At 42.7% G+C, this 71,925-nt stretch overlaps 2 protein-coding genes across 3 annotated transcripts; one reads left to right on the top strand and one right to left on the bottom strand.

The window, feature by feature from the left end:
- Nucleotides 1-23,462: 23,462 nt before the first annotated feature.
- On the bottom strand, nucleotides 23,463-39,992 carry HIF1AN (hypoxia inducible factor 1 subunit alpha inhibitor). The gene is made up of 8 exons (XM_083364645.1): nucleotides 39,787-39,992; nucleotides 39,402-39,652; nucleotides 37,273-37,421; nucleotides 36,143-36,288; nucleotides 33,651-33,757; nucleotides 30,818-30,881; nucleotides 27,359-27,469; nucleotides 23,463-25,308 (listed from the first exon to the last, which is right to left on the bottom strand). The coding sequence occupies exons 1-8, from the start codon at nucleotides 39,970-39,972 to the stop codon at nucleotides 25,264-25,266; spliced, it is 1,059 nt and encodes a 352-aa protein (XP_083220771.1). The 5' UTR covers nucleotides 39,973-39,992; the 3' UTR covers nucleotides 23,463-25,263.
- A 10,034-nt stretch (nucleotides 39,993-50,026) lies between these two features.
- NDUFB8 (NADH:ubiquinone oxidoreductase subunit B8) lies at nucleotides 50,027-63,380 on the top strand. 2 transcript variants are annotated; one of them, XM_083364843.1, is made up of 5 exons: nucleotides 50,027-50,189; nucleotides 57,311-57,437; nucleotides 58,494-58,593; nucleotides 61,304-61,459; nucleotides 62,797-63,380. In XM_083364843.1, exons 1-5 carry the CDS (start codon nucleotides 50,099-50,101, stop codon nucleotides 62,887-62,889), a joined length of 567 nt encoding a protein of 188 aa, XP_083220969.1. In that variant the 5' UTR covers nucleotides 50,027-50,098; the 3' UTR covers nucleotides 62,890-63,380. The 2 variants fall into 2 exon arrangements, with proteins under 2 accessions (XP_083220969.1, XP_083220970.1); XM_083364844.1 differs by having other exon boundaries at nucleotides 50,071-50,193.
- The last annotated feature ends 8,545 nt before the right edge of the window (nucleotides 63,381-71,925 follow it).

Raw genomic sequence — 71,925 nt, 5'->3', positions numbered from 1 at the left:
TTCTCCTATAAGGAATTACTTAGATTGGAAGGGAATGATTGGCAACTTAAATCATTAGATGAGTTAAGACAAGAAAACATAAGTTACTCTTGGTTTCAATATACTCAATTGAAAGCTAGGTGGAAGTTGGATCAGAAGGTTGGCATCACAATTACAGATGAAAATTTAGTAAAACAAATTAGAGATTTAAATTCTGCACATATAAAGAGGATATATAATGTTTTAATTGAATTGGATTCGGAAACGGAATTAGTTAAAGATTGTATGATAAAGTGGGCACAAAATATTCAGGAACCAATTCCGTTGGATACTTGGGAGGTAATTTGGGTTAGAAATGTTAAATTTACTCAGGCTCAAAATTTAAGAGAAAATTTTTACAAAATGTTTTATAGATGGCATTTGGATCCCAAAAAGCTGTCTAACATGTATCCTAATCTACAGTCTAAATGCTGGAGATGTGGTAGTTTAGAAGCTACCTATTTTCATATGTGGTGGACTTGCAGAAATATAAAAGCTTTTTGGGTTTAAAATTTGGTGGAACATTCAAAAGATTTTTAAGAGAAAGATAAAGTTCTCTCCACAATTGTTTTTATTGGGCATTGTTGTAGATTGTGATGTTAAAGAAACCAATTTGATGTTGAATTTGATAACAGCAGCACGGTTACTGGTGGGACAATAGTGGAAGAAGGATAGTTTGCTTACTATAGAAGAATGGGTGTTTAAAGTATCAAATCTTGCAGAAATGTCTAAGATTTCTGCTTATTTGAAGGATCATTCACAAGAAAGATATATTTCAGTTTGGAGGAGATGGATAGATTATATTCAGAATAAATATGGGACTAAAAAGTTCCATTTAGCTTATGAGTAGATTTTAGAGGGATATTGTTATTAATTTTAGTGTTAGTACTTTGTATGTATCTATGTTAAAGGGGAGTTAAAGCACATTATGAATTTGGTTAATTTTATATTACGGATAATTTTTAGTTAGAATATGATTATTATATCTATAACCCTGTATTTAGCTCTGGGAAGTGGGGGGGAAGGGGGGTGGTTTGGGGTGGGTGGGTTTTGGGGATATGTATTGTAAAATCTTTTTTTGTAAAACTCTTTAATAAAAAAAATTAAAAATCAAAATACAAAATAACTGTGTTAGTTAACAAATTACAAGATCCATGTCATTTGCCCCTCAGTAGGCTTTAATAATGGAGTCCCTGGTTTAAGAATTAGATTAGTTGGCCCCTAAGCCCCCTCATCCAACTCTGCTTGTACAAAATTCCCCCCCCCCCCCCGGTTTCTCCTGTTTGGGTTGTTTTATCTCTTATTAGCAGCTAATACTCTGAAATCATTTCAACAGCAAAATTCTGATCAAATCCTACCAGGTTGGGATTGTATTACTCAGCACAAAAAGGCTGGGTTGTTTTCTTCTTCAGTGGACTGCCAGGTGCAAAAGTGTGCTGCTCTGGAACATAAAACATAAAAGGGGCTCTTTTCCTAACCAAGTTTCTGATTAATGGCCATTCATTCCTAATTGTCAAACTTCTTTCTTTCATCTACTGTCTAATCAGCAGTGACAGAAATCATTACGTAAATGACTTTCCACAATTGTTGGCATCAGTAAAAGCCTTGTAATTTAAAGCTCTGATTTGCAGAAGAAAACTGTGTTTCCCTAAGGCATACAGGCATCTGTTCATGTTATTCTGCAGGAGCAGCCATGGCTGCTCCCTCCCCTGTCACTTCATCCTCTGCTTGCAACAAATATTTGACTTTGTGAGGCAGTAATTAGAGCTCATAGGCTTACTTGTGGAGGGGTAAAACTTCCAAGGAAGCCTGTGCTTCTATTTCTCAAACAGACTGTGTAGCAAACTGAAACAAAAAGCAGTCTTGTGGGGACACCTATGCTCCCCCAAATGTTCAATGTTATATTGCAGGGGTCTTCAAACTTGGTCCTTTTATGACTTGTGGACTTCAACTCCCAGAATTCCAGTATGGCTGGCTGAGGAATTCTGGGAGTTGAAGTCCACAAGTCATAAAAGGGCCAAGTTTGAAGACCCCCTGCTATATTAAGTGTAAGTTCCATGTGCTCTGTTCACGGGGCCAATAGTCTGAATTGTGGTGGGTTAGGATTCTGATCTTACTCTCAGTCAAGGATTGTCCCTGGTTTATCACTTCTTTCTCTGATACCTGAACTTGGATGAATGCCTAAAGTTTGCTTAAATAACCATGAATCTACTCTGAAAACAAAGTAGGATACGCTGATGACTGTATTTCTAGGTCTTCTACTACTGCTGCTATGTCTAGGTTACAGTGGAATTTACTTCCCTACACTCTGAGCAGGCTGCTATTTAACATTCTAATGTCCAGTAATGTCTAGTTTTCAATCCAATGAGTTACTGCAGTTTGGGGAAAATATACCATCTGTGTAGGAAGAAAAGACACAAGAAAATGGGAAATTGTAGTTGTCCAAGGTTTCTAGTGGATGCAGAACACCTTTGACCTCTTGACAGACCATGTTCTATAAATGTACTGCTCCCATTACGGGCTCTCAAAATTCCAAGTGTGCTTACTGGCACCCAAATTTTAAGGATCCCTTGGTCTCATCTGGCAACATTCTGCAGCAACAATGAAAGAAACCGCACTGCAAAGGGAAAAAGAGGGGCGCATTGGACACCACTTCTGAGGGAGGAAGCACAATCCTGTCTGAGAGATCAAAGATGGAAGTAGTCCAGACTCAGAAGGTCTTACTATCCCAAACCACTCAGAACTGTCAGTCTTTTCTTCCCCATCCAGAAATAGACTCCAGAATGCCCAGGACAATTTGTAAAATATTTGTCAAATAACACAGACAATACAATCACAGAAAAGAAAAAACTATTTTTGTTTTATTGCAGTACTGCTTTGGCCAAGTTCTTTTTAGCAAAGAAAAGGGAAAAAAAACTTGTTGATTTGGCTATCTTAAAATCCTGTGTGTACATGAGCTTAGGTATGTCCCTTTATTTTTCAGAAAAATGGCACCCCTGCACTGCCCCCACCCTCACCTCACCTCACACCGCAGGACAAGCCTCCTGTCCACTGTCCCACTTACCAGAGATCCCCTGGATCTCCCCCAACCCTGCCCGGCCCCCACAGATGTCCCTCCCTACAAGCAACATCCAGGTGGCCACACCCACCCCGACCATGCTCACCCAGTCTGCCATGACCACCACAGCCATGCCCACACAATGGGTAATGCCCACCCAATGGGCCACACCCACTCGGCACCCAATAATACATAAGTGGGTTTTGGGTTGCAGTTTGGACACTCGGTCTCTAAAAGGTTCACCATCACTGACCTATACCATTTCAGACAAGTGACTGTCTAGTTCAGGGGTCGGCAACCTTGGCTCTTTTATGACTAATGAACTGAATTCCTGAGCCAGCCATGCTGAGGGGACAGGGAGAGGTTTCCAAGCTGAGCCATGCTGGCTCAGTAATTCTGGGAGTTGAAGTCCATCAGTCATAAAAGAGCCAAGGTTGCCTACCCCTGATCTAGTCTCTTTTTAAAAATCTCCAGTGATGGAGCACCCATGATTTCTGGAGGCAAGGTATTCCACTGGTTGATTGTCCTCACTGTTAGGAACTTTCTCCTTAATTCCAGGTTGCTTCTCTCTTTGGTCAGTTTCCAACCATTGCTTCTTGTCCTGCCCCCTGGTGCTTTGGAGAATAGTTTGACACCATCTTCTTTGTGGCAGCCTCTCAAATACTGGAATACTGCTATCATGTAGCCCTGTTTCTTCTTTTCTTTAGACTAGCCAAATCCAAGTCCTGCAGCCATTCTTCATATGTTTTAGTCTCCAGGCCCTTGATAATTTAAGTTGCTCTTCTCTGAATCTTTTTTTTTATTGAAAAGTTTTTCAATACATTTTATCTTTAACAAAACAACCCCTCCCCACCCACCCACCCCTTCCCAACCCAACCCTCCCCCCTCCCCTTCCCCCCTCCCCAACTTCCCAGAGCTAAATACAAGGTATAAAAGTAAAAACAATCATAAACTACCATATGCTAACAACAATGAACTATTAGGTCTATCGCACTTTAGCTCTTATTTATTTATTTATTTATTTATTTATTTATTTGATTTGTATACCGCCCTTCTCCCTAAGGACTCAGGGCGGTGAACAGTGACATAAATGTCAAAATGCACAAATACAGAAAATTGAAAATAAATTAAGCCCTACTGCCCAAATGTAGAAGATAAATTAAAACCACAATTAAAATTAAACCCCTTATAAAATGACTACAAGCAATATAAATATCACATCAATACTTATTCAAATGCTAAATGAAACTTTTTAGTCCCATATTTATTCTGGATGTAATCAATCCATTTTTTCCACTCCACAATATATCGTTGTTGCGAATGGTCTTTCAAATACGCCGAGATCTTTGCCATTTCCGCCAGGTTAGAAACTTTTAAAGTCCATTCTTCTATAGTCGGCAGTTCTTCCTTCTTCCAGTATTGCCCTACTAAAAGTCTTGCTGCCGTAATTAAGTGCAACATCAACTTAATGTCCACAACAGTAGTATCAGTAATTATGCCCAGTAAAAACAATTGCGGACAAAACTTTATCCTTTTCTTAAATATCTTCTGCATGTTCCACCAAATTTTAATCCAAAATGCTTTAACCTTTTTACAGGTCCACCATATATGAAAATACGTTGCATCTTCACCACCACACCTCCAACATTTAGGCTGGTAATTCGGATACATACTTGCTAACTTTTTGGGATCTAAATGCCACCTATAAAACATTTTATAAAAGTTCTCTCTTAAATTTTGGGCTTGCGTAAATTTTATATTTCTCACCCAGATCTTTTCCCAAGTATCCATTGTGTTAACTTCTTGAATATTCTGAGCCCACTTTATCATGCAATCTTTAACAAGTTCTGTTTCTGAATCAATTTCTATCAATGCAAAATATATCCGTTTGATATGTGCTTGGCTCTGATTTCTAATTTGTTTTACCAAATTTTCATCAGTCTCTGAATCTGTTTGTAGTATGGTGACCAAAATTGGTATGGTCTCACTAGGGTTTTATAAAATGTCACTAATACTTAGCGTGATCTTGATTCTATGCCTCTGTTTATACAACCGAGCATTGTATTAGCTTTTTCATTTATTTATTTATTATTTATTAATTCGGTTTATATACCACCCTATTCCCGAAGGACTCAGGGCGGTTTACAGGCAGAATTTAAAAACAATACAATATAAAATTAAAATAAAATAAAATTAAGTATAGCCCCTATGCTGGCTCATAGTCAAGTGGACTCCAAGGTCCCTCTCACAGTTACTGTTTTTGAGCCAGGGCTCATCTAATATATACTTAAATCTTTGGTTTTTCATGCCTAAATGTAAAACTTTCATTTTCTCCACATTAAAACTCATTTTGTTGGATAGGGCCCATTGTTCCAGTTTGTCAAGATCTTTTTGAATCCTTAGCTGGTCTTCTGGGGTGTTGGCTCTTCCTGCCAGTTTAGTGTCATCTGCAGATTTGATGAATTCTCCTTCTATTCTAAGTCATTGATGAAGATGTTGAAGAGTACTGGGCCTAAGACAGAGCCTTGCGGTACCCCACTGCTTACTTCTCTCCATGTGGGTGTAGTACCATTGAGGACTACTCAGCCAGCTACAAATCCATCTGGTGGTGATGTTGTCTATTCCACCTTTTTCTATCTTACCAAGCAGTAGATTGTGATCTACTTTGTCAAATGCCTTACTGAAATCTAAGTATACTATGTCCACAGCGTTTCGCTGGTCTACTAGTTTAGTCACTTTATCAAAGAATGAAATAAGATTGATTTGGCATGATCTGTTTTTAACAAACCCGTACTGGCTGCTAGTTATAACTTTGTTTGCTTCTAGTTTTCACAGATCTTTTCCAGGATCTTCCCAGGTATTGATGTTACTGACTGGTCTGTAGTTTCCTGGGTTTGGTTTTTTTTTTTTCCTTTGTTGAAGATGGGAACCACATCAGCTCTTTTCCTTCAGGAAGCCTGGGCGAGGGAAATCTTAGGCCAGGCTCCTCGCAACTGAAGCAATCCACCTCGTCCAGGGTCAGGTTGGCCATCACAGGAGGCATGCCCCATCCCGTGCTCCAGCTCTGCCGCACATGCAGGACAAGCCTCCCGCGACAGTTAACCTGACCTTGGGTAAGCCAGATTGCTTCAGCTGCGAGGAGCCTGGTCTAAGGTTTCCATCGCCCAGGCTACCTGAAGGTGATGAAAACTGCAGTTCCTGTGCCATTGTGAGAAAGTCTCACTGATCCCTTACAAACAGCACTGCTTGCAATTCTCATTACAGTGAGAGGCTACGCATTGCTTCTACTGGTAAGCACATGCTTCCCATGATCTTCCAGGGCAATTTGCAAAGGCAATTTGCTCTGGAAGGGAAGCGGGGAAGAAGCTTCTGTCAGGAGAAGCAGTCAAAACTTCAGCGCCACACTTCAGAAGTGCCTAAGCAACCACCAATGCACACATATATGTGTTGCAATATTGGGCAGGAGGACAACTGCAAAGGGCGCATGTGGATCCCCGCAGCTCCTATAGGCCCAAGCACCGTTTTCTGTGCCACTTGGTCTCCCACCCCACCCCATCCTTGCCAGGCTGGTTTAGTGGGTGGGATTGCTTTCTGCCTTCCCCACCATTGCATTGGGAGCTGTCGCTGACTTCCCGAGAGGTGGTGCGGTGATTGGTTGGTAGCAATGCCATGAATGGGGATTGACCATCCCCCAAACCCCACTGCTGTCAAAATGGATCCCAGGTGCTGTGCTACAATGGAGAGATGGGAAGTGGAGCAGCCAGTGCAAGGGAAGGAGGAACAGGGAGAAGAAAGAGGAAAAGCGGCCGAGTGAGAAGTGGGACTGTCCCAGCCGGCCAGGCATCAAAGCGCCACCGAAAACAGCAGAGTCCATGTGTGTGCCTGCCACACACTCGCTCCACATCAGCCATGCTCTTCATGGAGCACTGCAGCTGATCCAAGTTATGGAAACTGAGTGACACTGAAAACAGGGCTTGGACCCCCCCAGAACTGCAGGGATCTGTGTGCTCCCTTTGCAGTTGTCCTCCTGCCCAACATTGCAACATGTTTATGCATGCATCGGTGGCTACTTAGGGACATCTGAAGTGTTACATTGAAGTTTTCACTGCTGGGTGGGACCCCTCTCGACAGAAACTTCTTTCCCGCTTCCCTTCTAGAGCAAATTACCATTGCATAATCAAGCCCTGAAAGATCGTGGGAAGCGCGAGCTTATGGTAGAAGCAATGTGCAGCTTCTCCCTGTAATGAGAATTGCAGGCAATGCTGTTTGTAAGGGATCAATGAGACTTTCTCACAATATCAATATTGAGGATGAATGTAAATGAAAAGGCCGTTTCCAAAACCTTCCTCCCACACTGAGTGAAACCTGAGTCGCCTCCCAAAGTGGGATGTCTCAGGATGCCCAGTTTTCTTTCCCGCTCTTGTGTAGAGGAAGAGAAAGCTGACAAAGCCCACAGAGTAGTGCAGGCCGACTCCAAAGGCTGCTTCAGGGTGAGGGTGAGAGAAAGAAGCTAATGGTTGAGGCCCCGGGCAGGGATAGACAAGAGCAGCTTCTGCTTGCCTCCGCCCCCAGCTCTCTTAACATTCAGGTTATTTTGCAGCGGCGATGGTGGCAGCAGCAGGCAGAGGTGGGGAGGAGAGAGAGGCACATGATCCAGCCTGCCAAAAAACAGACAGTGGGATGGAGTGGGCAGGCTCTTAACTAGGGCTTATTTTGGGGGTAGGGCTTATATTACAGGCTAGGCCTTCTTTTTGGGGTGTGCCTTATTTTCAGGAAAACATGGTAGAAACATAGGGCTGTTCTCTTGAGCTCAGTACCATCCATTATTTGGGATAGGCCAAAGAAGCTGAGTTTGGGTGGAGCTACTTCATGAGACTCCTTTTTTGGGTGGTAAATTTCAGATACTGATAGTTTTATTTCCCAAGTCTGTGTAGCTCATTTGGAAACCAAAACATTGTTGGGAATGTCACTAACCTTTTGCCATGCAAGCTTTCAAGTTCTTTTTCTTTATTTTCTTTAATTTTTTTAATAAATATTTTATTAATTTTCTTATAGAACTAACACCAAAAATGATGTCCTTATCGTCATGGGGGATTGGAATGCTAAAGTAGGAAGCCAAAAGATAACCGGAATAACAGGCAAGTTTGGCCTTGGAGTAAAAATGAAGCAGGGCACAGGCTGATAGAATTTTGTCAAGAGAATACGATGGTCATAGCAAACACTCTTTTCCAACAACCCAAGAGACGGCTCTACACATGGACATCACCAGATGGCCAACACAGAAATCAGATTGACTATGTGCTCAGCAGCCAAAGATGGAGAAGCTCTATACAGTCAGTAAAAACAAGACCAGGAGCTGACTTTATGGCTGTGAAAGTTGGATCATAAGAAAGGCTGAGCGCCAAAGAATTGAGGCCTTTGAACTATGATGCTGGAGAAGACTCCTGCAAGTGCTATGGACTGCAAGGTGTTCAAACCAGTCAGTCCTAGAGGAGATCAACCCTGACTGCTCTTTAGAATAGGGCTTTTCAACCAGTGGTATGGGTACCACCTATGGTACACTGGCACCTGGCAGGTGGTATGCGACCATCCTAGAAAAGTGGTAGTGGGGGAGGGGAATGAGCTGAACCAGTGGCAGCAACACACAAGCCTGAGTGAGAGATGGCTGGAGCTGCAGGGCTGTCAGGGCTCAGCGGAAACGCCAGGATCAGTGCTTCTTCAGGGCTGTCAGGGCTCAGTGGAAGCACCAGGATCAGTGCCAGGATCCAGCTGGAGATCAGCACTGATCCTGGTGCTTCTGAGCCCAGAAGAAGCACCGATCAGCTGGAATGTTACAGTATCTCCAGGGTCTTGTGATTTACATTCAGATGCTTGGCAACTGATTCATATTTATGACAGTCACAGTGTCCCAGGGTCATGTGAAAACCTGCTGCAACCACCCAGCAGACAGGGGAATAAAAACCAAACACCCCCCCACCTCACCCCCGTTGCCAATCCTCAACAGAAATGTTCACAATAATGAAAACCTCGGACAGAAGGAACAGCACCGCTGGGCAGGCAGGCAGGTTTCTTGCTTGGCTGTGGCTTGTAACTTTGAACAGTCACTAAGCGAACTGTTGTAAGTCGAAGACTACCTGTACTTCATCACTTTTTTTCTTTTCTTTTTTTGGTCATCACGTTTTTGACACCTAGCTAGGTGACTGGTTGTACTCAGATGTTGCCATATCCTAAAAGTGATACAATGGGTGAAAAGGTTGAAAAGCCCTGCTTTAGAACGCCAGATACTGAAGTTGAAACTCAAATACTTTGGCCACCTAATGAGAAGGGAGTACTCTGTAAGGACCCACTTCACTCTACATCTTAACAAAACAGAACTCTTGGAAACGGTCTCTTCCAACAGGAATTTTTATTAAGAGAAATTGATTGTAGGCATGCTAGACAGGATCTGATGGATCCCCTCACTATTCAATGTTTTAAAGTGTTCCCAAGCAGCCCCCCACCCGCAGTTCTTCCAGGTGATTTAAACTGGCAAATTTCTAGCTGTTAACTCCAGGAAAGATAACATCAGTCTTGCTCCATCGGTACAATCATTCATCCTCTCTTTACCCAGATCCCAGATGTTGCATCTTTCCCCCCCCCTTTAACCTCACTGCCGGTAAAGAGGAGAGTTTCAGAGGGGCATAGGATGAAAGGCAGATGGCCACATTGTTATGGTTAGCAGACCCGAAGTGAATCAACAAAAAGTTACTTTGTAGTGAATAAAGGAAGTGAAAGTAGTATAAACCCCATGCGTACCCCCCTCTTCCTTAGTAGTATGACGGAATCCAGGAGATAATAAGAATTGGTTTTAATCAGAGAAGATAAATAGAAATGAAATATAACTAGATTCTGACAGATTCACTGGAGAAGAGCCTATGCTGGGAAAGGTTGAGGGCAAGAGAAGAAGGGGATGACAGAGAATGAGGTGGCTGGATGGAGTCACTGAAGCAGTAGGCGTGAGCTTAAAGAGGGTAGAGGACAGGAAGGCCTGGAGGAAGGTCGTCCATAGGGTTGCGATGGGTCGGACACGACTTCGCAGCTAACAACATAAGTGCCATTGCTATGTTTCCAAACGGGGCACCAGCCCCTTGTAGCTGTTGTCGTCCCAGACTGAGGGTTGTGGGCTGGCACAGCCGGGAAGGCTACCCATTTCCACCCCCATCCCCCTTCTCTTTCCCTCTGCAGCCGACCCCTGCCAGCCAAACTCCTGTTTCAACAATGAAACTTGCGTGCCAGACGACAGCCGAGATACTTTCCACTGTGAATGTCCAGATAATTATGATGGATTACTCTGTGAAATAGAAGTCACACCAGGAGGTAAATACACACACACACACACAGAGAGAGAGAGAGAGGGGGGGGCACACCATCCATGGCTTTAATTAGTGTGTCACACAAGCTGCTTTGGGTCCCCTGGCCTGTTGTTGATCCCAGATCTCAGTTCCACTCTTTCATTGAGTTTTGTTCTCTATATTGGGGGAAAGAAAGTGTTCCTGGTGGTATAAGGAATCTGTCAGGACCCACCCCAATCCACCTCTTAAGAAAGAAAGAACTCTTGAAACAGGAATTGTCCAAAAGGAGCTTTTACTGAAACATGATTGGTAATGGGAATACTAGAAAGGATCTGAACTGTGTTACAGTTTGGTGCTTTTTTAAAGAGTCCCCGGGTCGAACCCCCTCCCTCCAAGCCATCTGGTTTGTCCTGGATCAATTAAAATTCAGGTGTCAAATCCTTCCATGGGAAAGAGGGAACTCTCATGTCTTTACGACAATTGCTCCCTTCCTTTAGAGATTCTAATCGGAGATACAAACCAGATCTCTTTCCCCCCCCCTTCCTTTGTTGTTCTCAGTTCAAAGGTTCTTCCCCTGGTCTTTGAAGACAGCCTCCCGGCAGGCTGAATACACATCCTCTCTTCTCCTCCTTGGAAAAATGGCAGAATCCAGGGGAAGGTATAATATTTTAGAAACATACAGATAAGAGTTTTATGAATGGGATATAAATGGATTCTGACAATCTGCTCCCCTTAGAAAAAAGATAGGTCCATCTGTAGAGGAAATAAAATATAAATGTTAGCTCGGTTTGTTCGGATATTCTGTATGAAACCTCTTAAGCAACTTTGGTGCTTTAATGTGGTGTTTATTGACCCACTCATTTTCTGAAGAGGGGAGGTGTTTCCAAGCCACTAGATACTGAATTGCTCCATGGTGTTTCCTGGAATCTAGGATTTCCTTCACCTCAAAATGTTGTTCTCCTTCCACCATGATGGGAGGTGGTGGGGGGGGGTTTGTTCGCAGGGGTGACTGTTGTTCTCTCTTTAGTAAATTGCAGTGAAAAATTGGGTGCATTTGTCTAAGATTTTTGGGTAGTCCTAATTCAACTGTTACTGGGTTTATTATTCTTTTAAATGGAAAAGGACCAATATATTTTGGTCCGAGTTTTATACAGGGTTGTAGTGGTTTAAGGTATTTTGTGGATAAATATACCATCTCTCCCAGCCTGAATGGTATGGGATCTGCTCTTTTTTTGTCAGGCTGTGTCTTGTATGCTTGTCTAGCTTCATCTAAAGCTTTCCTAACAATTGGCCAGATGTTTTGCAATTGAGCAATCCACTCTTTCAGTTCAGGAATTACCGGTTCGGTTGGGGTTAGTTCTGGCATGGGGTTGAAACTTTGACCGGTAGCTACTTGAAAAGGAGTGTAACCTGTGCTGGAGTGGATTGCATTATTATATGCCACTTCTGCGAAAGGCAGTCCAGTTTGTTTGCTGGAAATTAATAAAGCATCTTAAATATTGCTCCAGCACTGAGTTAGCCTTTTCACATTGACCGTTCGATTGAGGGTGATGACTAGATGTCAGTCCTTGGGTGGTTCCTAAAAGGGATAAAAATTCTTTACAAAATGCCGATGTGAATTGCACTCCTCTACCAGATATGATGTGTTGTGGTGTCCCGTGCAATCTGTAAATATGCTGTACGAAAAGTTTTGCTAACGCTTTTGCAGTCGGGATCTTTTGGCAAGGTATGAAATGCACTTGTTTAGAGAACAGATCTGTGACTGTCCAGACTACCGTGTTCCCGTTACTTTCTGGTAATTCCACTATAAAATCCATAGCTATTTCTTTCCATGGGGCTGAGGGGTTCGCCACCAGTTGTAACAGTCCTGGTGATTTCCCTTACAGCCTCTTGGCCATTGCACAAATTTGACAGCTGCCCACATAGCTTTCTATGTCCTTTTTCATAGATGGCCACCAAAATTGCCTTTTAGTTAAGTGTAAGGCTTTTACGAACCCAAAATGCCCTGCTGATTTTGTATCATGGCACAGTTGCATGAAATTGATCCTTTGGTTGGCAGGTATGTATAACTTCTCACCCACCCAGGGTAGTCCATCTTTAATTGTGCACAAATGTCTATTTTTCTGGAACCATTCATCACTTTCCAAAGACTTCCGGAATTCTACTCCAGTTTGGCTATCCACCTTCGGCTTCATTTTTATTTGAGCCCTGGTGGTGACTGATGCTGCCAGTTGTTGTTCATGCACAAGTGGTTTAGAGTCAGTGGTCCCTGTGCTGTTATATTGGGGCATGCGAGATAATGCATCTGCCAGGAAATTCTTTCCCCCCCCCCGGTAAGTGTTTGAGAGTGAAATTGAATCGGTGAAAATGTTGGGACCAGCGGGCTTGCTTAGGAGTGAGTTTCCTGGGTGTTTTTAATGCTTCCAAGTTCTTGTGGTCTGTCCAGACCTGGAAGGGGATTTTATTTCCTTCTAGGAAGTGGCACCATGTAATTAATGCCCATCTTATAGAATAAGCCTCCTTTTCCCATATGGGCCAACGTTGTTCTGTTTCTGTGAGTTTTCTGGATGTATATGCACAGAGTTGCAATGCCTCCTCATCATTTTCCTGTAATAATATGGTTCCCACTGCTACATCACTAGCATCTGCCTGTATTACAAAAGGTTTATCGGGATCTGAATGTCTCAGGACAGGTTCAGCAGAAAAATGTCTCTTTAGCCTTTCAAATGCTGCTTGACATTCCATGGTCCACTTCAGAGGCTGGTTGGATTTCACGGGGGACCCCCCCCTTGTTTTCAATAAGTTTGTGAGGGGCGTGGCTATTTGGCCAAATGAAGGGATGAATTGGTGGTAGAAATTTGCAAATCCCAGGAAGCTTTGCAATTGCTTCCGTGTGCAGGGGGGGGGGTGCCCATTCTAATACTGCCCTGACTTTCTCAGGGTCCATTTCGATGCCCTCTGGGGATATGCAATATCCCAGATAGTCTATTCTTTCCTGGTGAAACTCACACTTCGATAATTTAGCGTATAGGTGGGCAGCCCGCAACTTTTTCAGGACTGCTCTGACTAGGTTGATATGTTCCTCTTTGGTCTCAGTGAATATCAGGATGTCATCTAGGTAAACCAGGACCCCCTTATATAGGTGCTCTCTTAGCACGTTATTAATTAATTGCATAAAGACTGTGTGGGGGCCCTTGCAGTCTAAATGGCAGTACTTTGAACTGGTAGCAACCCAATGGGCAGTTGAATGCAATCTTCCATTCATCTCCTTCCTTAATCCTAATGCAGTAATATGCTTCCCTCAGGTCTAGTTTAGTGAAAATCCTTCCTTTCGATAGGTGGGATAGCATATCCTTCTTTAGGGGTAGTGGGTACAGATTACATTCACTAATTGTGTTCAGATTTCTGTAATCTATACAACAGTGGAAAGAACCGTCCTTCTTCTCCCTGAGCAGGACCAGGGTGGCCACTTTGGGTTTGGCAGGCTAAATAAATCCTCTTTCTAAGTTTTTCTTTATGGATCTTTCCATCTCTGCCATTTCTTTTGGGCTCATGGCATACATCCTGGGCTTTGGGAGCTTTGCCCCGGGTTTGAATTCTATAGCACAGTCTGTGGGATGGTGGGGGGGAAGCTCATCTGCCTGTTCCTCACTGAAAACTTCAGCAAGGTCCCTGTATTCCTCCGGTATCTCTGGTAACCCCTTCTCTTTCCCCATCGATGCTGACTCCTCTCTTTGGGTTGAGGGGGTGCTTTTGGGTTTTAAATTTCTAAGTTCCCCCTCTGGGAAGTTGAGTTCTGCTGTCCTCCAATTTATCCCAGTGTTCCATTTCTTCAGCCATTCCAGTCCTAAAATCATTGGGCATTCCATGCCTGGGGCCACTACAAACGTTATGTTTTCCTCATGAGACCCCAGGGATAGGTGAATTGGTAAAGTGGCTAGGGTAGCTGGTCCCCCATCTAATTGGCTAAAGGAGATTGGTTGTTTTAGTCTCCTCACTGGAATGGTGAGTCTCCCCACCACCGTTGGGCTGATAAGACAGGGGGTGCAACCAGAGTCTATTAGGGCTTTTATTTTGATGGCTTCAGGCATAGAGGAAGCTAACATAGTCACTGTCTTAAGGATGGGTGGGATGGATCCACTTACCAAAGGCTCTCCCACTGAGCTGTCTTCTGAGGTATCCACCACCCCTGCAGTGTAGGCCGGAATCCAATCCCAGTTCTTGGCAGGGGTTGTGGACTCTACAGCCTCTGTCCCCTTCATGGAAGATTCTTTTGGGTTGCCTTGGGGCTTCCCTAGTTTCTTGGGGGGTGATGCCTCTGACTTACGCTGGGGGGGGGGGTTGAGCAGCATTCTGTGGCGCGGTGACCCTCTCTCCCACATTTGAAACAGCCTGTTGATTTTTTAGCTGTGGACGGTGGGTTTTCTCTCGCGCGTGTTTGTTCGATTGGCAGCCGGCCCCATGGTTTCCCCCGACAGTGCCTCTTCAGTAGGTCTATTTCCACTTCCTCTGCCAGGACATAACAGTCGTCGAGATGGTGTGGGTCTCCTCGAGGCAGGCAAGCATCATACAGGTCGTAGTTTAGCCCATCTTTGAAATGGCTAAGGAGGATATCTTCTGGCCAGTTCAGCTTGCTGGCAATGGCTCGGAATTCTTGGGTATATTCAGCCACCGCCCATCTGCCCTGCCTCACTGTTTTGATTCTCTCCCGGGCCTAACGATCAGCCAAAGGATCCTTGAACCGCCACCTCAAGGATGACATGAATTGGTTGAAATCGTTGAGTTCTGGAGCGTTGGAGTCATGTAGGTTCACCACCCAGTCTGCAGCCAGTCCGTCCAGGGCGGATTGCACAATACGGATGCGGGCTTTGTCACTGGGGATGTCCCATCTGTACTCTTCCATATAGCTGAGGACTTGGGTTAGGAAAAACCCCAAGCGTGGTGGCTCCCCCTTGAATTTTGTTTCCAGAGGTGGAAGTCTTTGACTGGACCATTGTCTTTGCCGCAGGCGGTATTGCCCCTCATCCTGGACCCCATCTGTGGTTTTGGGGGGGGTACTACTGAGGCAGCAACTCCTGTTCCAGTGGATGGCAGTGTTGCAGGTACAGGATCCCCTCCATTGTCTCTCCAGTTGCGGCCCCAGGCGCTGCTGCGGCTGCAGTGCTCAGCTTTCTCCTCTCTTAGTGAGCTAAGGGTTGTCTTCATCAGGTCAATAGCTTTTTCTAGCATCTGCTCTTCTTCACTGACGTGCAGGGAGCTCTCCATCTCTTGCTTCCATCCTGGTTAGTGGCCGCCCCACCTCAGGGTCACTTTCCTCGATGCCTTTTCCCACTCACTTTTCCTTCCAACGCCCATTGACCACCACGATTTGTGATCGTGCATCTCCACCGCCTCTTCCCTGGAGGAATCTGATGCTTCGGCTTCCCCAAGTTGGTGGGATTTCGGTTGAGGGGAGAACTCCCTTCCCATGTGGCTTTCCTCCTCCCTTGCTTCGTCATTAGACATTGTATTTTTTGCAAAGTCCCCCAGTAAGGGTTTTCCTTCCAGGTTGACTCTTACTGCAGATCCTGTCTAATGTCAGGACCCACCCCAATCCACATCTTAGGAAAGAATGAACTCTTGAAACAGGAATTGTCCAAAAGGAGCTTTTACTGAAACATGATTGGTAATGGGAATACTAGAAAGGATCTGAACTGCGTTACAGTTTGGTGCTTTTTTAAAGAGTCCCCGAGTCGAACCCCCTCCCTCCAAGCCATCTGGTTTGTCCTGGATCAATTAAAATTCAGGTGTCAAATCCTTCCATGGGAAAGAGGGAACTCTCATGTCTTTACGACAATTGCTCCCTTCCTTTAGAGATTCTAATCGGAGATACAAACCAGATCTCTCCTCCCCCTTCCTTTGTTGTTCTCAGTTCAAAGGTTCTTCCCCTGGTCTTTGAAGACAGCCTCCCGGCAGGCTGAATACACGTCCTCTCTTCTCCTCCTTGGAAAAATGTCAGAATCCAGGGGGAGGTATAAGATTTTAGAAACATACAGATAGTGTTTTATGAATGGGATATAAATGGATTCTGACAATCCTTTGTGGCACACTCCCAGGGTAGACTTACTGTACATCCAGTTATCCCGAAATGTACATTTTGTCTGAGTTTTTTTGCTATGCTTATGGGTGTGGTGTCACTCATTTTGTTTAAATGTGTTTATCATTTTGTGTAATATTTGAATCCTTGTCTGTATCTGTGTCTACATTGCTGACATGTAATTGCCTTAAAATTGTGTGCTGATTGCTACTTTCCCCATAGGTAAGGGTCAGCTTATTTGCTGGAATGGCGCATTTCATGATCACTGCTGAGGGACTGGGCCTTTTCTGTAGATAAGGGCTGTCTGTGTTGGTAGGGCTCAGCTCCCTCTATCGCCCCTATCTCAGTTGCCCAGGTAGAAGAAAAAAAAGAGGGGAAAAATGGAAAAAGCAAATGAACAAACCAACTATATAAGAACATTGTAGGCCCTCAACCATGCTCTCAACCATGATTAAATGCAGTATGCATCACTGCACGGTTGAGATAATGATGTGTAACCACAAGCATTTTAGCCTGAATTGGACAAGTTAGTATTCCTCGTCACCCACGTCTGTATAACCTTTGCTTAGCTTTTTTCTGCTCTTTTGATTTAATTTGTGGTCTCTTTGTTCTATAATGGAATGTTCCCAACCTATATATGTTCATAAGGGACCTAGATTTTGTCAATACTTGCAGCAATGGCATGCACTTGTCGCACAAGAACCTATGTGTCAGTTTTTCATTGCTGGAACTTTTGACAGAGACAAATTTAATTTTTGCTAAAGTTGTCTTGGATGCTGTCAATGTCTCCCTCAAACTGGGTAATTGGTCTGCTTTTGTGGTTTGATTTGTAGAAATGGAAAAGCGGTGCAGGGAACAGCATTTGCGGACCTGGCTTGCATCACGGAAACCTGGCTGGGCCCAGAGGGTGGTGTCCCTCTGGTTGACCTCTGCCCGCCTGGTTTCCGGGTACTGCACCAGCCTCGAGCCCATGGTAGGGGCGGAGGAGTGGCAGTAATCATCAGGGAGACCCTTAGCCCGTGGGAGACCACCGTCCCTCAGATAGTCGGGTGTGAATCTCTCTTTCTGAGATACGGTCCTGGGGCGCAGCTGGGCCTGCTGCTGGCGTACCTTCCACCTAATCGCGCAGCGGCAGCCCTGCCTAAGCTACTCGATGTCCTCTCGGGGTTGGTGGTTGAATTCCCCAAACTCATGGTTTTGGGCGACTTCAACCTACCGTCCCTAGGAGGGCCGTCCGAGCTAGTTCGGGAGTTCATGGCTTCCATGATGGCCATGGACCTGTCGCAAATAATTTCAGGACCGACTCATGAGGGAGGCCACACCCCCGACTTGGTGTTCTTATCTGGACGGTGGTGTGATGATATTGGTGGGGGCTCCCCAACCGTTATGCCCCTGTCATGGACCAATCATCACCTCCTGCGGTTAGACTTCCGCTTTGCCACCCCCCGCCGTGGGTGCATGGAGCCAACCAGATGGTACCACCCCAGGCGCCTAATGGACCCTGATAGGTTCCAGGCAGCGCTTGGGAACCCACCTGCACTCGCTGCTCACAGCTCAGCGGATGCCTTAGTGGAAGCCTGGGAAATGGCAGCCACAGAGGCTCTTGACCGAGTTGTACCCCTGCGGCCCCTGACCCGTCGCAGATCCCAACAAGCCCCATGGTTCACCACGGAGCTCCGGGAGATGAAGCGTCGGAGACGGGGCCTAGAGAGCCGTTGGAGATCCGACCGGTTGCGACTAAGAATCCACACCAGGTCTTATCTCGCAGCGATAAGGGTGGCGAGATCCAATTACTTCTCCACCCTCATCGCGTCCGCAGATAATTGCCCGGCTGCCCTGTTCAGAGTGACTCGCTCCCTTCTGAACCAAGAGGTGAGGGAGGAACCCTTACAAGGTCGAGCCGAGGAATTCGGTCAATATCTGTTGGACAAAATCGCTCGGGTTCGAACCGGCCTGGACTCCAACTGGGCAGAGTCTGAGGAACAGGACATGGACAGTCTTGTCGACGTCATCTGGGAGGAATTTGATCCTGTGACTCCAAAGGAAGTGGACAGGATTATGAGGAGGTTGAGCTCCTCCACATGCTTACTGGACCCGTGCCCTTCCTGGCTGGCTTATGCAGCTCGAGAGGGGACACGAGGCTGGTTCCAGGCGGTCATCTCTGCTTCTCTGAGTGAGGGCCACTTCCCCGCCTCCTTGAAGGAGGCGGTGGTGAGACCTCTCCTCAAGAAGCCCACCTTGGACCCAGCTTCATTGAACAACTTTCGTCCAGTCTCCAACCTTCGCTTCCTTGCGAAGGTTGTTGAGAGTGTGGTGGCGCATCAGCTTCCTCAGATCCTGGAGGAAGCGGATTATCTGGACCCGTGCCAATCGGGCTTCAGGCCGGGCTACAGCACGGAGACAGCATTGGTCTCTCTGATGAATGATCTCTGGAGGGCCCGGGACAGGGGCCATTCCTCTGTCCTAGTCTTATTAGACCTTTCGGCGGCTTTCGATACCATCGACCATGGTATCTTGCTGCGGCGCCTCAGGGGATTAGGAGTGGGAGGCACGGTTCTGCAGTGGTTCTCCTCCTTTCTCCTGGGACGCTCGCAGTCGGTGTTGACAGGAGGACAGAGGTCGACTCCGAGGCCTCTCGTTTGTGGAGTCCCTCGGGTCGGTCCTCTCGCCTCTCCTGTTCAACATCTACATGAAACCGCTAGGTGAGATCATTCGTGGTTTTGGAGTAGGGTACCATCAGTATGCTGATGACACCCAGCTTTTCATCTCAACCCTAAACAACATCAGTGATGCCCTCGACGTGATGTCCCGTTGCCTGGAAGCGGTTCGGGAATGGATGGGGAGGAACAGGCTTCAACTCAACCCGGACAAGACTGAATGGCTGTACATACCGGCATGCCAGGATACTCAGAGCATCCCATCCCTTAACATCGGGGGTGAGTTATTACCCCCGGTTGATAGGGCCCGCAACCTGGGTGTCCTCCTAGACTCACAGCTATCCTTGGAAGAGCACATAGGGACTGTGACCAGGGGGGCCTTCACTTGGGTTCGACTGGTGCGCCAACTACGACCTTATCTGGACCTGGATGCCTTACGTACAGTCACCCATGCACTTGTGACCTCTCGCCTTGACTACTGTAACGCTCTCTACATGGGGCTGCCCTTGAGAGCCACTCGGAAGCTTCAACTGGTGCAAAGTGCAGCTGCACAAACACTTTTGGGGGCCTCCTGTTACTCCCATATCACACCTCTCCTCCGTGAGCTGCACTGGCTTCCGGTTGCCTTCCGAGTGAAATTCAAGGTGCTAATGATGACATACAAAGCCCTACATGGCATGGGTCCGGATTACCTACGGGAGCACCTTCTGCCAACGTCAACACCCCTCCGTCCTGTGCGCTCCCACAGAGAGGGCCTCCTCAGGGTGCCACCGGTCAAAGAATGCCGGCTGGTGGCCCCCAGGGGGAGGGCATTCTCAGTGGGTGCGCCAACCCTCTGGAACTGCTTGCCTACCGAAATCCGGATGGCCCCCGACCTCCGCACCTTCCGGCGCGACTTAAAAACTTACTTGTTCCAGCAGTCCGGCCTGGCCTGATAGCTCTTGGGGTTTCATTTGTTTTTTACTACTGTTTAATTGTATTCCTACCTTACTCTGTACACCGCCCCGAGTCCCTCGGGAGAAGGGCAGTATATAAAAACAAATAAATAAATAAATAAATAAATAAATAAATAAATACATTTGTAATCCTTGAAACATACCAAGGAAAAATGGAAAGATCACCGATTGACCTTAAGGCCTCTCTCTCTGTTCAGGTTGCCCTGATCTTCATAAGAATGAGTCTTTCTCAACAGACTGGACTCTCTCCACATGAAGTATTAATGAGCAAACCCATACGGATACCAGCCACTCCCCCGACATTCCTATATCTAAAAAACTTTCGTATGCTAGCCAGTGTATAGTGGGGTGCCCCAGGGTTCTGTTCTGGGCCCAGTGCTCTTCAACTTCTTCATCAATGATTTGGACGAGGGGATAAAGGGGGAACTCATCAAATTTGCCGACGACACCAAGCTGGCAAGAATATCCAACACTCCAGAAGACAGGCTTAAGATAGAGGAGGATCTGGACAGACTTGAACACTGGGTGCTATCTAACAAAATGGAATTCAATGGTGAAAAAAGTAAGGTTCTACATTTAGGCAAGAAAAACCAAATGTACAGGTATAGTATAGGTGGTACCTTGCTCAATAGTAGTAACTGTGAGAGGGATCCTAAAACATATAAGGAATGGTTGCTGGAATTGGGTATGTCTAGTTTAATGAAGAAAAAGACGAGTGGGGTCATGATAGCAGTGTTCCAATATCTCAGGGGCTGCCACAAAGAAGAGGGAGTTAAGCTATTCTCCAAAGCGCCCAAAGGCACGACAAGAAGCAACGGATGGAAACTAATCAAGGAGAGAAGCAACCTAGAACTAAGGAGAAACTTCCTGACAGTTAGAACAATTAACCAGTGGAACAACCTGCCTCCAGAAGCTGTGAATGCTCCAACAGTGGAAGTTTTTAAGAAGAGACTAGACAGCCATTTGTCCAAAATGGTATAGGGAGGTTGGACTAGATGACCTCCAAGGTCCCTTCCAATTATTATTATTATTATTATTATTATTATTATTATTATTATTATTATTATTATTATTATTATTATTATTATTAATTTTACTACTACTACTACTGTTTTGTTGTTCTTTTCACATCTCTTAAAGACTGTCATTCACAGGTTGCAGTAGCTATGCCCAAGGAACCATTACATCCCTGCAATTCATTGAAAGTTGATGATTGGGTTCTAACTAACATATTTCAGCATAAGAACTGTTTGGCTCCTCATTGGAAGGGACCATTCCAAATCTTGACCACCAACGCTGCTGTGAAGTGTCAAGGTTTGACCTCCTAGGTGCATGCTTTGCACTGTATGAGGGCACTGGCCCTAGATGAGGAAGCTGTACAACCCCAGCCATCCAAATCCAATTAGACAGACTGAAGCTTTGTCCAACAAGGGAGCAAGTGCTAGTAACCTCTACTCTTCACCAGCATATAACCTCTGCCCCAAGCTAACCTCCTCAGACAACTGAAGAGCTTTACACCACCTTTTCCAACACAATGGAAGCCCAAAGGTGCATGAAGGATACACTCTGCATAAGAAGATGCCTCATGTCTGCTATATGGCCTATGGTTGTTGTTGTTTACTGCCACTTGTTTCAATTTGTATAACACTGATGCCCTCCTGTGTTAATGTAATGAACGTTTTCTATATTTACTGGTCCTAATTGTGGTGTCCTGAAGAACAAGAAGTGGGGACTGTGAAAGGAAAAAAATATCTTAATAATTCTGTATAAATCAAACATATTTCTTTGATAGTCAATTAAAATAACGGTTGGTGTCTGCTGAGAAATAAGAACTGTGGCCTTTGCAGTAGATGGTGAAAGGACACATTTCCTTATGTAAGCAGAACAAGGAATAAGAAAGTGTGAGAATTAAGGAACTGAACCTTGTTCACGGGTAAAATGACACATGTAGAAACAGTAGTGAGGAAAGTAGTAGTTAGAACAAGGGACAGGGTAGAACAGGGATGTGTCATGGTAACCAGGACAACCAAAGAAGAAGGAACTAACACAGTGATCAATTGCAGGAATAGGGAGCTGACCCGGAGTCAGTTCCAACCAAGAAAAGGGAAGTAGCAAAAGGTACTGTTCCAGAAAGTCATGTGTTGATGGTTTTAATAAGAAAAGGAAAATGGGACAGATGTGGGGTGGTTCCAGAAGTCATGGGTAGGCACAGTGCTAAGGTATAAAATATGCCTCAAGAGATAAGGGTGTTGCCACCGGCCCAGCCGTCACACTTAATGACTGCTGTCCATTTGGTCCTTATTGCAATAAGTTGTTGAAATGAAGTACTGAATTTGTGTCAAATTTAAAATAAACCTCTGGATCCTAAAGTGAGAATTTTGTTGTGTTGTCTCGTTTCTCTTTAACAAGTTTTTCCCCTGACAACTTCAACTCCCAGAATTCCTAGACAGCATGCTACTTAAACTGTTTGGTTTCCTTATATTGAGCAATTGCTTCCAATTTTTTTTGTTATGAATATAAATATGTTTTCCTGTTTGAAAATCATTATCTGAGCCAATTATTCTCCATCACCTATAAATTAAGTCTGTTCACTGGAATGCCTCTACTTCTCATTTTTTAGCATGTACTGAAAAAGATTCGCTATTGTCAGAATTTAAAGCTTCCCATACACACATGTAATGAATGCATGAATGCAATCTTAAATATAATTCCAGATGTAAAAAGCAACAAAGTAGGTAATTTTCTGAGATGCGAGAGCCTGTACTTTATGTGTTGTTTCTAGCACAATTTAAAAGCCTGATGCAATGATCTTTTCACATCACAAGAATGCAATAAGGAAAGTTAGCCTCACATTTTGATTTTTTTAAAAAACGAACCAGTACTTTAGCTGAGTATTATCAGTTCTTGTCACATCTTATATGGAAAAATATTGTCACATTCCTACGTGTTATTCCCTTTTAGAAATATGTATTAAAATATCATAATTATCTTATTAAATGTTCTTAGGAAATCTGTTAATTGTATCTTACTTTTGTTTTGCAAAGGTAAGTGCAAGATTCATCTTATTAAAGAAAGAGTTGGAAATTCTTCTATGAAGTGGAGCAGGACATGTTGTAGGGATCTGTCCCTCAACCCTCCCAAGCAAAAAGAACAGATAGCTGGGGACAGAAAGGGGATGTGCAGGAAGCATCAAGCCAAATGTATCAGCAGGGGGCAAGCTCTTATAGATGTCCAAGTATCCATCTGCAAGATTTCATGATTGATTAATCTAATTATATACAGTACACTAAAGTAAAGGGGAAACTGTTACCTGTAGCAATTATTATTTTTTAGCCCATATATAAATCACAAGATCATGGGAACAACTGAATTTTCAAAATTAATTTCAAATTATTGCCCTTCCCATAAGATGAGAAATACAGGTCACATAGAATAAAGGGGAACAGGTATTTGTGTCATTCAACAGTAGTTGTATTTCAGGAACCACTCTTAAGATATTATGTATTTCCCACACATTCCCGCACATCACAAACACATTTTTTCCCAATAGCATGGCATCAAAACACAAGATTAAAAAACAAAAGTAACAGTATCTAAAACTGTCTTTTATCAGTGCATTGTAAACTAAGCTTTTGCACTACTAAACTGCAATATATTCTTTTCCCCAAACCAACTATTTAGACATTTTCAAATTTACACCTTTGGCAAAAAGAAAAACATATCAGAATGCTGCATTTCAACTCATCTTCTTCTTTCAAATGAGACACCTTGCCTTTTCTATATAAGTTCTATACAACAGCAAAATTCCAGTTCCAGTCTGGGGTGCCATTTCACATCAAGGACTAAAGACAGGAATTGCTTTGTTTCAGCCAAAGGCAGAATGATTTTATTGATATTACTATTCATCAGGTCCAACATTGCCTTCTGAAAGCCACCTTCATCCTGGTCTTCCTGATAGCATCAGGAACGCTGGTCTTCTACTGCCTCCTTGTGGCTTGAAACTATATCAAAGGCTTCACTTGTAACAAAGCTGCAAGGCATTTTCAGGTTCCACCTTCCCCAAAACAGCCAAGAATCCTGGCTTCAGACACTTCTTCAGCTCTTTATAGAATTCACGAATGCAGAGAATCCCAGAAACTCTAGTTGTTATGTACAGATGTTGTCCCAATATCTCACTATAATCTATCTTGCTGGAAAAAAATCAATGACCCAGGGTGGGTCTTCAAAACTCTCATACAAAAGTGACTTCGTGGCAAATGAAGAAACTTTTCCTTGGTTATCTGGGAGTTAAAACTCTAAAATCTGCATTCCTATCTTAATGAAATAGAAAGCCCATACTCATATTTCCTTCGAGATATATGAAAGAGCAAAATGTGTGTTGGGGGGGGGGGAAGGGAAGCATTTTGTTATAGCTTTGCTGCTCTCCTCTCTTCACCAACTGATCTGACACTTACGTTGGCCTAGAGAAGGCAGAGTGCAATGAGGAATTAACCATGCATGGTTAAGTGAAAAATATGACACACAAGTTTTATTGACTAAGGGCACTCGCTATGGCTTGTCCCATTCTAGTAACATCCTGAGTGGAAAACAGTCAATTTCTATACATAGGCATTTGTCCCTAGTTTTATAGAATTAGAAATCAATGTATTGTTTATGACAAAATGACACACTGGATTTAAAAGCTCTTAAGGTCCCCATCTCTTATGTCCTTCATTTTTCTGTACCCCTCAGAAGGCTTTAGTTTAAGAAGTTGCAATATCAAAGAGAAGGTTGCCCTTAAGAAAATAAGTTGGAAGTTATCCATGTTGATTCCTAACACTGAAATATAGAAGGAAAATCAAAACTGTTCCTCTAGGCAATTCTTATATAGGTGATTACAAAGGTGCTATCACAAATAAATATCATCAAGTACCAGGTACCAATTGTTGTATCTAGGCAGAGATCATAGAGTTACTGGTGACGGGTTCTTCTTTAGTAAAGAAGGTTTAGTGAAGTTGAAGGAGGGACAAATGGAACTTTTCAGAGTTTTAGTCATTCCCCTAGATGAGCAGAGTGGATCAGAGCTGGACCAGGAATCCATCTGTTTTTAAGTGCTGTGTGCAACATTAGCGCTTAATATCTTCCTCCTTTAGGTGAAACAGCTCCAATATCCTGCAGAAGTCCAAGATTAGTCATACCGCCCTTTGATCATCATATTCAACAGGGGACCCACCTGCTCAAAGGAAAAACAAGAAAACACATTGCTTTACTAGCAACAGATTTATAAACAGGCTAGAAGTTATATTAAATTGCAAAATTATATACTCTGCCAGAAAATAAACATAAATATATAATGTCAACACAATTCCCAAACTATTTTAAGTGCTCACTCATGAGAATCTTTGCCAATTCTCTCCCAAGTAACACTGATCTTTTTAAAAAAGTATTCCTCAATGATAACATTTGGTGAATATCTAGAACTATATACAACACAGACACACTTTTTGGTCAACATACAAATTGTCCTCACTGGCGGCAATTGGGACCAGCAACCTCACTGCTAAGCAAGGCTATCGTAAACTAAAACATCATATCCAGATGTTCCAGATGTAGTTAAGAATATATCACCATAATCATTGAACATGACATCACATGACCATAACTTTCAAATTCCTGGTGGCTTCTCCACTCACTTTGCTTGTTGGAAACCAGCTATGAAGGTCTCCAAATGGATTGCAAAATGCTGTAATCATTATAAAGATATGCTAGTTGCCACATGTCTAAAACTGTGATCATGTGATCTCAGACATTGTGACAGTTTCTTCCAGCACTATTGAAACAGTTGCTGAATAGCCAGTAAGCAAAACTATATATTCCAAACAGTGCAGAAAGGTGTTAATGTAAATATCAGAAGTCATAATTTATTCAATGTTTCAACAATCACTTTACAAGGGAGGAAACTTGTTAACATAAAAATTAAGGTGAGGGTTAATTTCATTTTAGCCACTCTCCTACCTAGCCTGAAAGTTGTAGCTACTCTAGAACACAAGCAATTTAGTTGTTGAATGAGGCATCTGCTTCAATTTACACTTGCTTAAGCCAAGTACAAACTTTTGTTCTTGACACAGAAAATGCTGAACTTATATTGCTTACTCTAGTACAGGGTTTTTCAACCTTTTCACCCACTGTACCACTTTTAGGATATGGCAAGATCTGAGTACCACCAGTCACCTAGCAAACTTGATGACCCCCCCCCAAAAAAAGAGAAAAGTGATAAAGTACAGGTAGTCCTTGACTTTCAACAGATCACTTAGTGACTGTTCGAAGTTACAATGACACAGAAAAAAGTGCCCCCGAAGCCACAGCTGAGCAAGACACCTGCCTGCTCGCCCGGCGGCGCTCTTCCCCGTCCGAGGTTTTCATTGTTGTGAGCATTTCTGTTGAGGATTGGCAGTGGGGGGTGGGTGGGGGGTGTTTGGTTTTCATTTCCCCCTCATCTGCTGGATGGTTGCAGGTGTTTTTGGTCACTTCACATGACCCTGGGACACTGTGACCATCATAAATATGAATCAGTTGCCAAGCATCTGAATGTAAATCACAAGACCCTGGAGATGCTGCAACATTCCAGCTGATCAGTGCTTCTTCTGGGCTCAGCAGATGTGCCGGGATCAGCACCGAGCTCCAGCTGGAGCCTGGTGCTGATCCTGGCCCTTCCGCTGAGCCCTGACAGCCCTGCAGCTCCAGCCGTCTCTTGCTCAGGCTTGTGCGGTGTTGCCACCGGTTCAGCTCATTCCCCTTCCCCGTTACCACTTTTCTAGGATGGTCGCGTACCACCTGCCAGGTGCCAATGTACCACAGGTGGTACCCGTACCACTGGTTGAAAAGCCCTGCTCTAGTAAACACAAAATCCCTCTTAAAGATTTGAGTAATATCATAATCTTCAGGAGAATTGCTGCTTCCAACTCCCAGAATTCTCCCAACATGCTGGTATTTGAAGTCTACCCATCTTAAAAGTTGCTAAGATTGAAAAATACTGCTCTATTCCAACCGATTCAATCACCACCTATTTTAAAGTGTTAAATATGTAACATCTTCAATTGCTAAGCACATTGATTTGTGCTTTAAATTGTAAGCTGCTCTGAGTCTTCGGAGAAGGGCGGGATATAAATGGGATTAAAAAATAAAAAAATAAAAAAATTGTTATGCTATTAATTTTATGAGATAAGAAACTGAACAAGCTCAGCCTCATGGTTACCACAACCAGCCTGAGATTCACACTTTACCTCTTGTGGATTTCCAAGGGCCTCCCCCAACATTTTCTCTATGTTCCTCATTACAGCCACTTTTTGATGAGCCTTTAGGGGATATTCAATCCTTTTAGGGGTTGGGGCACCCTGCATGGGGGAAAAATACCTTCCTTAAACAAGGCTTTATCAAGTTGCAATATTTACAAAAATGAAATTGAAAACAGATTCCAACAGAATATCGATTATCTGGGCACTATTATTCATATCCTTGGTTCTGGGGTACCAGGAAGATCAAAAGGAAACTGAAGAGATCAACAGGTTTACAATGATTCGCTGTGCTTAAAAAATTCACATTCACCTAACACTAAATAAGCAAGTAGCTACTAAAAGTCAGGGATGAGAAAAGGTGAGTTAGTATTTTCTTATCTACCAAATAGCACATATCATATGAAAGGGAGGTGTTTAGGCAAGTGACTAGTCAAAAATACTATTTCTAATACGACCACTCATTTTTTTAAAAAACAAACGCTTATTTGTCTAAAGCACAGGTCTGCAACCCGCGGCTCCGGAGCCGCATGCAGCTCTTTCAGCCATCTCCTGCGGCTCCCAGTCCTCTGCCATGTGCAGTCCCCCCCCCAAAAAAAGTGGGACTAAAAAAGTTCAACCAATCAATTCAAATATGCAGGGTAGGTGCATATCTCGCCTTGTCTCCACTCTTCAGTCAAACCCTGTTCTGCACATGCGCGCATGCACACACATGCACACACATTTTTTGCGGCTCCCAGTTTTTCCTTTTGTGAGGGAACCGGTTCCGAGTGGCTCTTTCACTGTTTCAGGTTGCTGACCCCTGGTCTAAAGGAACATTTTAGTGAAGTGTTATCAGGCTAGAAACTAGAATCAAATAGAATAAAGCTGGAAGGGACCTTGGAGGTCTTCTAGTCCAGCCCACCACTCAAGCAGGAGAACCTATGCCATTTCAGGTAAGTGACTGTCTAGCCTCTTCTTAAAAATCTCCAGTGATGGAGCACCCACGATTTTTGAAGGCAAGCTGTCCCACTATTAATTGTCCTCACTGTTAGGAAGTTTCTCCTTAATTCCAGGTTGCTTCTCTCTTTGGTCAGTTTCCAAACAGTTTCTTGTCTTGCCCTCTGATGTTTTGAAGAATAATTTGACCACCACCACCACCCCTTCTTTGTGGCAGCCCCTCAAATACTGGAATACTGCTATCATGTCACACCTATTTCTTCTTTTCTTTAGACTAGCCCAGGGGTAGGCAACCTTGGCTCTTTCATGACTCATGGACTTCAACTCCCAGAATTCCTGAGCCAGCCTGGAAGTTGAAGTTGAGTCATAAAAGAGCCAAGGTTGCCTACCCCTAAACTAGCCAAACCCAAGTCCTGCAGCCGTTCTTCATGTTTTACTCTCCAGGCCTTTGATCATCTTAGCTGCTCTTCTCTGAACTTTTTCCAAGGTCTCAACATCGTTTTTGTACTATGGTAACCAAAATTGGTTGCACTATTCCAGGTGCAGTCTCACTAGAGTTTTATAAAATGGTACTAATACTTTGCATGATCTTGATTCTATGCCTTCTTATACAACCCAGGATTGTATTAGCTTTTTTGGCATCTGCTGATCATCAGCTAGGACTCCAAGGTCCCTCTCACAGTTACTGTTTTTGAGCCAGGTCTCACCTAATATGTATTTATATCTTTGATTTTTCATGCCTAAATGTAAAACTTTGCTTTTTTCCACATTAAAACTCATTTTGTTGGATTGGGCCCATTGTTCCAGTTTGTCAAGATCTTTTTGAATCCTGAGTTTATCTTATGGGGTGTTGGCTGTCATCTGCAGATTTGATGAATTCTCCTTCTATTCCCTCATCTAAGTCATTGATGAAGATGTTGAAGAGTACTGGGCCTAAGACGGAGCCTTGTTGTACCCCACTGCTTACTCCTCTCCATGTGGATGTAGTACCACTGAGGACTATTTGTTGAGTATGGTTTGTCAGCCAGCTACAAATCCAACTGGGGGTGATGTTGTCTATTGCACCTTTTTCTAGCTTACCAAGGAGTAGATTGTGGTCTACTTTGTCGAATGCCTTACTGAAATCTAAGTATACTATGTCCACAGCATTTCGCTGGTCTACTAATTTAGTCACTTTATCAAAGAATGAAATAAGATTGGTTTGGCATGATCTGTTTATAACAAACCTGTGCTGGCTACCAGTTATAACTTTGTTTGCTTCTAGTTGTTCACAGATCTGTTTTTTTATTATCTTTTCCAGGATCTTCCCAAGTATTGATGTTAGACTGATCAGTCTGTAGTTTCCTAGGTCTGGTTTTTTTTCCTTTCTTGAAGATGGGAACCATATCAGCCTTTTCCATTCCTCAGGTACTTCCCCGGTGCTCCAGGATTTTTGAAAGATATGGTGCAATAGTTCTGAGATAACATCTGCCAGCTCCTTCAGAACTCTGAGATGTAACCTTTCAGGTCCCGAAGATTTATATTCGTCAAGGTCAGATAGGTGTTCTCTTACCATTTTCTTATTTTAATTTTTGTTATTATTTTGTCTTTTGCAGTATTTTTTTGGTATGTTGTGCTATAATTTTGTGTGTGTGTGTGAAGACTGATATAAAGAAGCAGCTCTGCTTTCTCCCTATAGCTTATTACCTCCTTGCCATCTTCTCTCTTTAGTGGACCTAGTTTCCTTGACTTTTTTCTTGTTATTAAAAAGCTGAAAGAAACTTTTATTATCCTTGATTTCTGTTGAGTCTTTGTTCATTCTGAGCCTTTGCTTTCCTGACTTCGTCTGTGCATGTTCTGGCTGTCTGCTGATAATCAGCCTTAGTTATGTGTCTCCCTTTCCATTTTTTGTATTTGTCCTTTTTGTCTTTCAGTTTGTCTGAGATCTGTGTGCAGCCATGCTGGTTTCTTCTTGACTTTCTTGGTTTTTTTTCCAGTGGAATTGTGCTGGACTGGGCTTTTATGATAGCATTTTTCAGAGTTTCCCATGCTTTTTGAATTGTTGAACTAGGAAACCATGAGTTCTAGTTTTGCTTTAGGCACAAGGTCAACTGTGTGACTTTGGGCCAGTCACTCTCTCAGGTCTATAAAGAAAAGGATGAGGACAAAACGGTTTTGAGATCTTGCCAAGGAAACTGCAGGGACTATTCTAGACAGTCACCAGGAATCAACGCTGACTTGAAAGCACATATACACTTGTCTCTAGAAAAGCTAGGATTAAGAGTTCAATATTTCAACTTAAGTATTACAAGGTTCTACAAGGTTATCTTAATAAGCCAACTTAAGAAACCAAGATAAGAATTCAAGTTAATTTTAGCAGCTGATGCAATTCTGATCATTTAAATAAAGTATATATAGATTTTATGATGCAGTAATGTAATCAGTATCATACTGCACTGTATAATTTTGCAATTAAAACACAAGTCTTATAAAACTTTATACTGCTATTATATTAAATTCAGACATACTTACCTTGTACCAAAAGTTTACAGTAATTGTAATTCCTCCATTCAGCAATGATTCAATGTGATGCCACCTATATCAAGCCACAGAGGATAACTCTTTTAATATTCCTAATTTAAAACTGTAGATTTTAGCATTTCCAATATTAGTTTTACAAAAATACTGAACATGTTGTATGAAAATTAAATTGTGATTTAGTTATTTCTTTCCTTCATTTTGGGGAAAAAACTATATAGTCTATTATACTTTTTTCAGTTACCCAATGAATAAACAACCACTTGTATGCATATATTCATTAGAAAATATACAGGCAGTCCTCCAACTTAGTGATCATTCAATGGCCATTCAAAGATACAATGGCTTTGGAAAAAGTGACTTACAGACCATCCTCAAAAATATGACCATTGTTCCACTCTAGTCACATGATTGCAATATGAGTGCTCAGCAAGCAGTTTCCTTTTGAAGTGATAGCAGCATCTTGCAATCACATAATCGCAATCTGCATTCTTCCCAGCCAGCTTCCAAAAAGCAAAATCAACTGGGGAAGTTGAGTTTGCTTAACAACTATGATGATTCACTTAACAACCTTGGTAATTCACTTAACAACCATGGTAAAAATGGTCATGAAATCAGATCAGTTGCTGGTTGCAGTGGTTGAATCTCAATCACATGACCCTGGGAATGTTGCAACAATCATATGTGCAAGGACCAGTTATAAGATTACTTTTTCAGTGCCACTATAACAGGGGTCTTCAAACCTGGCCCTTTTATGACTTGTGAACTTCAACTCCCAGAATTCCTCAGCCAGCGTACCTGGCTGAGGAATTCTGGGAGTTGAAGTCCACAAATCACAAAAGGGCCAAGTTTCAAGACCGCTGCATAACTTCAAACGGTTGCTAAACAGGGCAAGTGTTAAACAAAGACCACCTGTGTCTGTAAGTATAACTTTGATAATGGCCTAGACAATTGCTTCATTAGTAGCTTCCCCAAAACTGTCATGGTAAATGTTTATAAGAACATATACAGTGAGGGAAAAATTATTTGATCCCCTGCTGGTTTTGTACATTTGCCCACTGACAAAGAAATGATCAGTCTATAATTTTAATGGTAGGTTTATTTTAACAGCGAGACAGAATAACAAAAAAATCCAGGAAAATGCATTTCAAAAGTTATAAATTGATTTGCACTTTAATGAGTGAAATAAGTATTTGACCCCTTCGCAAGACATGACTTAGTACTTGGTGGCAAAACCCTTGTTGGCAGTTACAGAGGTCAGACGTTTCTTGTATTTGGCCACCAGGTTTGACTACATCTCAGGAGGGATATTGTCCCAGTCCTCTTTGTAGATCCTCTCCAAGTCATTAAGGTTTCGAGGCTGATGTTTGGCAGCTCAAACCTTCAGCTCCCTCCACAGATTTTCTAAGGGATTACGGTCTGGATACTGGGTAAGCCACTCCAGGACCTTAATGTGCTTCTTAATGTGCTTCTTCTTGAGCCACTCCTTTGTTGCCTTGACTGTGTGTTTTGGGTCATTGCCGTGCTGCAATTCCCATCCGTGACCATTTTCAATGCCCTGGCTGAGGGAAGGAGGTTCTCACCCATGATTCGACGGTACATGGCCCCATCTATCGTTCTTTGATGCAGTGAAGTTGTCCTGTCCCCTTAGCAGAAAAACACCCCCAAAGCATGTTTCCACCTCCATGTTTGATAGTGGGGTTGGTGTTCTTGGAGTCACAGGCAGCATTCCTCCTCCTCCTAACATGGCAAGTTGAGTTGATGCCAAAGAGCTTGATTTTGGTCTCATCGGACCACAACACTTTCACCCAGTTCTCCCCTGAATCATTCATTGGCAAACTTCAAACAGGACTGGACATGTGTTTTCTTGAGCAGGGGGACCTTGTGGGTGCTGCAGGATTTCAGTCCTTCACAGTGTAGTGTGTTACCAATTGTTTTCTTGGCGACTATAGTTCCCAGCTGCCTTGAGATCATTGGTAAGATCCTCCCGTGTAGTTCTGGGCTGATTCCTCACTGTTCTCATGATCACTGAAACTCCACAAGGTGAAATCTTGCATGGAGCCTCAGACCAAGGGAGATTGACAGTTATTTTGTGTTTCTTCCATTTGCGAGTAATCGCACCGTTGTTACCTTCTTACCAAGCTGCTTGGCCACAGTCTTGTAGCCCATTCCAGCCTTGTGTAGGTCTACAATCTTGTCCTTGACATCCTTGTACAGCTCTTTGGTCTTGGCCATGGTGGACAGTTCGGAATCTGATTGCTTCTGTGAACATGTCTTTTATACAGGTGACAAGCTGAGATTAGGAGCATTCCCTTTAAGAAAGTGCTCCTAACCTCAGCTCATTACCTGTATAAAAGACACCTAGGAGCCAGAAATCTTGCTGACTGATAGGGGATCAAATACTTATTTCATTCTAAAATGCAAATCATTTATAATTTTTTCAAAATGTGTTTTTCTGGATTTGATTTTTTTGTTATTCTGTCTCTCACTGTTAAAATAAGCCTACCATTAAAATTATAGACTAATCATTTCTTTGTCAGTGGGCAAATTTATAAAATCAGCAGGGGATCAAATACTTTTTCTCTCACTGAAAGGATGTGTCCCAAATGTAAATCATATAGCAGAAAAAGGGACCAATATTTTCTGCATATGAACAAGTATCAAGGATTATTGCTATACCTACAGGGGCCACTTTACAAACAGAAAAATATCTATCCTAGTCAGAGTAAAAGACACAAGGTTCAGAGCCTCTGACAGAACCCCCTTTGCTCCCTAAATTGATTCTATTGCAGATCATTCTGCCCCATTCTCATCCTAAATGTATTACCAATACATGGGAATATAAAGCACATCGCCTGGGCCAACTACGGTTTCATAGCCAACTATGTTCTGGAAATTAGGAAACTTCTCATAGTCAGGATTGTCGAAGTCAACCTAGCAGGAGAGAAGAAGGCATCACTGAAGTCACTGGAAACAATACAATGATTCTCCCTATGCTTCCCACCCCAGCTACTTCAAGGAAAATGAACTTCTTTACTAACTTTAACAGGCAGGTAGATAGAGACAAAAATCACCACCTTCAAGAAACTGCACTCTACTTCCCACTAGTTACTCTTTTTGATGATTGTGAATGACTATACTCAGCATTTTTATTTACTTAGTTTAAGATGTGATCAGCCAATGCTGTCAAGCAAACAAAAGCACGGAACATATATAAGAAAATACCAGGTATTTATAGAGCATTGATTGGCAGGTTTCTACTATATCGATAAAAATCAAGCTTTAATCTGGTCTTATTTAAGTGATCTCATAACCAAGTAAAACATTCTTGAGATGTCTGAAATAAATGCAAACATTAAGCTCATGACAGTAGCCTGGAAGGACTATAAATCAGCACTCCTGACAGCTAATATAACTTCCTAGTAAAGTGTAAATTTGCTGGAGTTTTTTAAGCTCTACTGATTGGGGAACCAATTTAGAAAGACCAACAGAGGGATATAATGATGCAGAACTAACTGGAGATTAACAATGATCTCACCAGCAGATTGTTGAAATGGAAGAGATGATCTACTTAGTTGCCCTCAAATATCCTCTCCTTTATTGCAGGGTACCCTGATTACTGAGGAACCAGGGTGCTGAAACAAGCATGAGAATATCAAAGCACAGCATCCACATCCATTGCATAGACTTTCTGAATGACTGGTGGAATTCTTAGATGCAAACCTGGTGTGTCAGTCTCACTTGGCACTTCAGAAAAGGCTGTCAACATTCTCATTATTACAGTTCCAGTAAAAGATGGAAACACTGGTGCGTGCTTGACATCTCCCCTAATTTTATTAATTCATTTTTATATACAATTTCAAGTGACCAAGACTATGGACAAATTGTATGGAAGCTGCAGCTACTCTTCTCAGTAATTTATTCTTGCCTAACTTTGACTCCCATGAATACCAGCAGGTGACTACTGGGTGAACCTAAAAATGGCCGACTCTTCTACAAAGGGAATTAGTATCATTAATATCCTGTTGGAAACAAAGTTCTTGAAGAGGGTGGAGACAATGTATCTCCAAATATTTTTGGATTAAACAAACCATTGGGAACTAGACCAAATCCCATCAGCCAAAAGCAATATAGCTAACAGTTAAGGATGAAGAAATGTATAATTCAACACATGGTGTAGACAGATTTCTTACTCCTGATCTAGATCCATTCTGGCTTTAACTTGTATTCCAGAAGGGGGCTGGGACTCTACGGCCTAAACCAGGGGTGTCAAACTGCCGGCCCGTGGGCCAGATTCGTCATGCCAAAACCATGCCCACCCCATTGCCGGCAATGGAAAAAAAGTCACGATATGTTGCGCCACATCTCTTGACTTTGCAAGTTTGACACCCCTGGCCTAAACTGTCCCTTTCAAGCAAGGTGCATAAACCAGAGGTTGTTGTCCTCATTTAGCAAATGACCAGTAATCCTCTTCCAGAATTAATTCATTTGCTTCTGGGCATTAAAACTATACAGTAACACTAGGTCACATGGCAAGCAGTAGTAGTAGTAGTAGTAGTAGTAGTAGTAGTAGTAGTAGTAGTAGTAATAGTGGTAATTATTATTTGGTAGCCTCTTCAGCTGCTGGAAAAGAAATTGGCCTGTCAGTTCCTAGTCCTCCAGCAAGCAACTTTACAAAGAAATCTGTTAGAAGGTCCAATATGGAACCCCTACAGACAGAATGAGGGGAGTTTATCCAGCCTCACTCTTTCTAGTATCCTCCCTGTGAGTGTAGGAGGAGTCTACAGACAATTGCAACAGAAATGAAAAAACGTAAAGAGAACTTTTTTTGAAGTTCTCTATAAAGCTGTCTCATGATGATAATTAAATAAGTATTAATCTCTAGTAAACAGTTTAGATTATTCTTTTATTTTATCACCAAACAGTCAGCCCTGCAGTTGTATGAGGCTAACACTTCCCGGCCTACCTAGATAAAGATTTAGTTGACTACTTTAGTTGTCTGGATAAGGATATTCTTACGATACATTAATTTTCCATGATTGAGTTAAGTGTATCATATAATCATTTGATATATATCTAAGAACTTTAAAAGAGACATTATGGTTTGGACTCCTTCTCAGGCAGATGGTTAGAGCAGGGATCTCCAAGTTTGGCAACTTTACGATTTGTGGACTTCAACTCTCGTAAAGTTGCCAAGGTTGGAGACCCCTGGATGAGAGGAAATATAAAGGTATGTAGGAATTTTGTAATAAACCAGCATTAAAAATTATGCTTTGTGTCTTAGGCAAAAAATGTTATTTGACCAAATTGTCATCTCACCTGGCTTTGCCGGTCACATGGATGGTGCACAGGATAAGGATAAAGGCATTCAAACTGATCAGGTGAAAACAGAATACATCGTTTGTATCCTTTAATCTGAGCAAAGAAATTCTGCTGTTCATCATAGTGAGCTGGTGTTACATTTCCTGCATAAAGCAAGACCAAGACAAATTTCTGAAATTATTTTACAAAATGTGAACTTTAATTTCCAGCAGGTCTGTTCTACAAATTATTAGAATGGGTGCACAAATTTCATCCCACAACTGCAGATGTTACCAAAATGGCGCCATGTCCAGGATAAGTGCCACACAGCCTCCCTTTTATAGGAAGACTGATCCATTATTGGGGGGGGGGGGCGGCAGAGACCCAGCAGAGTGGAAAGCTGCCCCAAGACATGCAGGAACCCAGTAAGATGGGAAGACAGACAGATGGGGCACTGCAATGGCCATAACTTCAGGCAGGGGTCATAAGGCCCTTTGTTCAGAGCCATAATTTTGAATGATCCTAAGTCAAAGACTAACTGTATGTATATCCAAGCAGCCTCGGATCATATCTGATTATCACCACATAATTTTCAGCAAAATTTGGTTCTTGTTGTTTGTCAGCTCCCAGCTTAACTGCAGCAATCAAGTCTCTGGACTCTCCCTCTTAGTCTAACTGGAATATGTTGAGAATATTGAGCCTTGGTGGAGCAGTGGGCTAATGCCTCCTTAAGTAGCACCAGCTGCCTGCAATTAGTGCAGGTTCGCATCCCACCAGGCTCAAGGTTCTCAGCCTTCCATCCTTCTGAGGTAGGTAAAATGAGGACCCAGATTGTTGGGGGCAATTAAGCTGACTTTGTAATAATGCCGCTTGGGGTGTGTGTGAAAGCCCTAATAAGCAGGCATATACATAGAATGAAGGCTACTGCTAAGCTTGTAAGCCGCCCTGAGTCTTCGGAGAAGGGCGGGATATAAATGGAATTAAAATAAAATAAATAAATAAATTAGGTAAGATTATAAATGAGAAGAAAACAATCCATCCAAATTAAGTTACCTAACACTGACATAGTGTCCATAGGAATTCCTTAACAGGTAGCACTAAAGGACTACTAAAACCAAATTACTTGTCCAAAGAGGCAGGTTGGTTACCTTCCATGCCAATCAGTAGTAAATTGGATGTCAGCTGACCCCAGCCTCGCTTCGCCTGCTGTTTGTTAATCCAATTCCAATTAAAGCCCAGGAAATCTACCACAATTTTCCTTCCAACCGTGTCATTTAAGGTCTGCTGGAGATATAACCTGTATATAGCAGAAAATAATGAAAAAAGAAATGCAAATGTGTGTGCAAAGCTATATCCAACTAGCTCTTTTATTATCGGTCAATCAACTGCATAGTTCTTACAGAAATGGTAACAAAACCTAGCTTACAGAGCTGAAAAAGAATTGAGTATTACATTATCAAAAAATGACTAGTGGTCCTTGAAAAAAGAAAAAAATCTTATGTTTCTGGGGTCCTGTATAAATTTTATTGGTCAGAAGTCCAGAAAATTCAACATAGTAATTCTTCTGGAATTCTTAGAGCTTTCAGTATCACTAACTTATAGTGTGGGCAATGCAGTATCAGGAGATAATAGCATTTTTTACTTGGGAAGCCCATCTCACAAGTGAAAAAAATGCTGATTTTTTTTAAAAAAACTAAATAATGTTTACCTTCAGCAGCAGGAAAGCAACAGAGTTCTGGGCCTACACAGCAGTGTCACTGCCTCCTCCTCTGCCACCACATGAGTGCAGAATATTCCTCAGAAAGGAAAGAGAGAGGACAGGAAGGAACAGCATACAGCCAGAGGTCTGCTGCCTTCCAATCTGTCAAAACTGAAACATAAGAAAGGAAACAAGTTTGCTTTAACTGCTGGGTAATTTTGCCAGATTTGGAATGGCAGTGCAGAAACACCTGACAGATGGAAAAGGCAATAGAAAATGCATCTGTACCTAGAACAGGGGTCTTAAAACTTGGCCTTTTTATGACTTGTGGACTTCAACTCCCAGAATTCCTCAGCCATGCAAGTTGGCTAGGGAATTCTGGGAGTTGAAGTCCACAAGTCATAAAAGGGCCAAGTTTGAAGACCCCTGATCTAGAGTAACAAGGATCAATACATGGTGAAAAGCAGCTACCAGAATAATAAACAACACTGAGAAAATAGTATGATTAGGAGGATGCATTTATATAAGTATACATTTCACTGTGCTCATGCAACACAATCAGGTAAAGATGCAGCAGGTGCATTAAATCTGATTGGTGTTTATTCATGTTAGAATTGGGAACAAAAGGTTTTTGTGTATGTGCATGGATGACTTAGCACATTGCATGAACTTATACTATATGGCCTACACTATATCACTGTTGTGTAAACACACCATTGTCCTTTTTCTGAAAAAGTTCACAGCAGCGTAAAACAATCTAGGGCCACCTTACAGTTACTAATAATTGTTATTAAATATAATGCAATACAATTCTATTATAAAGTAATAGTTGGAGTATGCCTGTAGACATAACATCCAGAGTAAACTACTCCAATTCCACCCACTGCAGGTGAATTAACTTTTCTTTGGGGACAGATTACAATGCAAAAAGTGGCAAATAGCCATGCATCACAAAGCACGGAAATGAAAAATATGATGCATACACTGATGCTATGAATTATACAAACTATTTCTCTGTTAAACAAGCTTTCTTCAAAGAAATAAGCTATACATAAATAGCACAAAATGCTCCTTCTCACTGTATATGAACAACTGCTTTCAATGAAACAAATTTTCTTTACAAACTGCCCAGATTCAAGGTTCATTTTGTGAAGGACTTCCTCAAAAATTAAATGTAATACTTAAAATTGTTCCCTTCTCCAATATTTCAGCTGTGCCTGAAAAATACTACCATGTTCACCTCTTTATTTCATTGGATTTATATAATGGCCTGTTATTTCAAATTCCAAGCTACGGCCTTTTTCTTTTTTAGAGATCTGGGAACTTCTGCTTGCTTTACTCCCCAATAAATCAAGTACAATGCCCATGTTGCTTCTTCATTTTCCAAAAACCCATAACACTGGGCGTAAGGTCCTTCTGCATTGGAACAGGCTCCTTTCCTCCCTTGGAGAACTGGTTAAAAATACACAAAGAAGCCATCGCACTCTGCCATGCTGGAACCTAGCAGATAAAGCCAAAGCAAATCCCACCTTAGCCCCTTATTCCCCCGTTTATCAGGTAACCATCAGGTGTTATTACCTTTCTCCACCTCCCTGCTGCTCGATTTCTTGGAGTTGTTCCACAAAATCCCTGAACTTCATCTCCTCTCTGCTGGACTTCGGTTTGAAGTTTTTCACGTTTGCCATCTTCTTCTCGTCGTAGTATAGAAATTTGTGGGTGCTGGCTCGGTACACCGAGAAGTCCCCACTCCCAATATTCTCCTGAAGGTAATCCAGGTCCCACTTCAGGGCGGGATAAACGAGATTGGTGTCGGTGAGTACCACCGGCTCCTGGAAGCAAACACAGAGCGGAGGTCACGCAAGGAAGAGCCCGCCGAAGCGACGCGGGCCAACCGGCACCAGCCTCGCGCGACGGGGAGGCGGCTCTCAAGTCCCCCATCCCCGAGGCAGCGTCCTCCCGTCACCTCGTTCTCCAGCAGTTCCTCGGCGCGTGGGTCTCCGTGGCGCAGCCGAGCGATAGGCCGCGTGGCGAAGCTGTAGTGCCGAAACTGCGCCTCGCTCCACCCGCGCAGCTCCTCCGTCCCTGCCGCCGTTTGCGGAGAGTAGGAAGCCTCCGCAGCTACGGATCGAGATGCGGAGGCCTCCTCCATCGCTACTGGATGTAGCGCCGTCTCCGACGGAACCCGACAAAACAAGTTCCGGTGTAGGCTTGGCGGGCCGAAACTTCTGGCGCGGAGTTGCCCGCTCTAGGAAATAGGTCCCGAGGAGGTTCAGCGCCCCCTCGTGACGATTTTCCTGGCCAACGAGCTTCGAGTTGCCTGGCAATTCCAGTTTTGGCATGGCAGCGGGGTAAGCAACCTTGACTTTTATGACTCGTGGACTTCAGCTCCCAGAATTCCTGAGCCAGCTGGCTCAGGATTTCTGGGAATTGAAGTCCACGAATCATAAAAGAGCCAAGATTCCTAACCCCTGGGTATGGGCGACTGCTGGAAAAGGACCTTCCCAGTGGATGTGCACTGCCAGGAGTCAGAATGGGGAACTTGCAGCCCTTGGGCCCAGCGGCCAATCCCAGAATATTAAACTCTTTCTTCAGAAATCTGTCCAGGAGCCCAAAGATTTTCCTGTGAGCTTTCTTTAAAATTTTAAAACTCACCATGGCCAAAGTCAGCAAATTGGAGGAATTTGATGTGGCGCATCCCGAGAGGTGGAGTTCTTACATCTCTCATGTCGAGAATTATCTGCGAGCTAACCAGGTTAGCAAAGACGGTTTGAAGGCTGCAATACTCCTGTGCGTGTGCAGCCCGGCTATGTTCGACATAGCCAATAACCTGGTCACCCCTGCTCCGCTTGCGTCGGTCACCTATGCAGATCTCAAAAAAAAGCTCAAGGACCACTTTGAGCTGAAACTCTACTTCATAGCTTGGAAACACACATTTGAGCAGTGGAAGCAACAGCTTGGCGAGTCTGCAACCGAGTTCATAGCCGCTTTCCGACAGGCATCTCAGCTATGCAACTTTGCAGACCTGGAGGAAAGTCTGAAGGACCCTCTAGTCTGCGGACTGAGAAACCGAGAGTTCCAGCAGAAGTTATTTGTGAAGGAGACTCTCTCACTCCAAGATGCCTTGAAGGAGGTGATGGGCGACGAAGTTGCCAGAGGGGCCGTTAAAGCCTTGTGGCCCTCCAAGAACACCCCCAGGCCAGAGACCGTCCACCACAAGGACACAGAATGAGTGGAAGATTCCGAAATGGACCTCAAGGTTGATCAGCTGCGGAAGCAACCAGAGAGGGGACAGAGGCCAGCTGACAAAGCAGTTTCCTTCCCTCAATGCATGGGCTGTGGAGGCCACCATAGACGTTCGGAGTGCCAGTTCCGAGCAGCAATGTGCCGGGCATGTGGCAAACCAGGCCACATTGCCACTGTCTGCAGAGGTCGCCAGAGGGATGGACCTCAAGAAGAAGCATTCAGGAGAGGTACCGGGGCCACAGGGCAACACCGAGTAGGGTTTTGCTCTAGCCGGAGGAGCGTGTTCAGAACTGGTGCCCATCGCCCCTGAATGAAAAGCTTAGACTCAAGGTCAAGCTTCAGGGAGTTCCAAGCAACATGGAACTGGACACAGGGTCATGCTGTGGATATAATTTACTTGGACTTCAGTAAGGCATTTGATAAAGTAGATCACAATCTTCTACTTCATAAGATAGAAAAATGTGGGTTAGACACAATCACCACCAGATGGACCAGCCGTACTCAGTGTGTGGTCTTCAATCGAACCGTATCTACATGGAGGGAAGTATGTATTGGGGTGCCCCAGGGCTTTGTTCTGGGCCCAGTGATCTTCAACCTCTTCATCAATGATTTGGACGAAGGGATAAATGGAGAAGTCATCAAATTTGCAAACACCATGCTGGCAGGAATAGCCAACACTCCAGAAGACAGGCTTAAGATACAGGAGGATCTGGACACTGGGCGCTATCTAACAAAATGAAATTCAATGGTGAAAAAACTAAGGTTCTACATTTAGGCAAGAAAAACCAAATGTACAGGTATAGTATACGGGGTACCTCGCTCAATAGTAGTAACTGTGAGAGGGATCTCGGAGTCCTAGTGGACAATCACTTAAATATGAGCCAGCAGTGTGCTGCAGCTGCCAAAAAAGCCAACACAGTGCTAGGCTGTATTAACAGAGGAGTAGAATCAAGATCACATGAAGTATTAATACCACTGTACAATGCCTTGGTAAGGCCACACTTGGAATACTGCATCCAGTTATGTTACCACGATATAAAAAAGATGTTGAGACTCTAGAAAGACTACAGAGAAGAGCAACAAAGATGATTAGGGGACTGGAGATTAAAACATATAAGGAACGGTTGCTGGAATTGGGTATGTCTAGTTTAATGAAGAGAAGGATGAGGGGGGACATGATAGCAGTGTTCCAATATCTCAGGGGCTGCCACAAAAAGGAGGGACTCAAGCTATTCTCCAAAGCGCCCAAAGGCAGGACAAGAAGCAATGGATGGAAACTAATCAAGGAGAGAAGCAACCTAGAACTAAGGAGAAACTTCCTGACAGTTAGAACAATTAACCAGTGGAACAACCTGCCTCCAGAAGCTGTGAATGCTCCAACACTGGAAGTTTTTAAGAAGAGACTGGACAGCCATTTGTCTGAAATGGTATAGGGTTTCCTGCCTGAGCAGGGGGGTTGGACTAGATGACCTCCAAGGTACCTTCCAACTTTACTATTCTGATTATGATTATACACAACCATACACCATACACCATACATCATCATCATCATCATCATCATCATCATCATTATTATTATTATTATTATTATTATTATTATTATTATTATTATTATTATTAATTTCCCAAGGGACCTTCAAGCACATTTACAGTTGCAGCGGCAGACAAGCTAAACTCAGGCCGTCTAATCTTTTGCTGTCGGATTTCCAAAACTCCCACATAGCGGTCAAAGGAGAACCTACGCTCAATGTACAGTTCAAGGGTTTTGAGGGTCCACTAGATGTCGTAGCAGTAGAGGGCCAGCACAGAAGCCTCATCGGCTTAGACTGGTTTGATGACTTGCGCATCCAAATAACCGGCATTCACTGAATGCAAGCAGCAGACCTGTCAACAGTTTGCCAGCAATTTGCTGATGTCTTCAGCTCAAGTCTAGGGAAGTACAAGGGTCCTCCTATAGCCCTTCACCTTGATCCTACCATAACCCCAATACGGATCAAGCCTCGTAGAGTGCCTTTCGCCTTCAAACCCAAAATTGACAGAGCTGGACAAGCTGGTGCAACAAGCAGTGTTGCAGCCAGTAGACAGTGGGGTGTGGGAGACCTCCATAATCACGCCACTTAAGGCCAAATGTGAGGTGTGCATATGCGCAAATTATAAGTGCACTATCAACAGGGCCTTCAACAGCATGCATATCCAGTGCCTGTAGTCACCCATATTTTGGCGTCACTACAAGGAGGCCACATATTTGCCAAATTAGATTTAGCGCAAGCCTACCAGCAACTACCTAAGCACGTAAAAATGCAAGTAGAAAAATAGGGACCGCTACGGTGGAAAGGTAACAGTGTTCCGTGCGCCTTTGGCATCTAGTCATGCCGGCCACATGACCACGGAGACGTCCTCGGACAAGCGCTGGCTCTTCGGCTTTGAAATGGAGATGAACACCGGCCCCTAGAATCGGAAATTACTAGCACGCATGTGCGGGGGAACCTTTACCTTTACCAGCAACTGCCTATGGATGAGGCCACAGCAGATGCTCAGACCATTGTCACCCACAGAGGGGCTTTCCGGGTTAAGCGCCTACAGTTCGGGGTTAGTGTAGCCCCAGGGCTTTTCCAGGGAGTGATGGAACGAATGCTCACGGGCATTCCAGGGGTGTGCTCCTATTTCGATGATGTCCTCATAGTGGGGGAGTCAGTAGAGATTTTGGCAGAACAGCTTAAAGCCATCCTTCAGTGTTTCCACGAAGCGAGGCTGTAACTAAAATGGGAGAAATGCAAATTGGGATAGATTCAACCAAGTTCCTTGGTTTCCACATCGATGCTGCAGGCATTCATCCAGCAGACTCCAAGCTCAAAGCAATTCAGCAGGCCCCCAGTTTGAAGTCTAAGGGGGAGCTTCAGGCCTTTTTGGGTCTTTTGAACTTTTACCATACCTTTCTTCCACACAAGGCCTCAGTGGCAAAGCCATTACACTGGCTCTTGGACAAAAAGGCACAGTGGCAGTGGAGTAGCGTCCACGAGAAAAGCTTCACAGAAGTCAAATCACTGCTGTCTTCAAACTCAGTCCTCACCCATTTTAATGAAAAGTCGCCTGTCTGCATTGCTTGTGATGCATCTCCATATGGGGTTGGGGCTGTGTTGTTCCACTTGATGGCTGACGGGAGACAGACTCCCATTGCTTACTACTCTAGGACTCTGGCGGAACGCAATTACGCACAAATAGACAAGGAGGCACTGGTCATTGTGGCTGGCATAAAAAAGCTTCATGACTACTTGTATGGCCACCAGTTCACGGTCTTCACAGACCATAAGCCACTTCTAGGGTTGTTCACCACAAACAAGCAGACACCTCAGATTTTATTTCCATGAATGCTGAGGTGGTCTATCTTCCTTCCAGCCTACAGCTACAGGCTGATTCAAAAACTGGGCAGGGAAAAGGGCCATGCAGATGGCCTTAGCAGGTTGTCCCTGCCACACGTAGAGCCAGATCCCGTCCTGGATGCACACATCCTGGATATCCAGGATTTGCCGGAGTCTCCCCTTCATGCGGGGGATGTGGCTGCTGAGACAACCGCTGACAAGACACTTAGCCACGTGTTGAATTGGGTGCACACAGGATGGCCAGACAAATGTCCAGGACGAGACTTCCAGAATTTCTTCATGAGAAAAGACGAGCTCTCTGCTCGTAAGGGGTGCATTTTTGGGGGGGGGAGCTGGGTCATAGTCCCAAGCTTGTTGAGGCCCAGGGACTTAGAGTCTCTGTACAAGGGACATCCGGGAATAGTCTGGATGAAGGCACTCGTGAGGAGCTAACCTCTGGTGGCCTGGGCTAGATAAAAATATTGAGGCCCAAGTATACAGCTGTTATACTTGCCAGCAATCCAAGCCTGAGATGCCTCAAGCTCCTGTCCACTGATAAGAAGCCACACATGCACCGTGGTCAAGAATCCACATCGACTTTGCAGGGCCATTTCAGGGACAGCTGTTCCTCATTGTGGTGGACAGTCACTCCAAATAGTTAGAGGTCCCACCAGTCCCAACTATGACTACTGCCAGGAATATCCAGGAACTGCAAAGGATCTTTGCAACACACAGGTTGCCAGATGTGCTGGTCTCAGACAATGGGGCTCAATTTACCGCTGCAGAATTTCAGTCCTTTCGCAGGGCTAACTTAATAAGGCATGCCAATTCGGCCCCCTTTCACCCGGCCATGAATGGCCAAGCGGAACGCAGTCTGAACGACCAAAGAATCCTTTAAAGAGGATCATCACAGGGGACTGGCACCACAGGCTGGCAGACTTCTTACTCTGCCAATGCACAACTCCCTGCACCTCAATGGGCAGAAGCCCAGCGGAACTGAGATGGGGCTGGCACTTGATTACTAAGTTTGCAAGTTGGTGACCGGGTTTGGGCCTGGAATTACAGTCATGGGGCATTGTGGCTGGTAGCTGTGGTTGCTAAAGTGTCAGGGCCACTTTCGTACGAAGTGATCCTGGAAGATGGTAGAGTAATTTGACGGCACATTGACCAACTGCGTCAGAGGCTAGCAAACCAGTCGCTGGCTCAAGACTCTTAAGCAAGCCAACCACAGGGGTGGCGTGATGGCAGAGTCTGCATGCTCCTACAGAACTCTCAGCCGAGGAGACGGGGGGGGGTTGGCTGAAGGTGAATTTTCTCCAGACACACTGACTGCACCCACTGAGCAGAACTGGCAAGCAGCTCTGACTTCCAGCACGGTGGACTCTGTTCCCCAAATGGACTTTGGTTTGGGCCTACCGGAACAAGCCAGCCAAAGGGGCTCGAGTCGGCCTGAAGCAATCAGGTCTCAAGGTCCTGGTCTACCCAGCCTGGCCGGCAAGCAGGTAGACTGGGACATTCGGAATGGTCGCGAAGGCTGCCTAAGCATTTACAGGACTATGTCAAGCATTTGAGATTATGAACTATCTAGAGAGAAGGGGTGTAATGTATTGGCCTTAATTGCTGTACTCAGTTGAATGATTGCTTAATGGCTCTAGGTCTCTAGGATTGTTTTGGGCGGGAATTGTTACTTTGGTTGCCACCTAGAGGCGATCTGTATGTATAGCTGTTAGGGCTGCTTCTGTTGTTAATGAATAAATATGTTTGCTGTTTTACCGCTCTGCCTCGTCAATGCCTAACTGAACCAAGAACATAACACCATTATTATCTTTTAAAAATGGCAATTTAACTACATTTACAAATATAAGTGGCTATAAGCAATCAATGTCCCCAAACCTGCAAGCATCCATAAACAGCGAACAGAAGAGGGCTACTTAAAGGAGAAAGAAATGAAGCCTGAGTGTCAGAAAAATTTCCCTGTTCGTTTCCAGCTGGGGAAAAAACAAGATGAAGAAATTTGAGGACAGCAGCTACTGCAAAGCAGGTCTTTAGTACAGGAAGGCAACAAAGTAGCAGAGGAGTGACTTCAGTGTTCCTGCCTTGCAAAGTGGTTTTCTGGTTCTGAGTTGTGGTTTTTATATGCTTTTTCTACCCTAGGGTTATGGCTTTTGATGGTTTTCCGGAGTTCCCCTTCTTGTCTTAAGAGGTATTCCCTTTGTCCAGTTTCTATTTTGGGAGTTAATCCCATCAGGGGCAGGGCAAGGAGTTCCTTTAGGCCTTTGTTATCTGAGTTTCCCTATTGCCTAGTCTTGGCTTTCCTGTCACTAGCCACCAGGCAAGCAAGGCTTATTGTTATTTAAGTTGCAACATTTTACTAAGTGTTTAGTGGCTCTTGGCAGTATGCCCAGAAGTTCAGCAAAAGACCTTTTTCTGGAGTTTTGACAGTGTATTTATATGTTTTCTAATAGGGATGAAAATATGAGGATTTTGTCAGGGTAAATCTTCCAACATGAGCAAAGCCCTTACTCAAAGTAAAAAGCCCTTTCTGAGCATCTTGTCAATGTTCCTAGTACTGTTTTTTGTTTAGAAAAAGCTAGCCTGCTTTTGGATGTCTACCCAAGAGGGCATTATTTTATTTTTTTATTTTAATCCCATTTATATCCCACCCTTCTCCGAAGACTCAGGGCGGCTTACAATCTAAAGCACAATGTGCTTAGCAATAGCCTTCATTCTATGTATATGCCTGCTTATTGGGGCTTTCGCGCCCCCCCAAGCGGCATTATTACAAAGTCAGCTTATTGCCCCCAACAATCTGGGTCCTCATTTTACCTACCTCGGAAGGATGGAAGGCTGAGTCAACCTTGAGCCTGGTGGGATGCGAACCTGCACTAATTGCAGGCAGCTGGTGTTACTTAAGGAGGCATTAGCCCACTGCTCCACCAAGACAGTCCTTTATAAACTTTAAAATCTAAGTGTAACCATCTGAATCCAGTTAACCTCAGGGATGTTTCACCAGCAATGACCTGGAAATAGATCTCTAATTAATAAATTACACTATCTACAACTAGAGCAAGGGTGTCAAACTGCCAGCCCGTGGGCTGGACGCATCGCAACAAAACCACGCCTACCCCATTGCCAGCAATGGGGAAAAAGCTCCGATACGTCGCACGACGTCACGTTGACGTTGCGAGTTTTGACAAGTCTGAACTAGAGAGTCTCTGGACTGACTCAAGTAGTGTATTGCCAGATTTAATAATGCTCTATTACTATCTGTCAACATCTATCTTCTACTTGTCAAATAGGTCCCAATTTAACAGCTTATGTTCAAATTCAAAGCATGCATAACTCCTCTTTATGTAATAGCTTCTGGGAACCTAAAAACAAGAGTGGAGGCAAACAATAAGGCACTTTTTACTCATTCCACCTATACGCTCCAGAACCAGTTACAATCCCAATTCTATCAACCCAACAATATAAATATTTAAAAGGTGATTACAAAGCACTGTATTTACTACAAACAAACAAATTTTGTATCTATTGAAGGGATCGACTTGTAGTATTTCTTTGATGAATTCTCCAACTGGTTAAAGACTTTCTGTGACTGATTACAATTTAATCTCATAGAATTTAATTGCTCTTGTACAAAAATTCTATCTAGACTATCAGCCTGAGAATGATCATCTTTGGGTATGTTACAAAAGCATTTGGCAATTGCTTTCTGGAAAGAGAACCTACTTCAATTGTGGAAACTGATAGCCATATCTGGCCCTAGGGTTCTGCCTTGGTTCACCTCCCTACGAAAAGGAGAGAATCTCAAGCCCCATATTACATTTCTTTTTATAGTGTTGGAAGAAAAGTCTTCATTGTGGTTCAGTCCAAGCTGGGAACAAACATGGCAACTGCCTTGGGAAGAAGGTTGTAGTTTATTGAAGAGGTGAGCCAGACAGGAAGATGGTCTGGCAGAAAAAGAACTAACCACATGTAGGGAGTGGATTTTTATACCCTCTGGAGCCTTATGTTTGGAGCTGCTTCCTGTTCCTGTTCGAGGCTATTTCCTGTGTCATGAATTTTTGACCTGAGTGAGTGTGCCTTTCTGGTATTCTGATGGTGATGGGTTAATCCTATTATGTCCAAAGTCCCTGGGGCTGCGTTATGTAGATTTTAGGTGTCTTTGTCTTCTTAATCTTCCAGCTGGGGGCCTGCAACCTTCCTGGATTTACATCTGCATTTGTGCATAACTGGTTTCTGGTTGGGGGAGGGAGACCTGGGGCTATCAAGAAAAACTGGGCATGTTTTCCTGCCTCTTCAAGATCCTCTGAGGAAATATATTTTTTCCTGCCCTTTTAATATTTCCTTCTCTGGGGAGCTGACTTCCCACAATCCCCCCTTTGTGCCATAATAGTGTGGGTGACACTTTTACTGGCACAAGATTAAAATTGATCTGATCAGGGATACTTGGTAAACAAGCTTTAAACTGTTAATGCAAAAGAAGAAGAAGAAAGACACTAATGGAGGCAGCAGAAAAAAGATCCCTGCCGTGACTCCCAAAAGGGGAGCTTCCAACCCATAAAGTTCTAAAAGTCAAGGCAAAAATTTTGTTAGGTGGAAAAGAAATTTATAGTTAGTAATATTCTGTGCCAATTATTTGCAAATATTGGATGTCACTTTTAGCTTTGTCAGGTTTGCACATTTCTCCCAAAATTCTTCACAGCCATGGTTTGTTTGCCTTAGTACATAACCACTGGCTGCCCATCTTCAAGGGTTGCCTCCTGTCCTAGCTCTTAGTTCAGTGCATCCAGGTTAGAAGAGGAAAGTTGGTTGGACAAGATAAGACTAATTCCTCCTTGCACAGTAAATCAACCACAAAGCTTGTTTGAATTTAGATAACCAGATGTCAGATGACACTAAGAAACTTTTCTTACCAGGAGATAGTCTCCAGACATCCTTCTGTAAATTATCTTTTCAGTTTAGGATTGTTAAAAGCTATCTAATCAATCCATACAACCATAAGACAAATTTTCCTACATTCCAATCTGTAATGAACCAACATTATTTTAAGAGAGAAAATATATCAAATTAAAATTCAAAATAACCGTGCTGGCTTAGGAATTCTGGGAGTTGAAGTACACGAGTCATAAAAGAGCCAAGATTGTCTACCCCTGTCCTCTAGTGCATTAACTTTGCCAGGATCTATATGGGGATAGTGCCCCTCTCCTGGTCCTAATAGCTCGGCCAGCTGCTTTTAACACCATTTAATACTTTTAATAAATGTCTTTCGTGCATTTACTGTTTGTCTTCAAGTTGTGAGCAGCCGAGTAGGTTGCAGTGCCCCCCACCACACACACTGGCTGAGAGATACATAAAATAAATATGCGGGGCTCGCTGGGCTCTCCAGGTGGCTACGGAGGAATGAAGAGGTTCCCCACAACCCCCGGGGAGGGGAAGAGACACGAACCCACGGCCGAAAAAGATACCCGAGGACTCAGCGAGTCCCACAAAACTGGCATCCGCTTGAGAAGCGCAGTGGGGACAGACCTGGCGTCTGGCGCCCCCTCACGCCGCAAACTGTTTCCGGATGAGCCCTGAGGACAGCGACTCTCTTCAGGGAAACTCTATGGCCGACCAGAAGTCCTCCAGCCTTCAGCTTCGACCCGGCGCCCGCCCTTGAGAGACGCGATGGCCGCTGTCGTTGCGCTGGGCCGCCTCCGCGCCCTCCTCCGCCCGCTCGCCTGGCCGTTGACACCGGAACATGGCAGCCGCCGCCTCGGTCCGTGAGTGCCTTTGCGTCCCGGGCGGGGAAAGGAGGCGGCCTTGCAGTTTGGACTCTGGGCGGGACAGACGAACCCCCCCATTTCGGAGGCCGGCTGTCCCCTGGAGAGGCCGCTCTGGGCAGCCCGCCTCGTAGGGCTCCGTCTGCTTCCGAAGAGTCTCGTGTAACGGGGGCATTAGGCCGCTCCTTTGCCCTAGCAAAGGTGTCAATCTCAGCTCGTTCTCCGGACCGGACCGGAGAACTGAAAAGTCTAGCTGTGGCCCTTGAGCAGCCCCTTCCCTATGGTGCACCGCCCTTTGGCGCTTCTCCCGCCTCCCTTTCTGTCCTCCGGTTGAGTTTGTGTGCTGGAGGCCTTTCCGAAAAGCCTCAGCCGGCGGTGGGTGCCGCGTTTGGGTCGCTGAGCCTTGGGGCACCGAATTTTGTTAATGGCAAATAGAGGAGGAATCGATCTCGAATAGCGTTGGCGTGTAATAGAAGTCGGGGTTGCTGTGAAGCCCCAAACTCACAAAGCATGACTTGTTTAGTGGGAAGTGCGGAGGTCAAGGAGCCAAAGCAAAAGGGGTTATGACAACATACAAAAATGTGTGTAAGTGGTTCGTATTTATGACGGTTGCAGTATCCTGGGGTCGGGTGACCATCCTTTGCGACCTGCTGACAAGCAAAGTCAATGGGGAAGCCAGATTCATTTAACGACCATGTTACTAATTTAACAACTGAAGTGATTCATTTAATAAATGTGGCAAGAAAAGTCATAAATTGGAACAAAATTCACTTAACAAATTTCTCAATTAGCAACATAAATTTTGGGCTTAATTGTGGTCGTAAGTTGAGGTCTACCTGTACCTTGTTGGTGTCAGTAAAAATAAAGAGAGCCACTTTGTTTTTGTTTTTGTAAATTTTTTATTAATTTTTTCCATATAATTCAATAGTGCTTAATCAACAATGTGTTGTCTGAGTTTATCATTCACTAATACAAATTTAATTCCTAATCCTTTATTCTTTTCTTCAGCCATTGATAAAACAAGTCCCAAGTCCGATAGTATTCTGTTTCTTCTTTTTCTTTCAACCTCATAGTAAGTCTGTCCATTTCTGCACATTCTTGTAAGTTTACACTTAGCCTCACAATTTCCCCAGCATTACTCAGGAATTTAAAACAGCCAAAAGAAACTCCTGAGCTGAGGTTTCAGCAAGCAAACAACTTTTATTTTGATCAAAATAGAGTTGGGTGCCCTTTGGAACCAGTTACCCGTAGAGCTCAGGACTGCCCCTGATTTTCGTTCGTTTCGCCGGGACCTGAAGACCTGGCTCTTTGATGTTTCCAGCCAAGACTGAGAATTTTTAATTTTTAACTTATTGTAATTGGGTTTTTAATCAGAGTTATAGGGGTTTTAGATTTTTAATCAAGGATAATTTAATCTATTTTAATTGTTATTAACTTTTTGTATTGTAATGTTGTTTTAATTGCCTTGTGAACCGCCCTGGGTCCTATGGGAGAAGGGCGGTACATAAGTTCAATAAATAAATAAATCTCTCTTCGTGGCTGGTAGAGAGATGAAGGCAACAACTAGGAAAGATGTCTTCCACCTTTTATACCTTTCCAGAACAAAGAGATCTGGTCTTGGTACTAGAAACCAAAAGGTACAGAAAAATAATTCCTAGATGATGACATACACAGACACCATAACTCCTTTCCCCCTCCCCCTACCATGCTGTTTTCATGTAAGCAAGCCCCTGTACCTGAAGCATGAAACATTTGCTTTTATATAACTAATTTCCCAATATAAAGCACCTACAAAGCTGCTTGCACATAAACAAAGGTGTGTGTGTGTGTGTGTGTGTATGATTACAAAGTATCACTAATCAATATTACTAACATCAACCTTAAGCATAATAAAATCCCTTCATTGTAATATTTTTTAAACTATTTTTCCTTGTTGGTAATTCTTCTCTTTTCCAATATTGTTGTTGTTGTTGTTGCTAGTTGCGAAGTCGTGTCCGACCCATCGCGACCCTATGGACAATGTTCCTCCAGGCCTTCCTGTCCTCTACCATCTTCTGGAGTCCATCTAAGCTCACGCCTACTGCTTCAATGACTCCATCCAGCCACCTCATTCTCTGTCGTCCCCTTCTTCTCTTGCCCTCAATTTTTCCCAGCATTAGGCTCTTCTCCAGTGAGTCCTTCCTTCTCATTAGGTGGCCAAAGTATTTGAGTTTTAGCTTCAGGATCTGGCCTTCTAAAGAGCAGTCAGGGTTGATCTCCTCTAGGACTGACCGGTTTGATCGCCTTGCAGTCCAAGGGACTCGCAGGAGTCTTCTCCAGCACCATAGTTCAAAGGCTTCAATTCTTTGGCGCTCAGCCTTTCTTATGGTCCAGCTTTCACTGCCATACATTGCAACTGGGAAAACCATAGCCTTGACTATACGCACTTTTGTTGACAGGGTGATGTCTCTGCTTTTTAGTGTGCTGTCTAGATTTGCCATGGCTTTCCTCCCAAGGAGCAAGCGTCAAATACATACTTTGTTTATCAATCTTTTCTGGCATAATCCCTAATAAAAAAGTTCCGGTTTAAAATTTACATGTTTTCCCAACATCTTTTCTAGCCAAGTATGTATTTTTCCCAGTACCTCTTCGCTTCAAAACATGTCCACCATACATGATAATAAGTACCTGCCTCATGTTTACATTTCCATCATCTATCTGACATTTTTAAACATTTTTGCCAATCTTGCTGGTGGCAAGTGCCATCTATCAAACATTTTATAAAAAATTTCTTTATAAGAAGCTGCCATTTTCAGTTTATAATTTCTTTCCCACAAGTTTTGCCATTTTTCTAATTCTACATTATATCCAAAGTTCTTTGCTCATGTTATCATCGTTTCTTTAACTTCTTCATCTTCCATTTTCAAATTCAATAAAAATTTATAAATTTTCTTAATTAGTTTCTCATCAGAGGTTAATAATGTCTGAGCAAACAAGGTCTGCTCTTTATAAAATCCATTCAGTTTGACATAAGATAAGATAACCTTTATTGTCATTTTTTTACTGTGGGCACAATGGCACACATCGAAAATGAAATTTAGTTGCTTTCAAAGTGGAACACATACATGACACACACCTAACCATACTATATACACATACGTATAGATCCACACCCCTACATATACATAACAAATATTAAATACTGTCCATCTTAAATATATAACGGAAGGAGGAAGCTTGAGAGTTCACAAGGTTAATGCTGTATGGAATGAAACTATGGCTGAATCTGTATGTTCTGCTGTGGATACCACAAAGCCTCCTCCCAGAAGGTAACAAGGAAAATAGGTTGTGAAGAGGATGTGTAGTGTCCCAGATAATCTTACGGACCCTGCTCAAGCAACGCTTCTGTGCTATGTCCTGGATGTAGGGGAGGGAACTGCCAATGATCTTTTCGGCCATCCTCTACACCGCCTTCCTGTCTGAAGCACTGATGCTTCCAAACCAGACTGTGATGCTGTATGACAAGATGCTCTCGATCGTTCCCCTGTAGAAAGTGGTCAGGACAGGGGAAGGAAGATGTGCTTTTCTCATGAGACACAGAAAATGCAGGCGCTGCTGTGCCCACTTCACCAATTTCTCACTGTTGAGCGACCAAGCCAGCCTACTCATTAGCTGCGCACCCAAGAATTTGATGCTGGTAACCATCTCCACAGGTGAATCATTTATGCACAGAGAAGTGTGGCTGTGCCTGCCTTTTCTGAAATCGACAATGATCTCTTTGGTTTTTCCGGTATTTAAAACTAGGCTATTTTCCTTACACCAGTTCACCAACCCCTCAAGCTCCTTGTGGTAAGCTTCCACCTTGTCATCATGAATAAGGTCCACTACTGTTGTATCATCTGCATACTTCACAATATGGTTGGTGGCAAACCTAGCACAACCGTCATGGGTCAACAGGGTGAACAGCAGTGGACTTAGGACGCAGCCCTGAGGAGAACCTGTGCTCAAGAAAATGGTATTAGAGATATTTGTTCCAGCTCGCACATATTGGGGCCTGTTGGTAAGAAAATCAAGAATCCAGTTGCACAAAGGAGTGTTTAAGCCTAAAAGGCCCAGTTTGTCTACTAGATGATGGGGAATGATTGTGTTAAATGCTGAACTGAAGTCGACAAACAACAAACACATGCGAGTATTTCTTTCCTCTAAGTCAGGGTTTTTCAACCTTTTCACCCACTGTACCACTTTTAGGATATGGCAACATCCGAGTACCACCGGTCACCTAGCAAGGTGTGAAACCCTTGACCAAAAAAAAGGGGAAAAAGTAATGAAGTACAGGTAGTCCTCGACTTACAACAGTTCATTTAGTGACTGTTTGAAGTTACAATGTGCCCCTCAAGCCACAGCCAAGCAAGACACCTGCCTGCCCGGCCAGCAGCGCTCTTCCTCCTGTCCTGAGGTTTTCATTGTTGTGAGCATTTCTGTTGAGGATTGGCAGCGGGGGTGGGGTGGGGTTTGGTTTTTATTCCTCCCACCCTCTGCTGGGTGGTTGCAGCAGGTTTTGGTCACTTCACATGACCCTGGGACACTGTGACGGTCATAAATATGAATCATTTTCCAAGCATCTGAATGTAAGTCACAAGACCCTGGAGATGCTACAACATTCCAGCTTATCTGCGCTTCTTCTGGGCTCAGCAGAAGCACCAGGATCAGTGCCAAGCTCCAGCTGGAGCCTGGCACTTCCACTGAGTCCTGACAGCCCCGAAGAAGCGCTGATCCTGGTGCTTCTGCTGAGCCCTGACAGCCCTGCAGCTCCAGCCATCTCTTGCTCATTCCCCTTCCCCGCTGCCACTTTTCTAGGATGGTCACGTACCACCTGCCAGGTGCCAATGTACCACAGGTGGTACCCGTACCACTGGTTGAAAAGCCCTGCTCTAAGTGCTTCAAGCTCAGATGGAGAACGGAAGAAATAGCATCCTCCGTAGAGCAATTTGGTCGGTAGGCAAACTAAAGCGGGTCAAATGCTGGCAGGAGGCTGGATACAATAATGTCCTTTATCAGCTTCTCAAAGCATTTCATGGTAGTGGATGCCAGTGCAACTGGGCAGTAATCATTGAGGACTGTAATTGTGGACTTTTTGGCACTGGCAAGATGATGGCCGTATTAAAACACGATGGGACTACTGCCTGCTGCAATGAGAGATTGAAAATATCTGTGAGAACACAAGCCAGCTCATCTGCGCATTCCCTAAGGACATGTCCAGGGATGTTATCTGGGCCTGCTGCTTTCCGAATGTTAACTTACCACAATGTTTTCTGGACAGAGGTGACATCAAAGCTTAACACTTGCTCATCAGGATGGGGCACAGCTTTCCTAGCAGGAGTGCTATTTGATGCCTTAAATCTTCCAAAAAATATATTCAGTTTGTTTAGGAAGTCTGTGTCATCCTTGCGACTTGATGGAGTCACCTTGTAATCCGTAATGCCTGGATCCCTTACCACATTTGCCTGGGTACTGAAAAAAGTTCTGAATTTTCTGGCAATTTTCTGGGCTTGCTTTGCATCTTTTATGGCACTTTTCAGATTTGCTCTGGCTGTTCTAAGTGCCAGCATGTCACCAAGTGTAAAAGCCACATTCCATGCTTTCAGCATCTTGCAGACCTTATAAGTCAGCCATTCGCCCTCACAACAATGCTTTTCAGGACACAGAAATCTTCTATGCGCTTTTGGATATATGCAGACACTGTGGTAGCATACTCCTCAACATTTGTATGTTGGTTATCAGTAGCTGCTTCCTTAAACATGCTCCAATCTGTGCACTCAAAGCAGTCTTGTAATGCTTCTACAGCTCCCTCTGTCCAAACCCTCACCTGCTTTACTGTAGGTTTCTCTCTGACTAATAAAGTTTATATGCTGGAATAAGTAGCACTGAGAAATGGTCAAAGGAGCCCAAGTGAGGGTGGGGGATAGCTTTGAAAGCCTTCTTGATGTTGGAATAAGCAAGATCCAGTGTATTGTCCCCTCGTTGCAAAGTCCACATATTGATGGAAATGTGGCAGGGTAGCTTTCAAATCCACTTGGTTAAAGTCACCCACTGCAATAAATGCGCCATCTGGGTGAGTAGTTCATAAGTCACTGATGGTATGACAAAGAGCCTTCAGGGCCTCTTCTCTGTTTGCATGGGGCAGCGGTATACACAGCTGTGATAATGGTAACAGAGAAGTCTAGGCAGATCGAAGGGTCTGCATTTGATGGTCAGAAGCTCCACATCTTGGGAGCACAGACTTGAAACCACCTTGGCATTATTGCACCATTTGTCATTTATATAAAAACAGACACCCCTTCCCCGGGATTTGCCTCTAAGGGTAAAACTCCTGTCCTGTTCATCTTTATCATATCTAACTTGCATTAATAAGAATGGATAATTCTCAGAAATAAAAGGTTGTTATATTTGGAGAGACATGATTTACAACTTGGTTGGCATGCCTTTTTATGGTATGGGAAAAATAAAATGCATAAGTACTTTCAGAACCACTATCTAAGAAACACATTACTATTAACATGGGGAAAAATAAAATGTAAAATATATTTGAAAATACCAGGATGGCTTTCAACAATGGAAGCATTTATACATCAAATTTTAATTAACTTTAAGAAAATATGGACATATAGAGATATAAAGAGAGCCACTTTGGTTAGTGCAGGGGTAGTCAACCTTGGGTCTTTTATGACTCATGGACTTCAACTCCCAGAATTCATGGCTGGCTCAGGAATTCTGAGAGTTGAAGTCCATGAGTCATAAAAGAGCCAAGGTTGCCTACCCCTGGTCTAGTGGTTAAGGCAACACACTAGAAAGCTATTCTATTCCGTTCTGTTCCATTCCATTCCACTATGAGTTCTAGTCCTGCCCTAGCCATTGAAAGCCAGTTGGCTACTTTGGGTCAATCCCTGTCTCTCAGCCCAACTCACGTCACAGGGTGGTCATTGTGGGGAAAATGGGAGGAGGAAGATGTGTTGAATATATTCACCAACCTATTTGTAAAACACAGGTTATATATAAATAAGTAATCCAGACTTTATCATCTGCACTGCACATCTTTTCTCTACCACTATCTTTGAGTTGTTGCTCTTTCTGCTTTTAGCTTCAGATATGCCCAAACATCTGCTTCCAGGATCATACCCCAAGACTCCAGAAGAGCAGGCAGCTGCTGCAAAGAAATACAACCTGACACTGGAGGACTATAAGCCATATGCAGATGATGGTGTGGGGTAGGTTGTATTTGTATATCCAAGAATCAAAATATTGTACAAAGTTAGGAACAAATGTTGTGATATCAAGATTGTAGAGCATTTGTCTCTATATGCCTATCATAGCCTCATAATAATAAATAACTTCCATAGCTGGCGTTCATTGGGAAATGAGTACAATCTTTAAAAATATAAATTAGATTAAAGGCAGATTTACATTTGGAAGGAATAGTGGAATCACATCTGCAACATTATTTAAATCAGAAATGTAAATGTTTACTTAGCAGTTTGTGTATTATTTCCAATGGTACATATACCCAGTATGCTGATCTAAAATCATGGAAGCTCTTGTTGCCCTCACCAAGCATTTGTAACAACAGTGTGTTAATCAGTATGGCTTGCTTTAGAATTAAACTGTTAATCTGTTAAATTGTTTGTATGGCTTCCCTTAGAATTAAATTGGGGCCCAATCTAGCCCTGTAAGTTCAAAAATCAAAATGTTAAATTTTCTTGTTTCATCAAGTGATAAATATCTTGCATTACTTTGATGAACAATTATTTTTCTTATAATGTTGGAACAAGATTGTATCATGTTGAATTTGCAACAAAGGGTGAAAAGGGTGAAAAAATGTAATAGTTTGATCGTCGAGACATGCCTAGCAGAACGCTTGTTTAAGTTAAATGTGTAAGATATTCAAATGTTTGTTGGATATATTAATTACTTTCTCCTCCATTTTAGAGGACTGAATTCATCTGGCAAGTTACTTTGTCTAAAATAGGAATAGGCAATATGTTTGTGATCAGATCCCCATACTTAAAACTGCACAATTCAACTTGCAAGAGACAAAGGAACATCATAGTGTGATACTCTTGTCACTGCAAGGCTTAGCCATCATTTTCAGCCCTCTTGTCGAGTTTTTTAAGTTTGGCAGACAGAACATTATCTTTTTTCTTATTTTAAATCACTAATAAATTGTATTGTTATTTGTTGATTTAAGCACTGAAAAGATTTAGGAGCAACCTGGGTCCATAAAATACTTGCTCTTGTTCTAAAGCTGTGTTCTCATATTTTCATAGTTATGGTGACTATCCCAAACTCCCAGATCAATCTGCAGAAGAAAAAAATCCTTGGTATGAATGGGATTACCCTTACCTGAGGCGCAATTTTGGAGAACCAGTAAGAATAATTAATTTGGGGTCTACCTATCTTTCAATTCAGTTTGTAATCCAGAATTCCATGTTAAAATTAATGAGTAAGGGAATATCTAAGTGCAATAATATATTTCATAGAAAGTTCAATCCTTCCATGAGTCCAATACTCAAGCATATTCTGTATCGCTGTTTCCCCAGTATACTTTAGATCAGCACTGAAATCCTCACTTTGATTCTGGTATTGACATTATTTTTGTGTCCTGGAAAGGAATAAAATACTTGAATAGAATAGAGCTGGAAAGGGAGCTTGGAGGTCTTCTAGTCCAGCCCCCTGCTCAAGCAGCAGAACCTATACCATTTCAAACAAGTGACTGTCTAGCCTCTTCTTAAAAATCTCCAGTGAAGGAGCGCCCATGATTTCTAGAGGCAAGCTGTTCCACTGGTTAATTGTCCTCTCTGTCAGGAAGTTTCTCCTTAACTCTAGGTTGCTTCTCTCTTTGTTCAGTTTCCAACCATTGTTTCTTGTCCTGCCCTCTGGTACTTTAGTGAATAATGTGACCCCCTCTTCTTTGTGGCAACCCCTCAAATACTGGAATACTGATATCATGTCACCCCTATTTCTTCTTTTCTTTAGACTAGCTAGGCCCAAGTCCTGCAGCTGTTCTTTGTATGTTTTAGTGTCTAGGTCTTTGATCATCTTAGTTGTTCTTCTCTGAATTTTTTCCACTCTCAACATCTTTTTGGTGATATGGTGACCAAAACTGGCTGCAGTATTCCAGGTGTGGTCTTACCATATCAGGGTTTTATAGAATGGCACTGTGTCCTTGTTAAACTTGATCAAAGCTTCTTTATTGGCCAGCTATTGGCCTGTTATATTTTGCCTCAGAAGCAATATAAATAGTAAAGTGATGTCTTCAATATGCTATTCTAGTGTACTTTTGAAAATTGAAGAATCTTTAACAAATATATTACCAAACAACATTTCAGCTTACACATAGTCTTTGAGTTACAACTGTAATGGAGCCTGCCTATGATGGTCATAAAGTGGGTCAGGTGTGTGATGGCTCGCTTTTGCCAAAAACAGTGAATGCCAGTTTTCAGCAAAACTGTCATAAAACACGGTCATGTGATTGCAGGATGCTGCCATAAATTTGGCCTGATGGCCTAGCGCCTGAAGTGTGTTTACATGCCTTGGGGGAGTGACCACTGGAACTCTGAATCCAGGTTGTAAATACCTCCCTGGTAGGTCCATTGAAACTTTGAATGGTCATTAATTAACTGGTTATAAGTCAAGGACTATCTATACCTGTTTTATTTCATTCATTGGAGCCAACTTTAGAACTTTGCTTAGTGTTCAAAGTTTTCTTCAAATTCAGAGAGGTTTTATAATAAAATGGGTGTATTCTGGATCAAGCTGTCATTTAATGATTTTTTCCCCTTGCTAAAACCCCTGTGCTGGTCTGTATATGCGGATTCTATCATTGTTTAACAGCCCTTTGCCAGATAGCAGAACTCATGAAAATATCTTTTATCATCCAGAAATACCTTTATTTGCATGCAGAGTAGACTACAGCAGATGAGGTGAATTAGATGATAACGCACAGTATTTCCAAGGTCAAAAGACAGTAATGACTCAGTGTCTGCACATGTATCTGCCGGTTATGGAGGAGCACGTGTGTCTGCCGGTTATGGAGGAGGAGAGTCCCCAGGGAGAAGAAGGAGGAAGTCAATCCCAGAAAGGGGAGGGGTGTAAGGCACATGATCAGGAGAAGGAGGAAATATGTCATAGGGAAGGAGGAGTTGGCTGACCAGGTCAAGATAGCATATTATAATTTCTTCAAACAACCACGTGGTGGCAGCACAGGGTGCCTGGGTTTTTCTATTGACTACAGATTAATAATTTCAGCATTAATTTTATGGACACCCTCTTTTATTTTAACAAACTTCCTTTAGGGAAGGCCACCAAAAATGTCCCTTTAAAAGGTGGAGGGTTTTTATGAATCCAAAGTGCCCCACCAGTTTTGAATCATGGCAGGTTTGCATAGTTTTTAGTCTCTGACTTGCAGGGATGTACAACTTCCCCCTACCCAGGCCAGCCCCTCTCGCATCGAGCAAAAGTTCTTGTGGCTCAGGAATCACTCGTCCTTCTCCAGGGCCTGCTTGAAAGTGAGGGTGGTGGTGTTGTCTAGTGGTTGGGCTCCTCTTGTTTGCACTCTTGTGGTAACTGGAGCCGCCAGTTGTTTTGTTGGGAGCAGGGGCTTGACAATTTCTCTTTTGGAACTATTATACTGGGGCAGCCTCCACAAAGCATGGCCCAGAGAAAGCAGGCAGGATCTGAAGTTAAACCCTGTTGTTCAAACCCCCTCCCAACTGCCCTTTCCATAGGGAACTAATCCAAAGGTGCAAAGGTGTTGTGAGAACTCCGGACAGAGGATGCAATAAAGAGATGTTCCCAGGCATCTTCCAAGGCATTGAGTCCTTGGCAAGGCAAAGCAGATGTCCCCAGGCTCTTCTCTCCCCCTCCCATTCCCCAGGAAGGTTCATCATACCAAAGAGAAACAAAGTAAGCAAAGCAAAGCTAAGCACATCACAAGAGAACTCCAAAGGTCCCTCCTCCCATTAGAATGGCAGCATCCCGAGAGGGATCTATAGGGAATTGACATGCACAAAGATATATATAACAAGCCTGTTGCTGCAGTATTTGATCCTGTCTCTTCCTATCTTTTTTTAATCAGTTGCATCGGAACTTCGATTTATTTGTACGGACAAGGGTTGATACGTCCCCGACCCCCGTTTCCTGGCATATCATGAAGATGTATTTTTGGGGGTTTATTGGAATCATGTTGTTCATGTCTTTTGTTGGTGAAGTGTTTCCAGCATACCAACCAGTGGTAAGTTCTGAATCTGCATTTTTTCCAAGAGATCTTGAATCTCTGGTTGGGGTGATCTGCAAAAGTTCCTGCCTAAATTCTAGTGTCTCATACAGTTCAGGAAAGGGAAAACACTCTCATCTAGTAAAAGCATTTTAACTAGAATATTAGAATTCCCTCTTAGTTTCAGTTGTGTGTACTTTCAAGAAGTAGGACAGTGATAGAAGATGGCATTACTTTTTTTTATCAGTTGTGAGGAGTGTCTTTGGTGGATATGAATGCAAAAGATTTAATCCAGTCAAGAAGAGCTGCTGTTGTTAAAAGGAAGAGACATAGGCAGACATTATTCAACATAGATGCCTTACCAATTACAAAAGAGAGAGAGCTAAAACAGCTTAGGGTTAGCAAGTTGATCCAGAAAATTCAGACCTTGGTCCCCAAAATTAAACCTCTCATGTGAATATCATTTTTAGACCAATTTTTTACTAGCTGAATTTTTGTTCTCTTTAAGATGTGATGCAAGTTGTCCTTTGCATTTTTTTAACTGTGCATAAGAAATGAGACTTTGGAATTTTTTCTTAACATTTAATTCAAGGATGTTTTCTTTACTGGTGGGGAAATAGAATCTTGGAATTACCAGTGTAAATTTCTTTCTATGGTAAATGGAAAGTATTCCTCCTCTTTGGATGAAAAAAATTGACTAATAGAAAGAATAATGGGTAGTTTTTTTGGATTTTAAAAAATCTTGAATCTTAGATACAATGAGTATATTTTATACTTATTTATTGTTCTCTTTAAAATTACAGTATAATCCTTGTGTCATTTTAAAGTGGTCAGTTCCTTCTAATGTGATGCTACAGCCCAAAGTATTCCAGACACTTTTGCCCTATGTAGAAAATTCATGCATGTCTGATTTACTTACCAGTAAAACTTGCCTCAGACTTTGCTCAGTCAAACAACAGCTTACAGTATGTTCACCATTCATTCCCAGCTGTCTCTTGTGGAAACAGTCCTTCTTTCCAAGGGATCCAGGACAGTATGAAATGTGTCAGGATTGCTACTGGGAACTTAAGGTCAATGCCTTCTTCACTCTCCAGCATTCTCACTGAAGTCTGTCCTGAGGTGGTTTGTAGGATCTCCTTCCTGTTGCTCAGAAATATGGGCCAGGCTGTGCTCTGTGAAGAAGGAATCTTCTTCCTCCTCCGTATCAAATTTCACATCACATACTGCATTGCATCAACAGGCAATTATTGTTTATACAGAGTGGATAATGGTACCAGATTTAATTCTGGTGTGAGATTCTGCATTTTAAGCATTCCTTGTTATTAATTGATTCTTACTGTCTCCTTTCATTTCAGGGACCAAAGCAGTTTCCTTATCATAATATATATTTGGAGAACAGAGCAGATCCCAATATTAAACCACTGTCAGTGAAGCACTATGAGATTTAAAAGTATCTGGAGCTGCGGGGATGGGGGGGTGTTTTGTTTTGACCCTTGGTAGACCTATATTTTGCCTAATTCTTGTTTTAAAGATTGTCCTGGAAAAGCAGTGATGCTTCTTTCCATGTATAACCTGTATCCTATCACTTTGTTCATAAAAAGAGGAGAAAAATTACAGAATGTTGAGTCATTATGTATTGGGCATGAGAAGTCTGAATGGTATAAATAAAAGAAAAATAAATGTAATTACATATGCAAATGTATGATTTAATTGAGTCTTGCACCTGTTAATTCTTCCTAGCAGTGGGAATATATCCTTGGGCTTCACTAAATATGCAGATCAGAGGCACAGTAATTTATGTTTATGAATCCTTTTGATGTTTCAATGTTTCTCCATCAATATGACCTAGAATGTAATCAGACTTCCACATAAGTCCTAAAACAAAATAAAGTAACCAATTAAACAAATGAGTCAAAAATAACAGAAGAGAAGTCAAAAACATTGTACTTGTTCATTTATTCATTGAGAAAAATTATTCAGAGCTACATATTTTTAAGCACAACTGTTTCTGTTGCTTCAGGTTTAAGACCATATTTACTTGAAAAAATAACCCAGTAATAATTATCTGTTGGGTAAATGTAAAATAGACTAATTCTTATTTTAGGTACTTTTTAAAAACCCATCACTTATATTGGTAATTGATTGCTTGTGCATTTTGGCCAGAGATCAGTTTTAGATTACGGTATAATTTAAATCAGTCTTTAGAAAAAGCATATACAGTTTGCTTTGTATAAGCTCAGCTTGCCTTCCCAAATACCAGAATGATAATCACACACACATACACACACAAAACAAAGCATTTGAGTAAGCATATTCAAATGTCACACCTGGGACCATGGAGTTTCTGAATCAAAAGTCAAATTCTAATCCCATCCTAGATGGTTATTATACACCAATTGACCCCCTCTATGTCTGAATTGCATGTTGAGTGGGCAGCCATTTCAATTATAATAAATAACTGAATTAAATAATTAAATTACTGCCTCTTTCCTTGATGAGAAAAGCTAAAAGTTCAAGATGACCACAGCTGTTCTAAATTCACAATGGATTGTTCTGAGCCTTGTACACCATAGTAGTGCAATGGGTAGAGTCGGCTACTTCTGCTGACTGCCGGCTGCCAGCAGTTTGGCAGTTCGATTCTCACCGGCTCAAAAGTTGACTCAGCCCTCCATCCTTCCAAGGTCAGTAAAATGAGGACCCAGATTGTTGGAGGCAATATGCTGTAAACTGCTTAGAGAGGGCTGTAAAGTACTGTGAAGCAGTTATATAAGTCTAAGTGTTATTATTAAACAACTCAGTCAGAATAGCATTGAAATGCTCTGATAAGGGAGGAAGAATTTTTCTAAACTCAAAACTATCCTGATCCAGTATTGTTTCCAGTAATTTTTCTCAGTAATGGTCATTAAGTCATTTGATCTCACTATCAGCTTCTAACAGACTCAACAGTTTCACATAAATTCCCTAGAGTTTAATTGGATTAATTAAAGGGTAAACATGATGGTTTTTAAAAAATCAACTAAATTATTCAAGACTGTAGAAGGGAAAGAAATTTGTTAACACTATATAAAATTATAATCAAAAGACTAAATTAAATGGGTTGTTTAGATTGCTAATGCTTGATATAGCCAATAAGCAGATAGCTTATGTGTTACCTGGCATTGGATGTCCCACAATAGCTTTTTTTTTTATTGAAAAGTTTTAACATACAATTTTCCTTTGAAACCCCCCTCCCCCTCCCTTCTCCCCCCCTACCTCTCCCCCCTCCCCCCTCCCCCCCCCCGACTTCCCAGAGCTAAATACAAGGTATATATATAAAAAGCAATCGTAAACAATCATATACTAACAACTATAAACTCTACAATCCATCACTCTCTAGCTTATATAGGATAAAACCACAATAGCTTTTGTATCGTTTGAATAAGAAATTAATAGTCTTCTGCCTTTATGGCAAAAGCTCCAAAATTAAATTCTAGAGGCACAATTTATCAGAATGAAGATTTATATGAACTAGTCTGAGAATGAGAAAGATTGGTTATAGGGCAAATCCACATTTGGTTGTTAGGAAGGCAGTTCTGATGTGTGAGTAAAATAAATGCCCAAAATAGGCCTCCAAATTATCTGCAACTATGTAAGACAAATTGTCTTTTGTTTTCAGGTAGTCCTCACCTACAAACAGTTCATTTAGTGACCAAAGTTACAACAGCACTGAAAAAAGTGACTTATTACCATTTTTCACACAACTGCTGCGGAATTCTGGTCATGTGATCAAAATTCAGACTCTTGCAACTGACTCATGACGGTTGCAGTGTCCCCCTTTATGACAAAGTCAACGGGGAAGCAGATTCACTTAACACCTGTGTTACTAGCTTAACAACTACAGTCATTCACTTAACAACTGTAGCAAGAAAGGTCATAAAATGGGGTAAAATTCACTTAACTATCAGCAACAGAAATTTTGGGCTCAGTTGTGGTCAGGTCAAGGACTATCTGTATTTTAACTATCAGGAATATTGAATAAAATAAAACTAGGTAAATCACTTAAAAATATTACAAACATTGTTAAGAAAAGCGCTTATAAAAGATCTCTGTGTTGTTAGAGAAAATAAAAAATGAAAACATGATCCTTAAACGATAATAAAATGAATTGGATTATCCTGCTTAGGCCCTTCCATGCAGCCAGTGTTCAGGTCATAAGCATTGTTCCTACTTGCCAATGGCAATAAATGCAGGCAGTCAAACTTGGTGGATGTACTTTTTACCTTTTATTGTGCTGTTTCATTTTTTGCTGTTTTCAAATAAAACAGGCCTCATCATGTCAAAATTCCACTCAGCTGCACTTTTGTCGTTCAGCAGAGGGCAGTATCATTCTTTTAGCATTGACGCTTCCTTGAGTGACAGAAAGTGCTATGGGTTGGCAGGCTTTTGTTGTTTCCAAATGAAGATAATCACACAGCCAGATAAAGAATGTAGCAGTGAAGCAGCCTCCCCCTTGAGGAATGGGAAGTAGGAAAAAACTAGGTTTTATATTTCCCAATACACATGAACCAATTGCTAGGTAGGCTGGTATATGCAAATTTTCCACATATCCAATAAAAACCTTGCAGGGCAAGCCATTCTTGGGATGCATTGTTCCAAAGCCCCTGTAAAACCGTGTTATTAAAAGGATTTTGTTCAATACTATACATGGTTCCCCAATTCTGAATACTTCAGTACTCTGGCCCTTGCGTATCTTGTTTCCTACTTCCTCCTGGTTTTTGGAGCAGTTTCTCTGAAAGCAGAAGTGACCTATAATGGATGTAGTTAAAGCCCATTTTTTACTTTTCTTTGTTACTTTAGTAGTCCAAGTAGGCATAATGTTAGTGTCTTGGATATCAATTTATTTAGCTTCCGAAGGCCATTATTCCCCCATATTTGTTCCACCACATACTGTACATAACAATTCTTTACTCCCAGGATGGTAGCTATACTTTCAGTCAGATCTATAAATAGATTTTTGGTGAGAAAGGTGAGTCCGCAGGTATCGGGGTTTCAAGCTCCTCATAAAAGGAGTGCAATAATTTTCTTTCTATGGGGGTCATATTTTTCCTGGTTACTTTAATGATAATGTGGGTGCTTGGGTCCTTTCCCATACTCTCTATTCCCAATCCATATTCCTGTAATCCTTCGTTGGGATCCACAAAATGCAAGCATGTGGGGGTACAATGGTCTTTTAGACAATCAGATTGCCCGATCCCTTTGGTTAAATTAAACCAACTGTTCTTCTCTGTCCACGGTCTAGGTGGGCCCCTACCATTGGAGTACCAATATGTCTGGGAAGCCCTGTAGGAGCTTCCTCTTGGTTGTTGGTTGTAAACGTATATCCTTTGTGTGAGGTAACTCTGTTGCCAACTCATTGAAGCAGATCCTACTCTTGTGATTAGCAGAGGTACTGGCGTTCTGTCCTAATAATAATAGTGTTAAATTATTTCCACTTTGAAAGGTAAATACCTGAATGGTTGTTTGATATTTCACACTAGAGGGGTCAACGCATGTAACCCTTCCTGTTTCTTTACACAGGGAAAATCGGGTGGTATTATGAACATACATTCCCATCACCTTCTTGCAGTTCATCTGAGTATGATATGTCAGAGTTTGGTTACCTTATTACCCATTTTGGTGGTTCTAATGCAAGCATTACAGTTATCAGAGTTATTTGTACTTTGGCCTTTGCATCTGCTCCCGAACCCTACTACTCCCACTATAATCCATATTTTAATTACTCCTGTAACCAAGGTCATATTGAGGTTAAATATTGTTCCAATTCTGTCTAACCCTGAAAGAGTACTTCCTCCCTTTCACCTTTTTAACACCACCATTTGCAGCAGGAATGAGACCAGTACTTCAATTATCACTATATTGCACTCCTTTCTGCAGTTTTTGTGTATTGGTGCACAGTCTGGTCAATGGGTACAACAACAACAATTACACCAACATTTACAGTTGCAAAATCAACACATTTAAACTCTCCCTTCTTACTAATATTTCTATATTTTGCTTTTTCTTATTATCAACTTCAAAGGATCAGGTTGAGACACACTTCTCCACTCAGTTGGAGCTTCTACTGGTCTTTTCACACGGATGTAGTGGGTCCAGCCTTTCTCTGCCATTCATGCTGCTGTTTCGGATTTTAGTAGCACCTGGAAAGGGCCTTCCCACCTCAGAACCAGCTTCTCTTCCGTCCAGCTCCAGATCAGCACCCAATCTCCGATCTGGAATCCATGGACTGGAAACTCCAAGGGTGGTGTTTGTGCCAGCAATTCTTATGTCAGAACCCACCTCAGCCCACATCTTAAGAAAGTAGGACTCTTGGAGACAAGATTTTTCCAAGCAGGAACTTTTACTAAGAAATAGGAGATAGCAGGCATAATAAACAGGATCTGAGGAATTCCCTCACAGATCGATATTTTTAAAGTGTCCCCAAGCAAACCCCATGCCACAGTTCATTCGGTCAGTTCCAGATCAGCCAAGCTCCAGGTGGTAAGCCTATTGTGGGAAAGGAGAGATAACAGTCCGTTTGCAGCAGGATCATTTCCACCCTCCTCACACTTCATTTGGAGAAACAAACCAGATCCCGGAGGGTTGCATTTCTCCTTTCCCACCCACTTTCCTAGTTGCCTGTAGGTTGAAAGGAATGCCTGGTAAGAAAGCAATTGGTTATATTGTGATGGATAGCAGGCAGGCGGAATAAACAAAGGTTACATTTAAGGGAGGAAGTGAAAGCCATAAAGCCCCATGCCTGTTCCCTCTCCCCCTTGGGAATGGCAGAATCCAGGGGAAGATGAGATTTGGGTTTAGCTCAGAGGAGATAGTTAGAAATGAAATATAAATAGATTCTGACACCTTGTCTCCCAAGATAATCAAAATATGGGCAGTTTATGCACATATTGTCTCAAGACTATCTTTTGTTTTTAGAGAGTCTATACAAACCTGTCCCACAGTAAATGTGACCCTGAATAACAATTCATATGGTGATAGCCCAATATCCCTTCGAGGTTGTGTCTTGATTCCTAACAAGGCTAATGGTAAACATTTTGTCCAAGGCATGTGAGTTTCCAAAATTAGTTTGGTTAATGATTCCTTTATCTTTCCATTAGCCCTTTCAATTTTCCCACTGCTTGCAGCGTGCCAAGGGGTGTGAATTTTCCAATCTATTCCCAAGGCTTCCATATTCTGCAACACCTTTGCCGTGAAATGGCTCCCTTGATCACTATCGATCTGAGTTCCATCCCGCACCTGGGAATGATTTGATCTAACAATACCCTGGATATCACCTTGGTAGTGGCATTACTACATGGATAAGCCTCAACCCATCCGGTTAGATGATCGATTACTTTACTTTGCCTATTCTAGGTAGCTCGGTGAAATCCACTTGAGTACACTGAAATGGTCTCAGGGTAGGTGGCCTCCCTCCTAGTTGCTGTTTCCTCATAGCTTGTCTGTTAATTTTCCTGATATTAGACATTTTTCAGTGACTTGTTTGGCCAAGGTATGAATTCCAATACACCCATAGTGTTTCAGCAGCTCATCTACCAATTCCTGAACCCCCCAGTGACTTCCTTCATGTAACTTCTCCAATAATCCCCACGCTATGGGTTTATTGATCACCTGCCTCCTGTCCCGGAGAAACCATTTACCCTTCTCTCCTTGTTGTCCACCTATCTGCAATATTTCTTTTTCCTCTGTTTCTGAGAACATAGGGATCTCTTCTATGTTTTCTATAATGGGTATTAGGACATTTATACTTTCTTCATTTGCTGCCCTCTTGGCTTCTTCATCTACAATCCTATTTCCTATATTTTCAAAAGAATTGCCCCTTTGGTGTGCACTCACATGAGTTATGGCAATTATTTTTGGTAACTGAAGGAACTCCATTATTTGTTTGATCAACCCTTCATGAATCAATTCTCTCCCTTTGCTGTTAATCATTCCTCTTTCTACCCAAATTTTCCCAAAGGTATGGATCACCCCAAAGGCGTATTTCAAATCCGTATAAACAGTTCCAGCCTTGCCTTCTAACAATTTTAGGGCCAGATTTAACGCATACAGTTTGCAAGTTTGGGCTGACCAGTTCTTTGGCAGGCTGCTGGATTCTACCAACTCCTTGGTGTGTCCATTTATGATTGCATATCCGTTTTTCTTCAACCCACTTTCTACCCAGGAGGAGCCATCTATAAATAATGCCTCTCCATCTTCTAGCGGGTATTCCTCCAGATCCGGTCTAATTTTAGTTTGCAAATCAATTACCTCTGTACAATAATGTTCCAAACCCTCTTGATCTATTTGTCTAGAGTTGGCCAGAAACTGGGCAGGGTTTAAATTGTGATCGGTGGTTAATACCAGATCACTCCTTTGCATTAATATTGTTTCATATTTTAAAATTCTAGAATCCATAAGCCACCTTCCTGCTTTTTGTTGCAATATTGTCCTGACTTGGTGCAGAGTACTTATGATAAGCACTCCTCCAAAGGTTAGTTTTCTGCTTTCTTGAACTGAAAGTGCAGTGGCCGCTATTGCGTGTATGCATATGGGCCACCCCCTTATTACAGGGTCCATAATTTTTGAAAGGAAGGCAGCTGGTTTCCTTTGTCCAGCCCAGTTTTGGGTCAACACCCCTTGTGCTACTCCATCTTCTGTATTTACAAACAGATGGAAAGGCTTTTATAAATTTGGGAGACTTAAAACTGGGGCTTTTACTAAAGCTTGCTTCAGATTTTCAAAGTTTCCTCTTTCGTGGCCCTCCCATTTTAAACCCCATGGTTTAGTATCTATTATTTACAATGTAATGGTTTAGTTAAATCTGTATATTCATCGATCCACAATCTGCAATATCCCACTAATCCAAGAAATTTTCTTAGTTCCTTTTTATTTTGGGTTAGGGGTTGTGAGGCCACCCCTTCTATTCTGTCAGGGGTGATTCACCGACTCCCTTCACTAATTAGGTGTCCTAAGTATTTTACCTCCCTTTCTACGTATTGCAATTTAGTTTTGGAAACCCTCAGTCCCTGCTGTCCCAGAAAGTTTAGTAATGCGTTGGTAGTGTCAGTAGTTTCCCCTTTCTTCTTCTCAGATATTAAAAGATCGTCTACATATTGTATTAAACATGTCTCCCTGGGCAACTGCAAGGCTTCCAAAACCTGTTCCAAGACCTGTCCGAATAAGTTGGGAGATTCTGTAAACCCCTGAGGGAGTACAGTCCATTGATATTGTTGTTTTCTTCCAGTGTAAGGATTCTCCCATTCAAAGGCAAACATGAGCCTTGACTCAGTATCTAGAGTAGCCCAGGTCTACTACACTAAACCTTTGGTGATCTGGAGGAATTCTTCCCATTAACGTATAAGGGTTTGGCACAACTGGGTGTCGGGTCTGGACAATTTTATTCAGGAGCCTTAAATTTTGGGTCATCCAATAGGTCCCATCTGGTTTTTTTAACTGGTAATATTGGAGTATTATAAGATGACATTAAGGATTCCAAAAGACCATATTTTAAGAGATTATCAATCACTGGTTGCAGACCTTTTCTCCCTTCCATTGAAATGGAATATTGTTTCTGCCTATTTATTTCATTAGATTCTTTCAAGCTGATTTTTAAAGGAGGGATCTGTAATCCCCCTCGGTTCCCCTCTTTCACCCAAACAGAGGGATTGATCTTATCTTCCTCCTCCTGGGTCAGTTTTCTTATAAATGCCTCAGGCTTGAATTCTAATTTTAATTGTAATGCTGTCAGAGCATCTCGTCCTAACAAATTTACCCCAGCTTCAGGAATATATAACATCTCAATATTAATTTTCTGTTCCCCATCTTTTACCCTAATTTCCAAGGAATTTATTTTGGGGACTTCAAATCCTTCCCCTTTTACCCAAGAAACTTTGATCATTTGTCCACTTAATTTCATTTCCGGGGTTAATACAGAAACAGAGATTTGGGCTGCTCCTGTATCTATTAGAAATACTAATTCTTCTTCGCTGGGTCCCACTAATAAATTTATCAAGGGTTCTCCGCGGGACCTAAATATAAAGCGCCCCTGACACCCCTAATATTGATCCTCATTTCCTTCCATTAACTTGTATACTTGCATTTCCTTCTGTTGCATGGGACAATCTATCTTAAAATGTCCAGGCTGGCCACACCCAAAACATCTCCTTATGTGTTCCTCTCAGCCCATGCCGTTCCTACTTCCTTGTGTCCTTCCTCTGAATCCCTGATTCTGACTTTCCCTGCTCCAATCTTATTTTCCACGTCCTGGTCCTCCTTCTGGAGCTCAAGGAGATGGGGGTCCTTGCTGCTTTACTACCTCCTTAACTGTAGCTACCATCATTTTTGCTTTACTTTCTCTGTGTCCCTCTGGACATACACTTTCTGAGCTTCTTTTAATAGCTCATCTATAGGTTTGGTAGTCAAATTATCCAGTTTTTGCAATTTCTATGAAATATCTGGCCCAGACTTAG

Source organism: Vipera ursinii (assembly GCF_947247035.1).
Source record: "Vipera ursinii genome assembly, chromosome: 5".
NCBI lineage: Eukaryota > Metazoa > Chordata > Lepidosauria > Squamata > Viperidae > Vipera > Vipera ursinii.
The sequence above is the reverse complement of the archived record's forward strand: the minus strand, read 5'-3'. Positions and strand labels throughout refer to the sequence as shown.

Coding starts and splice junctions, on each gene's coding strand:
- HIF1AN (XM_083364645.1), bottom strand. CDS start 39,972: ATGGAGGAGGCCTCCGCATCTCGATCCGTAGCTGCGGAGGCTTCCTAC. Junction 39,653..39,786: donor AGGAACTGCTGGAGAACGAG/GTGACGGGAGGA, acceptor GTTTGCTTCCAG/GAGCCGGTGGTACTCACCGA. Junction 25,309..27,358: donor CCCTTGGAAATCCACAAGAG/GTAAAGTGTGAA, acceptor TCCTTTGAGCAG/GTGGGTCCCCTGTTGAATAT.
- NDUFB8 (XM_083364843.1), top strand. CDS start 50,099: ATGGCCGCTGTCGTTGCGCTGGGCCGCCTCCGCGCCCTCCTCCGCCCG. Junction 50,190..57,310: donor ACATGGCAGCCGCCGCCTCG/GTCCGTGAGTGC, acceptor TTCTGCTTTTAG/CTTCAGATATGCCCAAACAT. Junction 61,460..62,796: donor TTCCAGCATACCAACCAGTG/GTAAGTTCTGAA, acceptor CTTTCATTTCAG/GGACCAAAGCAGTTTCCTTA.